The sequence below is a fragment of the Rhipicephalus microplus genome, chromosome X, assembly GCF_043290135.1.
Source record: "Rhipicephalus microplus isolate Deutch F79 chromosome X, USDA_Rmic, whole genome shotgun sequence".
In the NCBI taxonomy this organism is placed as follows: domain Eukaryota; kingdom Metazoa; phylum Arthropoda; class Arachnida; order Ixodida; family Ixodidae; genus Rhipicephalus; species Rhipicephalus microplus.
In genome coordinates, this window is record NC_134710.1 from 465,283,561 (window position 1) to 465,352,168 (window position 68,608).

The 68,608-nt window shown below is 44.0% G+C and overlaps 30 non-coding genes across 30 annotated transcripts; all 30 read right to left on the reverse strand.

Annotated features, from left to right (window-relative positions):
* Positions 1 to 247: 247 nt before the first annotated feature.
* TRNAF-GAA (transfer RNA phenylalanine (anticodon GAA)) lies at positions 248 to 320 on the reverse strand. Its single transcript has one exon. It is a non-coding gene; the product is annotated as a tRNA-Phe (tRNA).
* A 1,540-nt stretch (positions 321 to 1,860) lies between these two features.
* TRNAF-GAA (transfer RNA phenylalanine (anticodon GAA)) lies at positions 1,861 to 1,933 on the reverse strand. Its single transcript has one exon. It is a non-coding gene; the product is annotated as a tRNA-Phe (tRNA).
* A 1,538-nt stretch (positions 1,934 to 3,471) lies between these two features.
* On the reverse strand, positions 3,472 to 3,544 carry TRNAF-GAA (transfer RNA phenylalanine (anticodon GAA)). Its single transcript has one exon. It is a non-coding gene; the product is annotated as a tRNA-Phe (tRNA).
* Positions 3,545 to 7,322: 3,778 nt separating this feature from the next.
* Positions 7,323 to 7,395, reverse strand: TRNAF-GAA (transfer RNA phenylalanine (anticodon GAA)). Its single transcript has one exon. It is a non-coding gene; the product is annotated as a tRNA-Phe (tRNA).
* Positions 7,396 to 8,934: 1,539 nt separating this feature from the next.
* TRNAF-GAA (transfer RNA phenylalanine (anticodon GAA)) lies at positions 8,935 to 9,007 on the reverse strand. The gene has a single exon. It is a non-coding gene; the product is annotated as a tRNA-Phe (tRNA).
* A 2,164-nt stretch (positions 9,008 to 11,171) lies between these two features.
* TRNAF-GAA (transfer RNA phenylalanine (anticodon GAA)) lies at positions 11,172 to 11,244 on the reverse strand. Its single transcript has one exon. It is a non-coding gene; the product is annotated as a tRNA-Phe (tRNA).
* A 1,540-nt stretch (positions 11,245 to 12,784) lies between these two features.
* TRNAF-GAA (transfer RNA phenylalanine (anticodon GAA)) lies at positions 12,785 to 12,857 on the reverse strand. Its single transcript has one exon. It is a non-coding gene; the product is annotated as a tRNA-Phe (tRNA).
* Positions 12,858 to 14,397: 1,540 nt separating this feature from the next.
* TRNAF-GAA (transfer RNA phenylalanine (anticodon GAA)) lies at positions 14,398 to 14,470 on the reverse strand. The gene has a single exon. It is a non-coding gene; the product is annotated as a tRNA-Phe (tRNA).
* A 2,165-nt stretch (positions 14,471 to 16,635) lies between these two features.
* Positions 16,636 to 16,708, reverse strand: TRNAF-GAA (transfer RNA phenylalanine (anticodon GAA)). The gene has a single exon. It is a non-coding gene; the product is annotated as a tRNA-Phe (tRNA).
* A 2,488-nt stretch (positions 16,709 to 19,196) lies between these two features.
* Positions 19,197 to 19,269, reverse strand: TRNAF-GAA (transfer RNA phenylalanine (anticodon GAA)). Its single transcript has one exon. It is a non-coding gene; the product is annotated as a tRNA-Phe (tRNA).
* A 1,539-nt stretch (positions 19,270 to 20,808) lies between these two features.
* On the reverse strand, positions 20,809 to 20,881 carry TRNAF-GAA (transfer RNA phenylalanine (anticodon GAA)). Its single transcript has one exon. It is a non-coding gene; the product is annotated as a tRNA-Phe (tRNA).
* Positions 20,882 to 22,400: 1,519 nt separating this feature from the next.
* On the reverse strand, positions 22,401 to 22,473 carry TRNAF-GAA (transfer RNA phenylalanine (anticodon GAA)). The gene has a single exon. It is a non-coding gene; the product is annotated as a tRNA-Phe (tRNA).
* A 1,540-nt stretch (positions 22,474 to 24,013) lies between these two features.
* Positions 24,014 to 24,086, reverse strand: TRNAF-GAA (transfer RNA phenylalanine (anticodon GAA)). The gene has a single exon. It is a non-coding gene; the product is annotated as a tRNA-Phe (tRNA).
* Positions 24,087 to 25,301: 1,215 nt separating this feature from the next.
* On the reverse strand, positions 25,302 to 25,374 carry TRNAF-GAA (transfer RNA phenylalanine (anticodon GAA)). Its single transcript has one exon. It is a non-coding gene; the product is annotated as a tRNA-Phe (tRNA).
* An 893-nt stretch (positions 25,375 to 26,267) lies between these two features.
* TRNAF-GAA (transfer RNA phenylalanine (anticodon GAA)) lies at positions 26,268 to 26,340 on the reverse strand. Its single transcript has one exon. It is a non-coding gene; the product is annotated as a tRNA-Phe (tRNA).
* A 571-nt stretch (positions 26,341 to 26,911) lies between these two features.
* TRNAF-GAA (transfer RNA phenylalanine (anticodon GAA)) lies at positions 26,912 to 26,984 on the reverse strand. The gene has a single exon. It is a non-coding gene; the product is annotated as a tRNA-Phe (tRNA).
* A 2,829-nt stretch (positions 26,985 to 29,813) lies between these two features.
* TRNAF-GAA (transfer RNA phenylalanine (anticodon GAA)) lies at positions 29,814 to 29,886 on the reverse strand. The gene has a single exon. It is a non-coding gene; the product is annotated as a tRNA-Phe (tRNA).
* A 2,829-nt stretch (positions 29,887 to 32,715) lies between these two features.
* TRNAF-GAA (transfer RNA phenylalanine (anticodon GAA)) lies at positions 32,716 to 32,788 on the reverse strand. The gene has a single exon. It is a non-coding gene; the product is annotated as a tRNA-Phe (tRNA).
* A 2,829-nt stretch (positions 32,789 to 35,617) lies between these two features.
* TRNAF-GAA (transfer RNA phenylalanine (anticodon GAA)) lies at positions 35,618 to 35,690 on the reverse strand. The gene has a single exon. It is a non-coding gene; the product is annotated as a tRNA-Phe (tRNA).
* A 14,432-nt stretch (positions 35,691 to 50,122) lies between these two features.
* TRNAF-GAA (transfer RNA phenylalanine (anticodon GAA)) lies at positions 50,123 to 50,195 on the reverse strand. Its single transcript has one exon. It is a non-coding gene; the product is annotated as a tRNA-Phe (tRNA).
* A 1,216-nt stretch (positions 50,196 to 51,411) lies between these two features.
* Positions 51,412 to 51,484, reverse strand: TRNAF-GAA (transfer RNA phenylalanine (anticodon GAA)). The gene has a single exon. It is a non-coding gene; the product is annotated as a tRNA-Phe (tRNA).
* A 1,217-nt stretch (positions 51,485 to 52,701) lies between these two features.
* On the reverse strand, positions 52,702 to 52,774 carry TRNAF-GAA (transfer RNA phenylalanine (anticodon GAA)). Its single transcript has one exon. It is a non-coding gene; the product is annotated as a tRNA-Phe (tRNA).
* A 1,216-nt stretch (positions 52,775 to 53,990) lies between these two features.
* On the reverse strand, positions 53,991 to 54,063 carry TRNAF-GAA (transfer RNA phenylalanine (anticodon GAA)). The gene has a single exon. It is a non-coding gene; the product is annotated as a tRNA-Phe (tRNA).
* A 3,472-nt stretch (positions 54,064 to 57,535) lies between these two features.
* Positions 57,536 to 57,608, reverse strand: TRNAF-GAA (transfer RNA phenylalanine (anticodon GAA)). The gene has a single exon. It is a non-coding gene; the product is annotated as a tRNA-Phe (tRNA).
* Positions 57,609 to 58,502: 894 nt separating this feature from the next.
* TRNAF-GAA (transfer RNA phenylalanine (anticodon GAA)) lies at positions 58,503 to 58,575 on the reverse strand. The gene has a single exon. It is a non-coding gene; the product is annotated as a tRNA-Phe (tRNA).
* Positions 58,576 to 61,404: 2,829 nt separating this feature from the next.
* On the reverse strand, positions 61,405 to 61,477 carry TRNAF-GAA (transfer RNA phenylalanine (anticodon GAA)). The gene has a single exon. It is a non-coding gene; the product is annotated as a tRNA-Phe (tRNA).
* Positions 61,478 to 62,371: 894 nt separating this feature from the next.
* On the reverse strand, positions 62,372 to 62,444 carry TRNAF-GAA (transfer RNA phenylalanine (anticodon GAA)). The gene has a single exon. It is a non-coding gene; the product is annotated as a tRNA-Phe (tRNA).
* A 573-nt stretch (positions 62,445 to 63,017) lies between these two features.
* On the reverse strand, positions 63,018 to 63,090 carry TRNAF-GAA (transfer RNA phenylalanine (anticodon GAA)). Its single transcript has one exon. It is a non-coding gene; the product is annotated as a tRNA-Phe (tRNA).
* A 2,826-nt stretch (positions 63,091 to 65,916) lies between these two features.
* TRNAF-GAA (transfer RNA phenylalanine (anticodon GAA)) lies at positions 65,917 to 65,989 on the reverse strand. The gene has a single exon. It is a non-coding gene; the product is annotated as a tRNA-Phe (tRNA).
* A 1,860-nt stretch (positions 65,990 to 67,849) lies between these two features.
* On the reverse strand, positions 67,850 to 67,922 carry TRNAF-GAA (transfer RNA phenylalanine (anticodon GAA)). Its single transcript has one exon. It is a non-coding gene; the product is annotated as a tRNA-Phe (tRNA).
* Between the last annotated feature and the right edge of the window lie 686 nt (positions 67,923 to 68,608).

Consider the following 68,608-nt stretch of genomic DNA (forward strand, 5'->3'; position numbering starts at 1 on the left):
CGGGAGAAGAGTGACAGCGGGATTTAAGAGTTCTTGCGTTTCGGTAAAACCGCTTTATTAGAGCTGTTGCACATTATTACGTGTATTTCACGCTGTTCTGGTTCTTTTGCAATGCCTACTCCCGCGATGCAATCTGAATCAGTATTTCTTTATCAAGCATGTGTGTTCACCTGCGTAACCGTTTCACTCGTTAGAAGTATTGCAAAATACTTGTATACCGAGAGATTTAACAAAAAATTGCTCTGGACGCCGAAACCGGGGATCGAGCCAAGGACCTTTAGATTTTCAGTCTAACGCTCTCCCAACTGCGCTATTTCGGCAGACGGGAGAAGAGTGACAGCGGAATTTAAGAGTTCTTGCGTTTCGGTAAAACCGCTTTATTAGAGCTGTTGCACATTCTTACGTGTATTTCACGCTTTTCTGGTTCTTTTGCAATGCCTACTCCCGCGATGCAACCTGAGTCAGCATTTCTTTATCAAGCATGTGTGTTCACCTGCGTAACCGTTTCACTCGTTAGAATTATTGCAAAATACTTGTATACCGACAGATTTAACAAATCGTGCTTTGGACGACGAAACCCGGGATCGAGCCAAGGACCTTTATATGTTCAGATTAACGCTCTCCCAACTGAGCTATTTCAGGAGACGGGCCAAGAGTGACAGCGGGATCTAGCAGTTCTTGCGCTTCGGTAAAACTGCTTTATTAGAGCTTGTTGCAGATTACTACATGTCTTTCACGCTGTTCCGGTTCTTTTGCAACGCCTACTGTCGCGATGCAATCTGAATCAGCATTCCTTTATCAAGCATGTGTGTTCACCTGCGTAACCATTTCACTCGTTAGAATTATTGCAAAATACTTGTATACCGACAGATTTAACAAATCGTGCTTTGGACGACGAAACCCGGGATCGAGCCAAGGACCTTTATATGTTCAGATTAACGCTCTCCCAACTGAGCTATTTCAGGAGACGGGCCAAGAGTGACAGCGGGATCTAGCAGTTCTTGCGCTTCGGTAAAACTGCTTTATTAGAGCTTGTTGCAGATTACTACATGTCTTTCACGCTGTTCCGGTTCTTTTGCAACGCCTACTGTCGCGATGCAATCTGAATCAGCATTTCTTTATCAAGCAGGTGTGTTCACCTGCGTAACCGTTTCACTCGTTAGAATTATTGCGAAATACTTGTATACCGAGAGATTTAAAAAAAAAAAGCTTTGGACGCTGAAACCCGGGATCGAGCCAAGGACCTTTAGATGTTCAGTTTAACGCTCTCCTACTGAGCTATTTCAGCAGAGGGGAGAAGAGTGACAGCGGGATCTAGCAGTTCTTGCTCTTCGGTAAAACTGCTTTATTAGATCTGTTGCACATTACTACATGTCTTTCACGCTGTTCCGGGTCTTTTGCAACGCCTACTGTCGCGATGCAATCTGAATCAGCATTCCTTTATCAAGCAGGTGTGTTCACCTGCGTAATCGTTTCACTCGTTAGAATTCTTGCCAAATACTTGTATACCGACAGATGTAACAAAAAGTGCTTTGGACGCTGAAACCCGGGATCGAGCCAAGGACCTTTATATGTTCAGATTAACGCTCTCCCAACTGAGCTATTTCAGCAGACGGGAGAAGAGTGACAGCGGGATCTAGCAGTTCTTGCGCATCGGTAAAACTGCTTTATTAGAGCTGTTGCACATTACTACATGTCTTTCACGCTGTTCCGGTTTTTTTGCAATGCCTACTCCCGCGATGCAATCTGAGTCAGCATTTCTTTATCAAGCATGTGTGTTCACCTGCGTAACCGTTTCACTCGTTAGAAGTATTGCAAAATACTTGTATACCGAGAGATTTAACAAAAAATTGCTCTGGACGCCGAAACCGGGGATCGAGCCAAGGACCTTTAGATTTTCAGTCTAACGCTCTCCCAACTGCGCTATTTCGGCAGACGGGAGAAGAGTGACAGCGGAATTTAAGAGTTCTTGCGTTTCGGTAAAACCGCTTTATTAGAGCTGTTGCACATTCTTACGTGTATTTCACGCTTTTCTGGTTCTTTTGCAATGCCTACTCCCGCGATGCAACCTGAGTCAGCATTTCTTTATCAAGCATGTGTGTTCACCTGCGTAACCGTTTCACTCGTTAGAATTATTGCAAAATACTTGTATACCGACAGATTTAACAAATCGTGCTTTGGACGACGAAACCCGGGATCGAGCCAAGGACCTTTATATGTTCAGATTAACGCTCTCCCAACTGAGCTATTTCAGGAGACGGGCCAAGAGTGACAGCGGGATCTAGCAGTTCTTGCGCTTCGGTAAAACTGCTTTATTAGAGCTTGTTGCAGATTACTACATGTCTTTCACGCTGTTCCGGTTCTTTTGCAACGCCTACTGTCGCGATGCAATCTGAATCAGCATTCCTTTATCAAGCATGTGTGTTCACCTGCGTAACCGTTTCACTCGTTAGAATTATTGCAAAATACTTGTATACCGACAGATTTAACAAATCGTGCTTTGGACGACGAAACCCGGGATCGAGCCAAGGACCTTTATATGTTCAGATTAACGCTCTCCCAACTGAGCTATTTCAGGAGACGGGCCAAGAGTGACAGCGGGATCTAGCAGTTCTTGCGCTTCGGTAAAACTGCTTTATTAGAGCTTGTTGCAGATTACTACATGTCTTTCACGCTGTTCCGGTTCTTTTGCAACGCCTACTGTCGCGATGCAATCTGAATCAGCATTTCTTTATCAAGCAGGTGTGTTCACCTGCGTAACCGTTTCACTCGTTAGAATTATTGCGAAATACTTGTATACCGAGAGATTTAAAAAAAAAAGCTTTGGACGCTGAAACCCGGGTTCGAGCCAAGGACCTTTAGATGTTCAGTTTAACGCTCTCCTACTGAGCTATTTCAGCAGAGGGGAGAAGAGTGACAGCGGGATCTAGCAGTTCTTGCTCTTCGGTAAAACTGCTTTATTAGATCTGTTGCACATTACTACATGTCTTTCACGCTGTTCCGGGTCTTTTGCAACGCCTACTGTCGCGATGCAATCTGAATCAGCATTCCTTTATCAAGCAGGTGTGTTCACCTGCGTAATCGTTTCACTCGTTAGAATTCTTGCCAAATACTTGTATACCGACAGATGTAACAAAAAGTGCTTTGGACGCTGAAACCCGGGATCGAGCCAAGGACCTTTATATGTTCAGATTAACGCTCTCCCAACTGAGCTATTTCAGCAGACGGGAGAAGAGTGACAGCGGGATCTAGCAGTTCTTGCGCATCGGTAAAACTGCTTTATTAGAGCTGTTGCACATTACTACATGTCTTTCACGCTGTTCCGGTTTTTTTGCAATGCCTACTCCCGCGATGCAATCTGAATCAGCATTTCTTTATCAAGCATGTGTGTTCACCTGCGTACCGTTTCACTCGTTAGAAGTATTGCAAAATACTTGTATACCGAGAGATTTAACAAAAAATTGCTTTGGACGCTGAAACCCGGGATCGAGCCAAGGACCTTTAGATGTTCAGTTTAACGCTCTCCCAACTGAGCTATATCAGCAGACGGGAGAAGAGTGACAGCGGGATCTAGCAGTTCTTGCGCTTCGGTAAAACTGCTTTATTAGAGCTGTTGCATCTTAATACGTGTCTTTCACGCTGTTTCGGTTTTTTGCAACGCCTACTGCCGCGATTCAATCTGATTCAACATTTCTTTATCAAGCATGTGTGTTCACCTGCGTAACTGTTTAACTCGTTAGAATTCTTGCAAAATACTTGTATACCGACAGATTTAACAAATCGTGCTTTGGACGACGATACCCGGGATCGAGCCAAGGACCTTATATGTTCATATTAACGCTCTCCCAACTGAGCTATTTGAGCAGACGGGAGAAGAGTGACAGCGGGATTTAAGAGTTCTTGCGTTTCGGTAAAACCGCTTTATTAGAGCTGTTGCACATTATTACGTGTATTTCACGCTGTTCTGGTTCTTTTGCAATGCCTACTCCCGCGATGCAATCTGAATCAGCATTTCTTTATCAAGCATGTGTGTTCACCTGCGTAACCGTTTCACTCGTTAGAATTATTGCGAAATACTTGTATACCGAAAGATTTAACAAAAAAGTGCTTTGGACGCTGAAACCCGGGATCGAGCCTAGGACCCTTAGATGTTCAGTTTAACGCTCTCCCAACTGCGCTATTTCGGCAGACGGGAGAAGAGTGACAGCGGGATCTAGCAGTTCTTGCGCTTCGGTAAAACTGCTTTATTAGATCTGTTGCACATTACTACATGTCTTTCACGCTGTTCCGGGTCTTTTGCAACGCCTACTGTCGCGATGCAATCTGAATCAGCATTCCTTTATCAAGCAGGTGTGTTCACCTGCGTAATCGTTTCACTCGTTAGAATTCTTGCCAAATACTTGTATACTGACAGATGTAACAAAAAAGTGCTTTGGACGCTGAAACCCGGGATCGAGCCAAGGACCTTTATATGTTCAGATTAACGCTCTCCCAACTGAGCTATTTCAGGAGACGGGAGAAGAGTGACAGCGGGATCTAGCAGTTCTTGCGCATCGGTAAAACTGCTTTATTAGAGCTGTTGCACATTACTACATGTCTTTCACGCTGTTCCGGTTCTTTTGCAACGCCTACTGTCGCGATGCAATCTGAATCAGCATTTCTTTATCAAGCAGGTGTGTTCACCTGCGTAACCGTTTCACTCGTTAGAATTCTTGCAAAATACTTGTATACCGACAGATTTAACAAAAAAGTGCTTTAGACGCAAAAACCCGGGATCGAGCCAAGGACCTTTAGATGTTCAGTTAAACGCTCTCCCAACTGAGCTATTTCAGCAGACGGGAGAAGAGTGACAGCGGGATCTAGCAGTTCTTGCGCTTCGGTAAAACTGCTTTATAAGAGCTGTTGCATATTAATACGTGTCTTTCACGCTGTTCCGGTTTTTTTGCAACGCCTACTGCCGCGATTCAATCTGATTCAGCATTTCTTTATCAAGCATGTATGTTCACCTGCATAACTGTTTAACTCGTTAGAATTCTTGCAAAATACTTGTATACCGACAGATTCAACAAATCGTGCTTTGGACGACAAAACCCGGGATCGAGCCAAGGACCTTATATGTTCAGATTAACGCTCTCCCAACTGCGCTGTTTCGGCAGACGGGAGAAGAGTGACAGCAGGATTTAAGAGGTCTTGCGTTCCGGTAAAACCGCTTTATTAGAGCTGTCGCACATTATTACGTGTATTTCACGCTGTTCCGGTTCTTTTGCAATGCCTACTCCCGCGATGCAATCTGAATCAGCATTTCTTTTTCAAGCATGTGTGTTCACCTGCGTAACCGTTTCACTCCTCAGAATTGATGCAAAATACTTGTATACCGACAGATTTACCAAAAAATTGCTTTGGACGCAGAAACCCGGGATCGAGCCAAGGACCTTTAGATGTTCAGTTTAACGCTCTCCCAACTGCGCTATTTCGGCAGACGGGAGAAGAGTTCTTGCGTTTCGGTAAAACCGCTTTATTAGAGCTGTTGCACATTATTACGTATATTTCACGCTGTTCTGGTTCTTTTGCAATGCCTACTCCCGCGATGCAATCTGAATCAGCATTTCTTTATCAAGCATGTGTGTTCACCTGCGTAACCGTTTCACTCGTTAGAAGTATTGCAAAATACTTGTATACCGAGAGATTTAACAAAAAATTGCTCTGGACGCCGAAACCGGGGATCAAGCCAAGGACCTTTAGATTTTCAGTCTAACGCTCTCCCAACTGCGCTATTTCGGCAGACGGGAGAAGAGTGACAGCGGAATTTAAGAGTTCTTGCGTTTCGGTAAAACCGCTTTATTAGAGCTGTTGCACATTCTTACGTGTATTTCACGCTTTTCTGGTTCTTTTGCAATGCCTACTCCCGCGATGCAACCTGAGTCAGCGTTTCTTTATCAAGCATGTGTGTTCACCTGCGTAACCGTTTCACTCGTTAGAAGTATTGAAAAATACTTGTGTATCAAAAGATTTAACAAAAAAATGCTCTGGACGCCGAAACCCGGGATCGAGCCAAGGACCTTCAGATTTTCAGTCTAACTCTCTCTGAACTGAGCTATTTCGGCATACGGGAGAAGAGTGAAAGCGGCATTTAACAGTTCTTGCGTTTCGGTAAAATTGCTTTATTAGGGCTGTTGCACATTACTACATGTCTTTCACGCTGTTCTGGTTCTTTTTTAATGCCTACTTCCGCGATGCAATCTGAATCAGCATTCCTTTATCAAGCATGTGTGTTCACCTGCGTAACCGTTTCACTCGTTAGAATTATTGCAAAATACTTGTATACCGACAGATTTAACAAATCGTGCTTTGGACGACGAAACCCGGGATCGAGCCAAGGACCTTTATATGTTCAGATTAACGCTCTCCCAACTGAGCTATTTCAGGAGACGGGCCAAGAGTGACAGCGGGATCTAGCAGTTCTTGCGCTTCGGTAAAACTGCTTTATTAGAGCTTGTTGCAGATTACTACATGTCTTTCACGCTGTTCCGGTTCTTTTGCAACGCCTACTGTCGCGATGCAATCTGAATCAGCATTTCTTTATCAAGCAGGTGTGTTCACCTGCGTAACCGTTTCACTCGTTAGAATTATTGCGAAATACTTGTATACCGAGAGATTTAAAAAAAAAAAAGCTTTGGACGCTGAAACCCGGGATCGAGCCAAGGACCTTTAGATGTTCAGTTTAACGCTCTCCTACTGAGCTATTTCAGCAGAGGGGAGAAGAGTGACAGCGGGATCTAGCAGTTCTTGCTCTTCGGTAAAACTGCTTTATTAGATCTGTTGCACATTACTACATGTCTTTCACGCTGTTCCGGGTCTTTTGCAACGCCTACTGTCGCGATGCAATCTGAATCAGCATTCCTTTATCAAGCAGGTGTGTTCACCTGCGTAATCGTTTCACTCGTTAGAATTCTTGCCAAATACTTGTATACCGACAGATGTAACAAAAAGTGCTTTGGACGCTGAAACCCGGGATCGAGCCAAGGACCTTTATATGTTCAGATTAACGCTCTCCCAACTGAGCTATTTCAGCAGACGGGAGAAGAGTGACAGCGGGATCTAGCAGTTCTTGCGCATCGGTAAAACTGCTTTATTAGAGCTGTTGCACATTACTACATGTCTTTCACGCTGTTCCGGTTTTTTTGCAATGCCTACTCCCGCGATGCAATCTGAATCAGCATTTCTTTATCAAGCATGTGTGTTCACCTGCGTAACCGTTTCACTCGTTAGAAGTATTGCAAAATACTTGTATACCGAGAGATTTAACAAAAAATTGCTCTGGACGCCGAAACCGGGGATCGAGCCAAGGACCTTTAGATTTTCAGTCTAACGCTCTCCCAACTGCGCTATTTCGGCAGACGGGAGAAGAGTGACAGCGGAATTTAAGAGTTCTTGCGTTTCGGTAAAACCGCTTTATTAGAGCTGTTGCACATTCTTACGTGTATTTCACGCTTTTCTGGTTCTTTTGCAATGCCTACTCCCGCGATGCAACCTGAGTCAGCATTTCTTTATCAAGCATGTGTGTTCACCTGCGTAACCGTTTCACTCGTTAGAATTATTGCAAAATACTTGTATACCGACAGATTTAACAAATCGTGCTTTGGACGACGAAACCCGGGATCGAGCCAAGGACCTTTATATGTTCAGATTAACGCTCTCCCAACTGATGTATTTCAGGAGACGGGCCAAGAGTGACAGCGGGATCTAGCAGTTCTTGCGCTTCGGTAAAACTGCTTTATTAGAGCTTGTTGCAGATTACTACATGTCTTTCACGCTGTTCCGGTTCTTTTGCAACGCCTACTGTCGCGATGCAATCTGAATCAGCATTCCTTTATCAAGCATGTGTGTTCACCTGCGTAACCGTTTCACTCGTTAGAATTATTGCAAAATACTTGTATACCGACAGATTTAACAAATCGTGCTTTGGACGACGAAACCCGGGATCGAGCCAAGGACCTTTATATGTTCAGATTAACGCTCTCCCAACTGAGCTATTTCAGGAGACGGGCCAAGAGTGACAGCGGGATCTAGCAGTTCTTGCGCTTCGGTAAAACTGCTTTATTAGAGCTTGTTGCAGATTACTACATGTCTTTCACGCTGTTCCGGTTCTTTTGCAACGCCTACTGTCGCGATGCAATCTGAATCAGCATTTCTTTATCAAGCAGGTGTGTTCACCTGCGTAACCGTTTCACTCGTTAGAATTATTGCGAAATACTTGTATACCGAGAGATTTAAAAAAAAAAGCTTTGGACGCTGAAACCCGGGATCGAGCCAAGGACCTTTAGATGTTCAGTTTAACGCTCTCCTACTGAGCTATTTCAGCAGAGGGGAGAAGAGTGACAGCGGGATCTAGCAGTTCTTGCTCTTCGGTAAAACTGCTTTATTAGATCTGTTGCACATTACTACATGTCTTTCACGCTGTTCCGGGTCTTTTGCAACGCCTACTGTCGCGATGCAATCTGAATCAGCATTCCTTTATCAAGCAGGTGTGTTCACCTGCGTAATCGTTTCACTCGTTAGAATTCTTGCCAAATACTTGTATACCGACAGATGTAACAAAAAGTGCTTTGGACGCTTAAACCCGGGATCGAGCCAAGGACCTTTATATGTTCAGATTAACGCTCTCCCAACTGAGCTATTTCAGCAGACGGGAGAAGAGTGACAGCGGGATCTAGCAGTTCTTGCGCATCGGTAAAACTGCTTTATTAGAGCTGTTGCACATTACTACATGTCTTTCACGCTGTTCCGGTTTTTTTGCAATGCCTACTCCCGCGATGCAATCTGAATCAGCATTTCTTTATCAAGCATGTGTGTTCACCTGCGTAACCGTTTCACTCGTTAGAAGTATTGCAAAATACTTGTATACCGAGAGATTTAACAAAAAATTGCTTTGGACGCTGAAACCCGGGATCGAGCCAAGGACCTTTAGATGTTCAGTTTAACGCTCTCCCAACTGAGCTATATCAGCAGACGGGAGAAGAGTGACAGCGGGATCTAGCAGTTCTTGCGCTTCGGTAAAACTGCTTTATTAGAGCTGTTGCATCTTAATACGTGTCTTTCACGCTGTTTCGGTTTTTTGCAACGCCTACTGCCGCGATTCAATCTGATTCAACATTTCTTTATCAAGCATGTGTGTTCACCTGCGTAACTGTTTAACTCGTTAGAATTCTTGAAAAATACTTGTATACCGACAGATTTAACAAATCGTGCTTTGGACGACGATACCCGGGATCGAGCCAAGGACCTTATATGTTCATATTAACGCTCTCCCAACTGAGCTATTTGAGCAGACGGGAGAAGAGTGACAGCGGGATTTAAGAGTTCTTGCGTTTCGGTAAAACCGCTTTATTAGAGCTGTTGCACATTATTACGTGTATTTCACGCTGTTCTGATTCTTTTGCAATGCCTACTCCCGCGATGCAATCTGAATCAGCATTTCTTTATCAAGCATGTGTGTTCACCTGCGTAACCGTTTCACTCGTTAGAATTATTGCGAAATACTTGTATACCGAAAGATTTAACAAAAAAGTGCTTTGGACGCTGAAACCCGGGATCGAGCCTAGGACCTTTAGATGTTCAGTTTAACGCTCTCCCAACTGCGCTATTTCGGCAGACGGGAGAAGAGTGACAGCGGGATCTAGCAGTTCTTGCGCTTCGGTAAAACTGCTTTATTAGATCTGTTGCACATTACTACATGTCTTTCACGCTGTTCCGGGTCTTTTGCAACGCCTACTGTCGCGATGCAATCTGAATCAGCATTCCTTTATCAAGCAGGTGTGTTCACCTGCGTAATCGTTTCACTCGTTAGAATTCTTGCCAAATACTTGTATACTGACAGATGTAACAAAAAAGTGCTTTGGACGCTGAAACCCGGGATCGAGCCAAGGACCTTTATATGTTCAGATTAACGCTCTCCCAACTGAGCTATTTCAGCAGACGGGAGAAGAGTGACAGCGGGATCTAGCAGTTCTTGCGCATCGGTAAAACTGCTTTATTAGAGCTGTTGCACATTACTACATGTCTTTCACGCTGTTCCGGTTCTTTTGCAACGCCTACTGTCGCGATGCAATCTGAATCAGCATTTCTTTATCAAGCAGGTGTGTTCACCTGCGTAACCGTTTCACTCGTTAGAATTCTTGCAAAATACTTGTATACCGACAGATTTAACAAAAAAGTGCTTTAGACGCAAAAACCCGGGATCGAGCCAAGGACCTTTAGATGTTCAGTTAAACGCTCTCCCAACTGAGCTATTTCAGCAGACGGGAGAAGAGTGACAGCGGGATCTAGCAGTTCTTGCGCTTCGGTAAAACTGCTTTATAAGAGCTGTTGCATATTAATACGTGTCTTTCACGCTGTTCCGGTTTTTTTGCAACGCCTACTGCCGCGATTCAATCTGATTCAGCATTTCTTTATCAAGCATGTATGTTCACCTGCATAACTGTTTAACTCGTTAGAATTCTTGCAAAATACTTGTATACCGACAGATTCAACAAATCGTGCTTTGGACGACAAAACCCGGGATCGAGCCAAGGACCTTATATGTTCAGATTAACGCTCTCCCAACTGCGCTGTTTCGGCAGACGGGAGAAGAGTGACAGCAGGATTTAAGAGGTCTTGCGTTCCGGTAAAACCGCTTTATTAGAGCTGTCGCACATTATTACGTGTATTTCACGCTGTTCCGGTTCTTTTGCAATGCCTACTCCCGCGATGCAATCGGAATCAGCATTTCTTTTTCAAGCATGTGTGTTCACCTGCGTAACCGTTTCACTCCTCAGAATTGATGCAAAATACTTGTATACCGACAGATTTACCAAAAAATTGCTTTGGACGCAGAAACCCGGGATCGAGCCAAGGACCTTTAGATGTTCAGTTTAACGCTCTCCCAACTGCGCTATTTCGGCAGACGGGAGAAGAGTTCTTGCGTTTCGGTAAAACCGCTTTATTAGAGCTGTTGCACATTATTACGTATATTTCACGCTGTTCTGGTTCTTTTGCAATGCCTACTCCCGCGATGCAATCTGAATCAGCATTTCTTTATCAAGCATGTGTGTTCACCTGCGTAACCGTTTCACTCGTTAGAAGTATTGAAAAATACTTGTATACCGAGAGATTTAACAAAAAATTGCTCTGGACGCCGAAACCGGGGATCGAGCCAAGGACCTTTAGATTTTCAGTCTAACGCTCTCCCAACTGCGCTATTTCGGCAGACGGGAGAAGAGTGACCGCGGAATTTAAGAGTTCTTGCGTTTCGGTAAAACCGCTTTATTAGAGCTGTTGCACATTATTACGTGTATTTCACGCTTTTCTGGTTCTTTTGCAATGCCTACTCCCGCGATGCAACCTGAGTCAGCATTTCTTTATCAAGCATGTGTGTTCACCTGCGTAACCGTTTCACTCGTTAGAAGTATTGAAAAATACTTGTGTATCAAAAGATTTAACAAAAAAATGCTCTGGACGCCGAAACCCGGGATCGAGCCAAGGACCTTCAGATTTTCAGTCTAACTCTCTCTGAACTGAGCTATTTCGGCATACGGGAGAAGAGTGAAAGCGGCATTTAACAGTTCTTGCGTTTCGGTAAAATTGCTTTATTAGGGCTGTTGCACATTACTACATGTCTTTCACGCTGTTCTGGTTCTTTTTCAATGCCTACTTCCGCGATGCAATCTGAATCAGCATTCCTTTATCAAGCATGTGTGTTCACCTGCGTAACCGTTTCACTCGTTAGAATTATTGCAAAATACTTGTATACCGACAGATTTAACAAATCGTGCTTTGGACGACGAAACCCGGGATCGAGCCAAGGACCTTTATATGTTCAGATTAACGCTCTCCCAACTGAGCTATTTCAGGAGACGGGCCAAGAGTGACAGCGGGATCTAGCAGTTCTTGCGCTTCGGTAAAACTGCTTTATTAGAGCTTGTTGCAGATTACTACATGTCTTTCACGCTGTTCCGGTTCTTTTGCAACGCCTACTGTCGCGATGCAATCTGAATCAGCATTTCTTTATCAAGCAGGTGTGTTCACCTGCGTAACCGTTTCACTCGTTAGAATTATTGCGAAATACTTGTATACCGAGAGATTTAAAAAAAAAAAGCTTTGGACGCTGAAACCCGGGATCGAGCCAAGGACCTTTAGATGTTCAGTTTAACGCTCTCCTACTGAGCTATTTCAGCAGAGGGGAGAAGAGTGACAGCGGGATCTAGCAGTTCTTGCTCTTCGGTAAAACTGCTTTATTAGATCTGTTGCACATTACTACATGTCTTTCACGCTGTTCCGGGTCTTTTGCAACGCCTACTGTCGCGATGCAATCTGAATCAGCATTCCTTTATCAAGCAGGTGTGTTCACCTGCGTAATCGTTTCACTCGTTAGAATTCTTGCCAAATACTTGTATACCGACAGATGTAACAAAAAGTGCTTTGGACGCTGAAACCCGGGATCGAGCCAAGGACCTTTATATGTTCAGATTAACGCTCTCCCAACTGAGCTATTTCAGCAGACGGGAGAAGAGTGACAGCGGGATCTAGCAGTTCTTGCGCATCGGTAAAACTGCTTTATTAGAGCTGTTGCACATTACTACATGTCTTTCACGCTGTTCCGGTTTTTTTGCAATGCCTACTCCCGCGATGCAATCTGAATCAGCATTTCTTTATCAAGCATGTGTGTTCACCTGCGTAACCGTTTCACTCGTTAGAAGTATTGCAAAATACTTGTATACCGAGAGATTTAACAAAAAATAGCTCTGGACGCCGAAACCGGGGATCGAGCCAAGGACCTTTAGATTTTCAGTCTAACGCTCTCCCAACTGCGCTATTTCGGCAGACGGGAGAAGAGTGACAGCGGAATTTAAGAGTTCTTGCGTTTCGGTAAAACCGCTTTATTAGAGCTGTTGCACATTCTTACGTGTATTTCACGCTTTTCTGGTTCTTTTGCAATGCCTACTCCCGCGATGCAACCTGAGTCAGCATTTCTTTATCAAGCATGTGTGTTCACCTGCGTAACCGTTTCACTCGTTAGAATTATTGCAAAATACTTGTATACCGACAGATTTAACAAATCGTGCTTTGGACGACGAAACCCGGGATCGAGCCAAGGACCTTTATATGTTCAGATTAACGCTCTCCCAACTGATGTATTTCAGGAGACGGGCCAAGAGTGACAGCGGGATCTAGCAGTTCTTGCGCTTCGGTAAAACTGCTTTATTAGAGCTTGTTGCAGATTACTACATGTCTTTCACGCTGTTCCGGTTCTTTTGCAACGCCTACTGTCGCGATGCAATCTGAATCAGCATTCCTTTATCAAGCATGTGTGTTCACCTGCGTAACCGTTTCACTCGTTAGAATTATTGCAAAATACTTGTATACCGACAGATTTAACAAATCGTGCTTTGGACGACGAAACCCGGGATCGAGCCAAGGACCTTTATATGTTCAGATTAACGCTCTCCCAACTGAGCTATTTCAGGAGACGGGCCAAGAGTGACAGCGGGATCTAGCAGTTCTTGCGCTTCGGTAAAACTGCTTTATTAGAGCTTGTTGCAGATTACTACATGTCTTTCACGCTGTTCCGGTTCTTTTGCAACGCCTACTGTCGCGATGCAATCTGAATCAGCATTTCTTTATCAAGCAGGTGTGTTCACCTGCGTAACCGTTTCACTCGTTAGAATTATTGCGAAATACTTGTATACCGAGAGATTTAAAAAAAAAAATCTTTGGACGCTGAAACCCGGGATCGAGCCAAGGACCTTTAGATGTTCAGTTTAACGCTCTCCTACTGAGCTATTTCAGCAGAGGGGAGAAGAGTGACAGCGGGATCTAGCAGTTCTTGCTCTTCGGTAAAACTGCTTTATTAGATCTGTTGCACATTACTACATGTCTTTCACGCTGTTCCGGGTCTTTTGCAACGCCTACTGTCGCGATGCAATCTGAATCAGCATTCCTTTATCAAGCAGGTGTGTTCACCTGCGTAATCGTTTCACTCGTTAGAATTCTTGCCAAATACTTGTATACCGACAGATGTAACAAAAAGTGCTTTGGACGCTTAAACCCGGGATCGAGCCAAGGACCTTTATATGTTCAGATTAACGCTCTCCCAACTGAGCTATTTCAGCAGACGGGAGAAGAGTGACAGCGGGATCTAGCAGTTCTTGCGCATCGGTAAAACTGCTTTATTAGAGCTGTTGCACATTACTACATGTCTTTCACGCTGTTCCGGTTTTTTTGCAATGCCTACTCCCGCGATGCAATCTGAATCAGCATTTCTTTATCAAGCATGTGTGTTCACCTGCGTAACCGTTTCACTCGTTAGAAGTATTGCAAAATACTTGTATACCGAGAGATTTAACAAAAAATTGCTTTGGACGCTGAAACCCGGGATCGAGCCAAGGACCTTTAGATGTTCAGTTTAACGCTCTCCCAACTGAGCTATATCAGCAGACGGGAGAAGAGTGACAGCGGGATCTAGCAGTTCTTGCGCTTCGGTAAAACTGCTTTATTAGAGCTGTTGCATCTTAATACGTGTCTTTCACGCTGTTTCGGTTTTTTGCAACGCCTACTGCCGCGATTCAATCTGATTCAACATTTCTTTATCAAGCATGTGTGTTCACCTGCGTAACTGTTTAACTCGTTAGAATTCTTGCAAAATACTTGTATACCGACAGATTTAACAAATCGTGCTTTGGACGACGATACCCGGGATCGAGCCAAGGACCTTATATGTTCATATTAACGCTCTCCCAACTGAGCTATTTGAGCAGACGGGAGAAGAGTGACAGCGGGATTTAAGAGTTCTTGCGTTTCGGTAAAACCGCTTTATTAGAGCTGTTGCACATTATTACGTGTATTTCACGCTGTTCTGGTTCTTTTGCAATGCCTACTCCCGCGATGCAATCTGAATCTGCATTTCTTTATCAAGCATGTGTGTTCACCTGCGTAACCGTTTCACTCGTTAGAATTATTGCGAAATACTTGTATACCGAAAGATTTAACAAAAAAAGTGCTTTGGACGCTGAAACCCGGGATCGAGCCTAGGACCTTTAGATGTTCAGTTTAACGCTCTCCCAACTGCGCTATTTCGGCAGACGGGAGAAGAGTGACAGCGGGATCTAGCAGTTCTTGCGCTTCGGTAAAACTGCTTTATTAGATCTGTTGCACATTACTACATGTCTTTCACGCTGTTCCGGGTCTTTTGCAACGCCTACTGTCGCGATGCAATCTGAATCAGCATTCCTTTATCAAGCAGGTGTGTTCACCTGCGTAATCGTTTCACTCGTTAGAATTCTTGCCAAATACTTGTATACTGACAGATGTAACAAAAAAGTGCTTTGGACGCTGAAACCCGGGATCGAGCCAAGCACCTTTATATGTTCAGATTAACGCTCTCCCAACTGAGCTATTTCAGCAGACGGGAGAAGAGTGACAGCGGGATCTAGCAGTTCTTGCGCATCGGTAAAACTGCTTTATTAGAGCTGTTGCACATTACTACATGTCTTTCACGCTGTTCCGGTTCTTTTGCAACGCCTACTGTCGCGATGCAATCTGAATCAGCATTTCTTTATCAAGCAGGTGTGTTCACCTGCGTAACCGTTTCACTCGTTAGAATTCTTGCAAAATACTTGTATACCGACAGATTTAACAAAAAAGTGCTTTAGACGCAAAAACCCGGGATCGAGCCAAGGACCTTTAGATGTTCAGTTAAACGCTCTCCCAACTGAGCTATTTCAGCAGACGGGAGAAGAGTGCCAGCGGGATCTAGCAGTTCTTGCGCTTCGGTAAAACTGCTTTATAAGAGCTGTTGCATATTAATACGTGTCTTTCACGCTGTTCCGGTTTTTTTGCAACGCCTACTGCCGCGATTCAATCTGATTCAGCATTTCTTTATCAAGCATGTATGTTCACCTGCATAACTGTTTAACTCGTTAGAATTCTTGCAAAATACTTGTATACCGACAGATTCAACAAATCGTGCTTTGGACGACAAAACCCGGGATCGAGCCAAGGACCTTATATGTTCAGATTAACGCTCTCCCAACTGCGCTGTTTCGGCAGGCGGGAGAAGAGTGACAGCAGGATTTAAGAGGTCTTGCGTTCCGGTAAAACCGCTTTATTAGAGCTGTCGCACATTATTACGTGTATTTCACGCTGTTCCGGTTCTTTTGCAATGCCTACTCCCGCGATGCAATCTGAATCAGCATTTCTTTTTCAAGCATGTGTGTTCACCTGCGTAACCGTTTCACTCCTCAGAATTGATGCAAAATACTTGTATACCGACAGATTTACCAAAAAATTGCTTTGGACGCAGAAACCCGGGATCGAGCCAAGGACCTTTAGATGTTCAGTTTAACGCTCTCCCAACTGCGTTATTTCGGCAGACGGGAGAAGAGTTCTTGCGTTTCGGTAAAACCGCTTTATTAGAGCTGTTGCACATTATTACGTATATTTCACGCTGTTCTGGTTCTTTTGCAATGCCTACTCCCGCGATGCAATCTGAATCAGCATTTCTTTATCAAGCATGTGTGTTCACCTGCGTAAACGTTTCACTCGTTAGAAGTATTGAAAAATACTTGTATACCGAGAGATTTAACAAAAAATTGCTCTGGACGCCGAAACCGGGGATCGAGCCAAGGACCTTTAGATTTTCAGTCTAACGCTCTCCCAACTGCGCTATTTCGGCAGACGGGAAAAGAGTGACAGCGGAATTTAAGAGTTCTTGCGTTTCGGTAAAACCGCTTTATTAGAGCTGTTGCACATTATTACGTGTATTTCACGCTTTTCTGGTTCTTTTGCAATGCCTACTCCCGCGATGCAACCTGAGTCAGCATTTCTTTATCAAGCATGTGTGTTCACCTGCGTAACCGTTTCACTCGTTAGAAGTATTGAAAAATACTTGTGTATCAAAAGATTTAACAAAAAAATGCTCTGGACGCCGAAACCCGGGATCGAGCCAAGGACCTTCAGATTTTCAGTCTAACTCTCTCTGAACTGAGCTATTTCGGCATACGGGAGAAGAGTGAAAGCGGCATTTAACAGTTCTTGCGTTTCGGTAAAATTGCTTTATTAGGGCTGTTGCACATTACTACATGTCTTTCACGCTGTTCTGGTTCTTTTTCAATGCCTACTTCCGCGATGCAATCTGAATCAGCATTCCTTTATCAAGCATGTGTGTTCACCTGCGTAACCGTTTCACTCGTTAGAATTATTGCAAAATACTTGTATACCGACAGATTTAACAAATCGTGCTTTGGACGACGAAACCCGGGATCGAGCCAAGGACCTTTATATGTTCAGATTAACGCTCTCCCAACTGAGCTATTTCAGGAGACGGGCCAAGAGTGACAGCGGGATCTAGCAGTTCTTGCGCTTCGGTAAAACTGCTTTATTAGAGCTTGTTGCAGATTACTACATGTCTTTCACGCTGTTCCGGTTCTTTTGCAACGCCTACTGTCGCGATGCAATCTGAATCAGCATTTCTTTATCAAGCAGGTGTGTTCACCTGCGTAACCGTTTCACTCGTTAGAATTATTGCGAAATACCTGTATACCGAGAGATTTAAAAAAAAAGTGCTTTGGACGCTGAAACCCGGGATCGAGCCAAGGACCTTTAGATGTTCAGTTTAACGCTCTCCTACTGAGCTATTTCAGCAGAGGGGAGAAGAGTGACAGCGGGATCTAGCAGTTCTTGCGCTTCGGTAAAACTGCTTTATTAGATCTGTTGCACATTACTACATGTCTTTCACGCTGTTCCGGGTCTTTTGCAACGCCTACTGTCGCGATGCAATCTGAATCAGCATTCCTTTATCAAGCAGGTGTGTTCAGCTGCGTAATCGTTTCACTCGTTAGAATTCTTGCCAAATACTTGTATACCGACAGATGTAACAAAAAGTGCTTTGGACGCTGAAACCCGGGATCGAGCCAAGGACCTTTATATGTTCAGATTAATACTCTCCCAACTGAGCTATTTCAGCAGACGGGAGAAGAGTGACAGCGGGATCTAGCAGTTCTTGCGCATCGGTAAAACTGCTTTATTAGAGCTGTTGCACATTACTACATGTCTTTCACGCTGTTCCGGTTCTTTTGCAACGCCTACTGTCGCGATGCAATCTGAATCAGCATTTCTTTATCAAGCAGGTGTGTTCACCTGCGTAACCGTTTCACTCGTTAGAATTCTTGCAAAATACTTGTATACCGACAGATTTAACAAAAAAGTGCTTTAGACGCAAAAACCCGGGATCGAGCCAAGGACCTTTAGATGTTCAGTTAAACGCTCTCCCAACTGAGCTATTTCAGCAGACGGGAGAAGAGTGCCAGCGGGATCTAGCAGTTCTTGCGCTTCGGTAAAACTGCTTTATAAGAGCTGTTGCATATTAATACGTGTCTTTCACGCTGTTCCGGTTTTTTTGCAACGCCTACTGCCGCGATTCAATCTGATTCAGCATTTCTTTATCAAGCATGTATGTTCACCTGCATAACTGTTTAACTCGTTAGAATTCTTGCAAAATACTTGTATACCGACAGATTCAACAAATCGTGCTTTGGACGACAAAACCCGGGATCGAGCCAAGGACCTTATATGTTCAGATTAACGCTCTCCCAACTGCGCTGTTTCGGCAGACGGGAGAAGAGTGACAGCAGGATTTAAGAGGTCTTGCGTTCCGGTAAAACCGCTTTATTAGAGCTGTCGCACATTATTACGTGTATTTCACGCTGTTCCGGTTCTTTTGCAATGCCTACTCCCGCGATGCAATCTGAATCAGCATTTCTTTTTCAAGCATGTGTGTTCACCTGCGTAACCGTTTCACTCCTCAGAATTGATGCAAAATACTTGTATACCGACAGATTTACCAAAAAATTGCTTTGGACGCAGAAACCCGGGATCGAGCCAAGGACCTTTAGATGTTCAGTTTAACGCTCTCCCAACTGCGCTATTTCGGCAGACGGGAGAAGAGTTCTTGCGTTTCGGTAAAACCGCTTTATTAGAGCTGTTGCACATTATTACGTATATTTCACGCTGTTCTGGTTCTTTTGCAATGCCTACTCCCGCGATGCAATCTGAATCAGCATTTCTTTATCAAGCATGTGTGTTCACCTGCGTAACCGTTTCACTCGTTAGAAGTATTGAAAAATACTTGTATACCGAGAGATTTAACAAAAAATTGCTCTGGACGCCGAAACCGGGGATCGAGCCAAGGACCTTTAGATTTTCAGTCTAACGCTCTCCCAACTGCGCTATTTCGGCAGACGGGAGAAGAGTGACAGCGGAATTTAAGAGTTCTTGCGTTTCGGTAAAACCGCTTTATTAGAGCTGTTGCACATTATTACGTGTATTTCACGCTTTTCTGGTTCTTTTGCAATGCCTACTCCCGCGATGCAACCAGAGTCAGCATTTCTTTATCAAGCATGTGTGTTCACCTGCGTAACCGTTTCACTCGTTAGAAGTATTGAAAAATACTTGTGTATCAAAAGATTTAACAAAAAAATGCTCTGGACGCCGAAACCCGGGATCGAGCCAAGGACCTTCAGATTTTCAGTCTAACTCTCTCTGAACTGAGCTATTTCGGCATACGGGAGAAGAGTGAAAGCGGCATTTAACAGTTCTTGCGTTTCGGTAAAATTGCTTTATTAGGGCTGTTGCACATTACTACATGTCTTTCACGCTGTTCTGGTTCTTTTTCAATGCCTACTTCCGCGATGCAATCTGAATCAGCATTCCTTTATCAAGCATGTGTGTTCACCTGCGTAACCGTTTCACTCGTTAGAATTATTGCAAAATACTTGTATACCGACAGATTTAACAAATCGTGCTTTGGACGACGAAACCCGGGATCGAGCCAAGGACCTTTATATGTTCAGATTAACGCTCTCCCAACTGAGCTATTTCAGGAGACGGGCCAAGAGTGACAGCGGGATCTAGCAGTTCTTGCGCTTCGGTAAAACTGCTTTATTAGAGCTTGTTGCAGATTACTACATGTCTTTCACGCTGTTCCGGTTCTTTTGCAACGCCTACTGTCGCGATGCAATCTGAATCAGCATTTCTTTATCAAGCAGGTGTGTTCACCTGCGTAACCGTTTCACTCGTTAGAATTATTGCGAAATACCTGTATACCGAGAGATTTAAAAAAAAGTGCTTTGGACGCTGAAACCCGGGATCGAGCCAAGGACCTTTAGATGTTCAGTTTAACGCTCTCCTACTGAGCTATTTCAGCAGAGGGGAGAAGAGTGACAGCGGGATCTAGCAGTTCTTGCGCTTCGGTAAAACTGCTTTATTAGATCTGTTGCACATTACTACATGTCTTTCACGCTGTTCCGGGTCTTTTGCAACGCCTACTGTCGCGATGCAATCTGAATCAGCATTCCTTTATCAAGCAGGTGTGTTCAGCTGCGTAATCGTTTCACTCGTTAGAATTCTTGCCAAATACTTGTATACCGACAGATGTAACAAAAAGTGCTTTGGACGCTGAAACCCGGGATCGAGCCAAGGACCTTTATATGTTCAGATTAATACTCTCCCAACTGAGCTATTTCAGCAGACGGGAGAAGAGTGACAGCGGGATCTAGCAGTTCTTGCGCATCGGTAAAACTGCTTTATTAGAGCTGTTGCACATTACTACATGTCTTTCACGCTGTTCCGGTTTTTTTGCAATGCCTACTCCCGCGATGCAATCTGAATCAGCATTTCTTTATCAAGCATGTGTGTTCACCTGCGTAACCGTTTCACTCGTTAGAAGTATTGCAAAATACTTGTATACCGAGAGATTTAACAAAAAATTGCTTTGGACGCTGAAACCCGGGATCGAGCCAAGGACCTTTAGATGTTCAGTTTAACGCTCTCCCAACTGAGCTATATCAGCAGACGGGAGAAGAGTGACAGCGGGATCTAGCAGTTCTTGCGCTTCGGTAAAACTGCTTTATTGGAGCTGTTGCATCTTAATACGTGTCTTTCACGCTGTTGCGGTTTTTTGCAACGCCTACTGCCGCGATTCAATCTGATTCAGCATTTCTTTATCAAGCATGTGTGTTCACCTGCGTAACTGTTTAACTCGTTAGAATTCTTGCAAAATACTTGTATACCGACAGATTTAACAAATCGTGCTTTGGACGCTGAAACCCGGGATCGAGCCAAGGACCTTTATATGTTCAGATTAACGCTCTCCCAACTGAGCTATTTCAGCAGACGGGAGAAGAGTGACAGCGGGATCTAGCAGTTCTTGCGCATCGGTAAAACTGCTTTATTAGAGCTGTTGCACATTACTACATGTCTTTCACGCTGTTCCGGTTCTTTTGCAACGCCTACTGTCGCGATGCAATCTGAATCAGCATTTCTTTATCAAGCAGGTGTGTTCACCAGCGTAACCGTTTCACTCGTTAGAATTCTTGCAAAATACTTGTATACCGACAGATTTAACAAAAAAGTGCTTTAGACGCAAAAACCCGGGATCGAGCCAAGGACCTTTAGATGTTCAGTTAAACGCTCTCCCAACTGAGCTATTTCAGCAGACGGGAGAAGAGTGCCAGCGGGATCTAGCAGTTCTTGCGCTTCGGTAAAACTGCTTTATAAGAGCTGTTGCATATTAATACGTGTCTTTCACGCTGTTCCGGTTTTTTTGCAACGCCTACTGCCGCGATTCAATCTGATTCAGCATTTCTTTATCAAGCATGTATGTTCACCTGCATAACTGTTTAACTCGTTAGAATTCTTGCAAAATACTTGTATACCGACAGATTCAACAAATCGTGCTTTGGACGACAAAACCCGGGATCGAGCCAAGGACCTTATATGTTCAGATTAACGCTCTCCCAACTGCGCTGTTTCGGCAGACGGGAGAAGAGTGACAGCAGGATTTAAGAGGTCTTGCGTTCCGGTAAAACCGCTTTATTAGAGCTGTCGCACATTATTACGTGTATTTCACGCTGTTCCGGTTCTTTTGCAATGCCTACTCCCGCGATGCAATCTGAATCAGCATTTCTTTTTCAAGCATGTGTGTTCACCTGCGTAACCGTTTCACTCCTCAGAATTGATGCAAAATACTTGTATACCGACAGATTTACCAAAAAATTGCTTTGGACGCAGAAACCCGGGATCGAGCCAAGGACCTTTAGATGTTCAGTTTAACGCTCTCCCAACTGCGCTATTTCGGCAGACGGGAGAAGAGTTCTTGCGTTTCGGTAAAACCGCTTTATTAGAGCTGTTGCACATTATTACGTATATTTCACGCTGTTCTGGTTCTTTTGCAATGCCTACTCCCGCGATGCAATCTGAATCAGCATTTCTTTATCAAGCATGTGTGTTCACCTGCGTAACCGTTTCACTCGTTAGAAGTATTGAAAAATACTTGTATACCGAGAGATTTAACAAAAAATTGCTCTGGACGCCGAAACCGGGGATCGAGCCAAGGACCTTTAGATTTTCAGTCTAACGCTCTCCCAACTGCGCTATTTCGGCAGACGGGAGAAGAGTGACAGCGGAATTTAAGAGTTCTTGCGTTTCGGTAAAACCGCTTTATTAGAGCTGTTGCACATTATTACGTGTATTTCACGCTTTTCTGGTTCTTTTGCAATGCCTACTCCCGCGATGCAACCTGAGTCAGCATTTCTTTATCAAGCATGTGTGTTCACCTGCGTAACCGTTTCACTCGTTAGAAGTATTGAAAAATACTTGTGTATCAAAAGATTTAACAAAAAAATGCTCTGGACGCCGAAACCCGGGATCGAGCCAAGGACCTTCAGATTTTCAGTCTAACTCTCTCTGAACTGAGCTATTTCGGCATACGGGAGAAGAGTGAAAGCGGCATTTAACAGTTCTTGCGTTTCGGTAAAATTGCTTTATTAGGGCTGTTGCACATTACTACATGTCTTTCACGCTGTTCTGGTTCTTTTTTAATGCCTACTTCCGCGATGCAATCTGAATCAGCATTCCTTTATCAAGCATGTGTGTTCACCTGCGTAACCGTTTCACTCGTTAGAATTATTGCAAAATACTTGTATACCGACAGATTTAACAAATCGTGCTTTGGACGACGAAACCCGGGATCGAGCCAAGGACCTTTATATGTTCAGATTAACGCTCTCCCAACTGAGCTATTTCAGGAGACGGGCCAAGAGTGACAGCGGGATCTAGCAGTTCTTGCGCTTCGGTAAAACTGCTTTATTAGAGCTTGTTGCAGATTACTACATGTCTTTCACGCTGTTCCGGTTCTTTTGCAACGCCTACTGTCGCGATGCAATCTGAATCAGCATTTCTTTATCAAGCAGGTGTGTTCACCTGCGTAACCGTTTCACTCGTTAGAATTATTGCGAAATACCTGTATACCGAGAGATTTAAAAAAAAAGTGCTTTGGACGCTGAAACCCGGGATCGAGCCAAGGACCTTTAGATGTTCAGTTTAACGCTCTCCTACTGAGCTATTTCAGCAGAGGGGAGAAGAGTGACAGCGGGATCTAGCAGTTCTTGCGCTTCGGTAAAACTGCTTTATTAGATCTGTTGCACATTACTACATGTCTTTCACGCTGTTCCGGGTCTTTTGCAACGCCTACTGTCGCGATGCAATCTGAATCAGCATTCCTTTATCAAGCAGGTGTGTTCAGCTGCGTAATCGTTTCACTCGTTAGAATTCTTGCCAAATACTTGTATACCGACAGATGTAACAAAAAGTGCTTTGGACGCTGAAACCCGGGATCGAGCCAAGGACCTTTATATGTTCAGATTAATACTCTCCCAACTGAGCTATTTCAGCAGACGGGAGAAGAGTGACAGCGGGATCTAGCAGTTCTTGCGCATCGGTAAAACTGCTTTATTAGAGCTGTTGCACAATACTACATGTCTTTCACGCTGTTCCGGTTTTTTTGCAATGCCTACTCCCGCGATGCAATCTGAATCAGCATTTCTTTATCAAGCATGTGTGTTCACCTGCGTAACCGTTTCACTCGTTAGAAGTATTGCAAAATACTTGTATACCGAGAGATTTAACAAAAAATTGCTTTGGACGCTGAAACCCGGGATCGAGCCAAGGACCTTTAGATGTTCAGTTTAACGCTCTCCCAACTGAGCTATATCAGCAGACGGGAGAAGAGTGACAGCGGGATCTAGCAGTTCTTGCGCTTCGGTAAAACTGCTTTACTGGAGCTGTTGCATCTTAATACGTGTCTTTCACGCTGTTGCGGTTTTTTGCAACGCCTACTGCCGCGATTCAATCTGATTCAGCATTTCTTTATCAAGCATGTGTGTTCACCTGCGTAACTGTTTAACTCGTTAGAATTCTTGCAAAATACTTGTATACCGACAGATTTAACAAATCGTGCTTTGGACGACGATACCCGGGATCGAGCCAAGGACCTTATATGTTCAGATTAACGCTCTCCCAACTGAGCTATTTGAGCAGACGGGAGAAGAGTGACAGCGGGAATTAAGAGTTCTTGCGTTTCGGTAAAACCCCTTTATTAGAGCTGTTGCACATTATTACGTGTATTTCACGCTGTTCTGGTTCTTTTGCAATGCCTACTCCCGCGATGCAATCTGAATCAGCATTTCTTTATCAAGCATGTGTGTTCACCTGCGTAACCGTTTCACTCGTTAGAATTATTGCGAAATACTTGTATACCGAAAGATTTAACAAAAAAGTGCTTTGGACGCTGAAACCCGGGATCGAGCCAAGGACCTTTAGATGTTCAGTTTAACGCTCTCCCAACTGCGCTATTTCGGCAGACGGGAGAAGAGTGACAGCGGGATCTAGCAGTTCTTGCGCTTCGGTAAAACTGCTTTATTAGATCTGTTGCACATTACTACATGTCTTTCACGCTGTTCCGGGTCTTTTGCAACGCCTACTGTCGCGATGCAATCTGAATCAGCATTCCTTTATCAAGCAGGTGTGTTCACCTGCGTAATCGTTTCACTCGTTAGAATTCTTGCCAAATACTTGTATACCGACAGATGTAACAAAAAGTGCTTTGGACGCTGAAACCCGGGATCGAGCCAAGGACCTTTATATGTTCAGATTAATACTCTCCCAACTGAGCTATTTCAGCAGACGGGAGAAGAGTGACAGCGGGATCTAGCAGTTCTTGCGCATCGGTAAAATTGCTTTATTAGAGCTGTTGCACATTACTACATGTCTTTCACGCTGTTCCGGTTTTTTTGCAATGCCTACTCCCGCGATGCAATCTGAATCAGCATTTCTTTATCAAGCATGTGTGTTCACCTGCGTAACCGTTTCACTCGTTAGAAGTATTGCAAAATACTTGTATACCGAGAGATTTAACAAAAAATTGCTTTGGACGCTGAAACCCGGGATCGAGCCAAGGACCTTTAGATGTTCAGTTTAACGCTCTCCCAACTGAGCTATATCAGCAGACGGGAGAAGAGTGACAGCGGGATCTAGCAGTTCTTGCGCTTCGGTAAAACTGCTTTATTAGAGCTGTTGCATCTTAATACGTGTCTTTCACGCTGTTGTGGTTTTTTGCAACGCCTACTGCCGCGATTCAATCTGATTCAGCATTTCTTTATCAAGCATGTGTGTTCACCTGCGTAACTGTTTAACTCGTTAGAATTCTTGCAAAATACTTGTATACCGACAGATTTAACAAATCGTGCTTTGGACGACGATACCCGGGATCGAGCCAAGGACCTTATATGTTCAGATTAACGCTCTCCCAACTGAGCTATTTGAGCAGACGTGAGAAGAGTGACAGCGGGATTTAAGAGTTCTTGCGTTTCGGTAAAACCGCTTTATTAGAGCTGTTGCACATTATTACGTGTATTTCACGCAGTTCTGGTTCTTTTGCAATGCCTACTCCCGCGATGCAATCTGAATCAGCATTTCTTTATCAAGCATGTGTGTTCACCTGCGTAACCGTTTCACTCGTTAGAATTATTGCGAAATACTTGTATACCGAAAGATTTAACAAAAAAGTGCTTTGGACGCTGAAACCCGGGATCGAGCCAAGGACCTTTAGATGTTCAGTTTAACGCTCTCCCAACTGCGCTATTTCGGCAGACGGGAGAAGAGTGACAGCGGGATCTAGCAGTTCTTGCGCTTCGGTAAAACTGCTTTATTAGATCTGTTGCACATTACTACATGTCTTTCACGCTTTTCCGGGTCTTTTGCAACGCCTACTGTCGCGATGCAATCTGAATCAGCATTCCTTTATCAAGCAGGTGTGTTCACCTGCGTAACCGTTTCACTCGTTAGAAGTATTGCAAAATACTTGTATACCGAGAGATTTAACAAAAAATTGCTTTGGACGCTGAAACCCGGGATCGAGCCAAGGACCTTTAGATGTTCAGTTTAACGCTCTCCCAACTGAGCTATATCAGCAGACGGGAGAAGAGTGACAGCGGGATCTAGCAGTTCTTGCGCTTCGGTAAAACTGCTTTATAAGAGCTGTTGCATATTAATACGTGTCTTTCACGCTGTTCCGGTTTTTTTGCCACGCCTACTGCCGCGATTCAATCTGATTCAGCATTTCTTTATCAAGCATGTATGTTCACCTGCATAACTGTTTAACTCGTTAGAATTCTTGCAAAATACTTGTATACCGACAGATTCAACAAATCGTGCTTTGGACGACGAAACCCGGGATCGAGCCAAGGACCTTATATGTTCAGATTAACGCTCTCCCAACTGAGCTATTTCAGCAGACGGGAGAAGAGTGACAGCGGGATCTAGCAGTTCTTGCGCTTCGGTAAAACTGCTTTATTAGAGCTGTTGCACATTACTACATGTCTTTCACGCTGTTCCGTTTCTTTTGCAACGCCTAAAGTTGCGATGCAATCTGAATCAGCATTTCTTTTTCAAGCACGTGTGTTCACCTGCGTAACCGCTTCACTCGTTAGAATTATTGCGAAATACTTGTATACCGAAAGATTTAACAAAAAAGTGCTTTGGACGCTGAAACCCGGGATCGAGCCAAGGACCTTTAGATGTTCAGTTAAACGCTCTCCCAACTGAGCTATTTCAGCAGACGGGAGAAGAGTGACAGCGGGATCTAGCAGTTCTTGCGCTTCGGTAAAACTGCTTTATAAGAGCTGTTGCATATTAATACGTGTCTTTCACGCTGTTCCGGTTTTTTTGCAACGCCTACTGCCGCGATTCAATCTGATTCAGCATTTCTTTATCAAGCATGTATGTTCACCTGCGCAACTGTTTAACTCGTTAGAATTCTTGCAAAATACTTGTATACCGACAGATTCAACAAATCGTGCTTTGGACGACGAAACCCGGGATCGAGCCAAGGACCTTATATGTTCAGATTAACGCTCTCCCAACTGAGCTATTTCACCAGACGGGAGAAGAGTGACAGCGGGATCTAGCAGTTCTTGCGCTTCGGTAAAACTGCTTTATTAGAGCTGTTGCACATTACTACATGTCTTTCACGCTGTTCCGGTTCTTTTGCAACGCCTACTGTTGCGATGCAATCTGAATCAGCATTTCTTTTTCAAGCACGTGTGTTCACCTGCGTAACCGCTTCACTCGTTAGAATTATTGCGAAATACTTGTATACCGAAAGATTTAACAAAAAAGTGCTTTGGACGCTGAAACCCGGGATCGAGCCAAGGACCTTTAGATGTTCAGTTTAACTCTCTCCCAACTTCGCTGTTTCGGCAGACGGGAGAAGAGTGACAGCAGGATTTAAGAGTTCTTGCGTTCCGGTAAAACCGCTTTATTAGAGCTGTCGCACATTATTACGTGTATTTCACGCTGTTCCGGTTCTTTTGCAATGCCCACTCTCGCGATGCAATCTGAATCAGCATTTCTTTTTCAAGCATGTGTGTTCACCTGCGTAACCGTTTCACTCCTCAGAATTGATGCAAAATACTTGTATACCGACAGATTTACCAAAAAATTGCTTTGGACGCAGAAACCCGGGATCGAGCCAAGGACCTTTAGATGTTCAGTTTAACGCTCTCCCAACTGCGCTATTTCGGAAGACGGGAGAAGAGTGACAGCGGGATTTAAGAGTTCTTGCGTTTCGGTAAAACCGCTTTATTAGAGCTGTTGCACATTATTACGTGTATTTCACGCTGTTCTGGTTCTTTTGCAATGCCTACTCCCGCGATGCAATCTGAATCAGCATTTCTTTTTCAAGCATGTGTGTTCACCTGCGTAACCGTTTCACTCCTCAGAATTGATGCAAAATACTTGTATACCGACAGATTTACCAAAAAATTGCTTTGGACGCAGAAACCCGGGATCGAGCCAAGGACCTTTAGATGTTCAGTTTAACGCTCTCCCAACTGCGCTATTTCGGCAGACGGGAGAAGAGTGACAGCGGGATTTAAGAGTTCTTGCGTTTCGGTAAAACCGCTTTATTAGAGCTGTTGCACAGTATTACGTGTATTTCACGCTGTTCTGGTTCTTTTGCAATGCCTACTCCCGCGATGCAATCTGAATCAGCATTTCTTTATCAAGCATGTGTGTTCACCTGCGTAACCGTTTCACTCGTTAGAAGTATTGCAAAATACTTGTATACCGAGAGATTTAAGAAAAAATTGATCTGGACGCCGAAACCGGGGATCGAGCCAAGGACCTTTAGATTTTCAGTCTAACGCTCTCCCAACTGCGCTATTTAAGCAGACGGGAGAAGAGTGACAGCGGAATTTAAGAGTTCTTGCGTTTCGGTAAAACCGCTTTATTAGAGCTGTTGCACATTATTACGTGTATTTCACGCTTTTCTGGTTCTTTTGCAATGCCTACTCCCGCGATGCAACCTGAGTCAGCATTTCTTTATCAAGCATGTGTGTTCACCTGCGTAACCGTTTCACTCGTTAGAATTATTGCAAAATACTTGTATACCGACAGAGTTAACAAATTGTGCTTTGGACGACGAAACCCGGGATCGAGCCAAGGACCTTTATATGTTCAGATTAACGCTCTCCCAACTGAGCTATTTCAGGAGACGGGCCAAGAGTGACAGCGGGATCTAGCAGTTCTTGCGCTTCGGTAAAACTGCTTTATTAGAGCTGTTGCACATTACTACATGTCTTTCACGCTGTTCCGGTTCTTTTGCAACGCCTACTGTCGCGATGCAATCTGAATCAGCATTTCTTTATCAAGCAGGTGTGTTCACCTGCGTAACCGTTTCACTCATTAGAATTCTTGCAAAATACTTGTATACCGACAGATTTAACAAAAAAGTGCTTTAGACGCAAAAACCCGGGATCGAGCCAAGGACCTTTAGATGTTCAGTTAAACGCTCTCCCAACTGAGCTATTTCAGCAGACGGGAGAAGAGTGACAGCGGGATCTAGCAGTTCTTGCGCTTCGGTAAAACTGCTTTATAAGAGCTGTTGCATATTAATACGTGTCTTTCACGCTGTTCCGGTTTTTTTGCCACGCCTACTGCCGCGATTCAATCTGATTCAGCATTTCTTTATCAAGCATGTATGTTCACCTGCATAACTGTTTAACTCGTTAGAATTCTTGCAAAATACTTGTATACCGACAGATTCAACAAATCGTGCTTTGGACGACGAAACCCGGGATCGAGCCAAGGACCTTATATGTTCAGATTAACGCTCTCCCAACTGAGCTATTTCAGCAGACGGGAGAAGAGTGACAGCGGGATCTAGCAGTTCTTGCGCTTCGGTAAAACTGCTTTATTAGAGCTGTTGCACATTACTACATGTCTTTCACGCTGTTCCGTTTCTTTTGCAACGCCTAAAGTTGCGATGCAATCTGAATCAGCATTTCTTTTTCAAGCACGTGTGTTCACCTGCGTAACCGCTTCACTCGTTAGAATTATTGCGAAATACTTGTATACCGAAAGATTTAACAAAAAAGTGCTTTGGACGCTGAAACCCGGGATCGAGCCAAGGACCTTTAGATGTTCAGTTAAACGCTCTCCCAACTGAGCTATTTCAGCAGACGGGAGAAGAGTGACAGCGGGATCTAGCAGTTCTTGCGCTTCGGTAAAACTGCTTTATAAGAGCTGTTGCATATTAATACGTGTCTTTCACGCTGTTCCGGTTTTTTTGCAACGCCTACTGCCGCGATTCAATCTGATTCAGCATTTCTTTATCAAGCATGTATGTTCACCTGCGCAACTGTTTAACTCGTTAGAATTCTTGCAAAATACTTGTATACCGACAGATTCAACAAATCGTGCTTTGGACGACGAAACCCGGGATCGAGCCAAGGACCTTATATGTTCAGATTAACGCTCTCCCAACTGAGCTATTTCACCAGACGGGAGAAGAGTGACAGCGGGATCTAGCAGTTCTTGCGCTTCGGTAAAACTGCTTTATTAGAGCTGTTGCACATTACTACATGTCTTTCACGCTGTTCCGGTTCTTTTGCAACGCCTACTGTTGCGATGCAATCTGAATCAGCATTTCTTTTTCAAGCACGTGTGTTCACCTGCGTAACCGCTTCACTCGTTAGAATTATTGCGAAATACTTGTATACCGAAAGATTTAACAAAAAAGTGCTTTGGACGCTGAAACCCGGGATCGAGCCAAGGACCTTTAGATGTTCAGTTTAACTCTCTCCCAACTTCGCTGTTTCGGCAGACGGGAGAAGAGTGACAGCAGGATTTAAGAGTTCTTGCGTTCCGGTAAAACCGCTTTATTAGAGCTGTCGCACCTTATTACGTGTATTTCACGCTGTTCCGGTTCTTTTGCAATGCCCACTCTCGCGATGCAATCTGAATCAGCATTTCTTTTTCAAGCATGTGTGTTCACCTGCGTAACCGTTTCACTCCTCAGAATTGATGCAAAATACTTGTATACCGACAGATTTACCAAAAAATTGCTTTGGACGCAGAAACCCGGGATCGAGCCAAGGACCTTTAGATGTTCAGTTTAACGCTCTCCCAACTGCGCTATTTCGGAAGACGGGAGAAGAGTGACAGCGGGATTTAAGAGTTCTTGCGTTTCGGTAAAACCGCTTTATTAGAGCTGTTGCACATTATTACGTGTATTTCACGCTGTTCTGGTTCTTTTGCAATGCCTACTCCCGCGATGCAATCTGAATCAGCATTTCTTTTTCAAGCATGTGTGTTCACCTGCGTAACCGTTTCACTCCTCAGAATTGATGCAAAATACTTGTATACCGACAGATTTACCAAAAAATTGCTTTGGACGCAGAAACCCGGGATCGAGCCAAGGACCTTTAGATGTTCAGTTTAACGCTCTCTCAACTGCGCTATTTCGGCAGACGGGAGAAGAGTGACAGCGGGATTTAAGAGTTCTTGCGTTTCGGTAAAACCGCTTTATTAGAGCTGTTGCACAGTATTACGTGTATTTCACGCTGTTCTGGTTCTTTTGCAATGCCTACTCCCGCGATGCAATCTGAATCAGCATTTCTTTATCAAGCATGTGTGTTCACCTGCGTAACCGTTTCACTCGTTAGAAGTATTGCAAAATACTTGTATACTGAGAGATTTAACAAAAAATTGATCTGGACGCCGAAACCGGGGATCGAGCCAAGGACCTTTAGATTTTCAGTCTAACGCTCTCCCAACTGCGCTATTTAGGCAGACGGGAGAAGAGTGACAGCGGAATTTAAGAGTTCTTGCGTTTCGGTAAAACCGCTTTATTAGAGCTGTTGCACATTATTACGTGTATTTCACGCTTTTCTGGTTCTTTTGCAATGCCTACTCCCGCGATGCAACCTGAGTCAGCATTTCTTTATCAAGCATGTGTGTTCACCTGCGTAACCGTTTCACTCGTTAGAATTATTGCAAAATACTTGTATACCGACAGAGTTAACAAATTGTGCTTTGGACGACGAAACCCGGGATCGAGCCAAGGACCTTTATATGTTCAGATTAACGCTCTCCCAACTGAGCTATTTCAGGAGACGGGCCAAGAGTGACAGCGGGATCTAGCAGTTCTTGCGCTTCGGTAAAACTGCTTTATTAGAGCTGTTGCACATTACTACATGTCTTTCACGCTGTTCCGGTTCTTTTGCAACGCCTACTGTCGCGATGCAATCTGAATCAGCATTTCTTTATCAAGCAGGTGTGTTCACCTGCGTAACCGTTTCACTCATTAGAATTCTTGCAAAATACTTGTATACCGACAGATTTAACAAAAAAGTGCTTTAGACGCAAAAACCCGGGATCGAGCCAAGGACCTTTAGATGTTCAGTTAAACGCTCTCCCAACTGAGCTATTTCAGCAGACGGGAGAAGAGTGACAGCGGGATCTAGCAGTTCTTGCGCTTCGGTAAAACTGCTTTATAAGAGCTGTTGCATATTAATACGTGTCTTTCACGCTGTTCCGGTTTTTTTGCCACGCCTACTGCCGCGATTCAATCTGATTCAGCATTTCTTTATCAAGCATGTATGTTCACCTGCATAACTGTTTAACTCGTTAGAATTCTTGCAAAATACTTGTATACCGACAGATTCAACAAATCGTGCTTTGGACGACGAAACCCGGGATCGAGCCAAGGACCTTATATGTTCAGATTAACGCTCTCCCAACTGAGCTATTTCAGCAGACGGGAGAAGAGTGACAGCGGGATCTAGCAGTTCTTGCGCTTCGGTAAAACTGCTTTATTAGAGCTGTTGCACATTACTACATGTCTTTCACGCTGTTCCGTTTGTTTTGCAACGCCTAAAGTTGCGATGCAATCTGAATCAGCATTTCTTTTTCAAGCACGTGTGTTCACCTGCGTAACCGCTTCACTCGTTAGAATTATTGCGAAATACTTGTATACCGAAAGATTTAACAAAAAAGTGCTTTGGACGCTGAAACCCGGGATCGAGCCAAGGACCTTTAGATGTTCAGTTAAACGCTCTCCCAACTGAGCTATTTCAGCAGACGGGAGAAGAGTGACAGCGGGATCTAGCAGTTCTTGCGCTTCGGTAAAACTGCTTTATAAGAGCTGGTGCATATTAATACGTGTCTTTCACGCTGTTCCGGTTTTTTTGCAACGCCTACTGCCGCGATTCAATCTGATTCAGCATTTCTTTATCAAGCATGTATGTTCACCTGCGCAACTGTTTAACTCGTTAGAATTCTTGCAAAATACTTGTATACAGACAGATTCAATAAATCGTGCTTTGGACGACGAAACCCGGGATCGAGCCAGGGACCTTATATGTTCAGATTAACGCTCTCCCAACTGAGCTATTTCACCAGACGGGAGAAGAGTGACAGCGGGATCTAGCAGTTCTTGCGCTTCGGTAAAACTGCTTTATTAGAGCTGTTGCACATTACTACATGTCTTTCACGCTGTTCCGGTTCTTTTGCAACGCCTACTGTTGCGATGCAATCTGAATCAGCATTTCTTTTTCAAGCACGTGTGTTCACCTGCGTAACCGCTTCACTCGTTAGAATTATTGCGAAATACTTGTATACCGAAAGATTTAACAAAAAAGTGCTTTGGACGCTGAAACCCGGGATCGAGCCAAGGACCTTTAGATGTTCAGTTTAACTCTCTCCCAACTTCGCTGTTTCGGCAGACGGGAGAAGAGTGACAGCAGGATTTAAGAGTTCTTGCGTTCCGGTAAAACCGCTTTATTAGAGCTGTCGCACATTATTACGTGTATTTCACGCTGTTCCGGTTCTTTTGCAATGCCCACTCTCGCGATGCAATCTGAATCAGCATTTCTTTTTCAAGCATGTGTGTTCACCTGCGTAACCGTTTCACTCCTCAGAATTGATGCAAAATACTTGTATACCGACAGATTTACCAAAAAATTGCTTTGGACGCAGAAACCCGGGATCGAGCCAAGGACCTTTAGATGTTCAGTTTAACGCTCTCCCAACTGCGCTATTTCGGAAGACGGGAGAAGAGTGACAGCGGGATTTAAGAGTTCTTGCGTTTCGGTAAAACCGCTTTATTAGAGCTGTTGCACATTATTACGTGTATTTCACGCTGTTCTGGTTCTTTTGCAATGCCTACTCCCGCGATGCAATCTGAATCAGCATTTCTTTTTCAAGCATGTGTGTTCACCTGCGTAACCGTTTCACTCCTCAGAATTGATGCAAAATAATTGTATACCGACAGATTTACCAAAAAATTGCTTTGGACGCAGAAACCCGGGATCGAGCCAAGGACCTTTAGATGTTCAGTTTAACGCTCTCCCAACTGCGCTATTTCGGCAGACGGGAGAAGAGTGACAGCGGGATTTAAGAGTTCTTGCGTTTCGGTAAAACCGCTTTATTAGAGCTGTTGCACAGTATTACGTGTATTTCACGCTGTTCTGGTTCTTTTGCAATGCCTACTCCCGCGATGCAATCTGAATCAGCATTTCTTTATCAAGCATGTGTGTTCACCTGCGTAACCGTTTCACTCGTTAGAAGTATTGCAAAATACTTGTATACCGAGAGATTTAACAAAAAATTGATCTGGACGCCGAAACCGGGGATCGAGCCAAGGACCTTTAGATTTTCAGTCTAACGCTCTCCCAACTGCGCTATTTAGGCAGACGGGAGAAGAGTGACAGCGGAATTTAAGAGTTCTTGCGTTTCGGTAAAACCGCTTTATTAGAGCTGTTGCACATTATTACGTGTATTTCACGCTTTTCTGGTTCTTTTGCAATGCCTACTCCCGCGATGCAACCTGAGTCAGCATTTCTTTATCAAGCATGTGTGTTCACCTGCGTAACCGTTTCACTCGTTAGAATTATTGCAAAATACTTGTATACCGACAGAGTTAACAAATTGTGCTTTGGACGACGAAACCCGGGATCGAGCCAAGGACCTTTATATGTTCAGATTAACGCTCTCCCAACTGAGCTATTTCAGGAGACGGGCCAAGAGTGACAGCGGGATCTAGCAGTTCTTGCGCTTCGGTAAAACTGCTTTATTAGAGCTGTTGCACATTACTACATGTCTTTCACGCTGTTCCGGTTCTTTTGCAACGCCTACTGTCGCGATGCAATCTGAATCAGCATTTCTTTATCAAGCAGGTGTGTTCACCTGCGTAACCGTTTCACTCATTAGAATTCTTGCAAAATACTTGTATACCGACAGATTTAACAAAAAAGTGCTTTAGACGCAAAAACCCGGGATCGAGCCAAGGACCTTTAGATGTTCAGTTAAACGCTCTCCCAACTGAGCTATTTCAGCAGACGGGAGAAGAGTGACAGCGGGATCTAGCAGTTCTTGCGCTTCGGTAAAACTGCTTTATAAGAGCTGTTGCATATTAATACGTGTCTGTCACGCTGTTCCGGTTTTTTTGCCACGCCTACTGCCGCGATTCAATCTGATTCAGCATTTCTTTATCAAGCATGTATGTTCACCTGCATAACTGTTTAACTCGTTAGAATTCTTGCAAAATACTTGTATACCGACAGATTCAACAAATCGTGCTTTGGACGACGAAACCCGGGATCGAGCCAAGGACCTTATATGTTCAGATTAACGCTCTCCCAACTGAGCTATTTCAGCAGACGGGAGAAGAGTGACAGCGGGATCTAGCAGTTCTTGCGCTTCGGTAAAACTGCTTTATTAGAGCTGTTGCACATTACTACATGTCTTTCACGCTGTTCCGTTTCTTTTGCAACGCCTAAAGTTGCGATGCAATCTGAATCAGCATTTCTTTTTCAAGCACGTGTGTTCACCTGCGTAACCGCTTCACTCGTTAGAATTATTGCGAAATACTTGTATACCGAAAGATTTAATAAAAAAGTGCTTTGGACGCTGAAACCCGGGATCGAGCCAAGGACCTTTAGATGTTCAGTTAAACGCTCTCCCAACTGAGCTATTTCAGCAGACGGGAGAAGAGTGACAGCGGGATCTAGCAGTTCTTGCGCTTCGGTAAAACTGCTTTATAAGAGCTGTTGCATATTAATACGTGTCTTTCACGCTGTTCCGGTTTTTTTGCAACGCCTACTGCCGCGATTCAATCTGATTCAGCATTTCTTTATCAAGCATGTATGTTCACCTGCGCAACTGTTTAACTCGTTAGAATTCTTGCAAAATACTTGTATACCGACAGATTCAACAAATCGTGCTTTGGACGACGAAACCCGGGATCGAGCCAAGGACCTTATATGTTCAGATTAACGCTCTCCCAACTGAGCTATTTCACCAGACGGGAGAAGAGTGACAGCGGGATCTAGCAGTTCTTGCGCTTCGGTAAAACTGCTTTATTAGAGCTGTTGCACATTACTACATGTCTTTCACGCTGTTCCGGTTCTTTTGCAATGCCTACTCCCGCGATGCAATCTGGATCAGCATTTCTTTATCAAGCATGTGTGTTCACCTGCGTAACCGTTTCACTCGTTAGAAGTATTGCAAAATACTTGTATACCGAGAGATTTAACAAAAAATTGCTCTGGACGCCGAAACCGGAGATCGAGCCAAGGACCTTTAGATTTTCAGTCTAACGCTCTCCCAACTGCGCTATTTCGGCAGACGGGAGAAGAGTGACAGCGGAATTTAAGAGTTCTTGCATTTCGGTAAAACCGCTTTATTAGAGCTGTTGCACATTATTACGTGTATTTCACGCTTTTCTGGTTCTTTTGCAATGCCTACTCCCGCGATGCAACCTGAGTCAGCATTTCTTTATCAAGCATGTGTGTTCACCTGCGTAACCGTTTCACTCGTTAGAATTATTGCAAAATACTTGTATACCGACAGATTTAAGAAATCGTGCTTTGGACGACGAAACCCGGGATCGAGCCAAGGACCTTTATATGTTCAGATTAACGCTCTCCCAACTGAGCTATTTCAGGAGACGGGCCAAGAGTGACAGCGGGATCTAGCAGTTCTTGCGCTTCGGTAAAACTGCTTTATTAGAGCTGTTGCAGATTACTACATGTCTTTCACGCTGTTCCGGTTCTTTTGCAACGCCTACTGTCGCGATGCAATCTGAGTCAGCATTTCTTTATCAAGCAGGTGTGTTCACCTGCGTAACCGTTTCACTCGTTAGAATTATTGCGAAATACTTGTATACCGAGAGATTTAAAAAAAAGTGCTTTGGACGCTGAAACCCGGGATCGAGCCAAGGACCTTTAGATGTTCAGTTTGACGCTCTCCTACTGAGCTATTTCAGCAGAGGGGAGAAGAGTGACAGCGGCATCTAGCAGTTCTTGCGCTTCGGTAAAACTGCTTTATTAGAGCTGTTGCACATTACTACATGTCTTTCACGCTGTTCCGGTTTTTTTGCAATGCCTACTCCCGCGATGCAATCTGAATCAGCATTTCTTTATCAAGCATGTGTGTTCACCTGCGTAACCGTTTCACTCGTTAGAAGTATTGCAAAATACTTGTATACCGAGAGATTTACCAAAAATTGCTTTGGACGCTGAAACCCGGGATCGAGCCAAGGACCTTTATATGTTCGGTTTAACGCTCTCCCAACTGAGCTATTTCAGCAGACGGGAGAAGAGTGACAGCGGGATCTAGCAGTTCTTGCGCTTTGGTAAAACTGCTTTATTAGAGCTGTTGCATCTTAATACGTGTCTTTCACGCTGTTCCGGTTTTTTTGCAACGCCTACTGCCGCGATTCAATCTGATTCAGCATCTCTTTATCAAGCATGTGTGTTCACCTGCGTAACTGTTTAACTCGTTAGAATTCTTGCAAAATACTTGTACACCGACAGATTTAACAAATCGTGCTTTGGACGACGATACCCGGGATCGAGCCAAGGACCTTATATGTTCAGATTAACGCTCTCCCAACTGAGCTATTTCAGCAGACGGGAGAAGAGTGAAGCGGGATCTAGCAGTTTTTGCGCTTCGGTAAAACTGCTTTATTAGATCTGTTGCACATTACTACATGTCTTTCACGCTGTTCCGGGTCTTTTGCAACGCCTACTGTCGCGATGCAATCTGAATCAGCATTCCTTTATCAAGCAGGTGTGTTCACCTGCATAATCGTTTCACTCGTTAGAATTCTTGCAAAATACTTGTATACCGAGAGATTTAACAAAAAATTGCGTTGGACGCTGAAACCCGGGATCTAGCCAAGGACCTTTAGATGTTCAGTTTAACGCTCTCCCAACTGAGCTATATCAGCAGACGGGAGAAGAGTGACAGCGGGATCCAGCAGTTCTTGCGCTTCGGTAAAACTGCTTTATTAGAGCTGTTGCATCTTAATACGTGTCTTTCACGCTGTTTCGGTTTTTTTGCAACGCCTACTGCCGCGATTCAATCTGATTCAGCATTTCTTTATCAAGCATGTGTGTTCACCTGCGTAACTGTTTACCTCGTTAGAATTCTTGCAAAATACTTGTATACCGACAGATTTAACAAATCGTGCTTTGGACGACGATACCCGGGATCGAGGCAAGGACCTTATATGTTCAGATTAACGCTCTCCCAACTGAGCTATTTCAGCAGACGGGAGAAGAGTGACAGCGGGATTTAAGAGTTCTTGCGTTTCGGTAAAACCGCTTTATTAGAGCTGTTGCACATTATTACGTGTATTTCACGCTGTTCTGGTTCTTTTGCAATGCCTACTCCCGCGATGCAATCTGAATCAGCATTTCTTTATGAAGCATGTGTGTTCACCTGCGTAACCATTTCACTCGTTAGAATTATTGCAAAATACTTGTATACCGAGAGATTTAACAAAAAATTGCGTTGGACGCTGAAACCCGGGATCTAGCCAAGGACCTTTAGATTTTCAGTCTAACGCTCTCCCAACTGCGCTATTTCGGCAGACGGGAGAAGAGTGACAGCGGAATTTAAGAGTTCTTGCGTTTCGGTAAAACCGCTTTATTAGAGCTGTTGCACATTATTACGTGTATTTCACGCTTTTCTGGTTCTTATGCAATGCCTACTCCCGCGATGCAACCTGAGTCAGCATTTCTTTATCAAGCATGTGTGTTCACCTGCGTAACCGTTTCACTCGTTAGAAGTATTGAAAAATACTTGTGTATCAAAAGATTTACAAAAAAATGCTCTGGACGCCGAAACCCGGGATCGAGCCAAGGACCTTCAGATTTTCAGTCTAACTCTCTCTGAACTGAGCTATTTCGGCATACGGGAGAAGAGTGAAAGCGGCATTTAACAGTTCTTGCGTTTCGGTAAAATTGCTTTATTAGGGCTGTTGCACATTACTACATGTCTTTCACGCTGTTCTGGTTCTTTTTCAATGCCTACTTCCGCGATGCAATCTGAATCAGCATTCCTTTATCAAGCATGTGTGTTCACCTGCGTAACCATTTCACTCGTTAGAATTATTGCAAAATACTTGTATACCGACAGATGTAACAAAAATGTGCTTTGGACGCTGAAACCTGGGATCGAGCCAAGGACCTTTATATGTTCAGATTAACACTCTCCCAACTGAGCTATTTCAGCAGACGGGAAAAGAGTGACAGCGGCATCTAGCAGTTCTTGCGCTTCGGTAAAACTGCTTTATTAGAGCTGTTGCAGATTACTACATGTCTTTCACGCTGTTCCGGTTCTTTTGCAACGCCTACTGTCGCGATGCAATCTGAATCAGCATTTCTTTATCAAGCAGGTGTGTTCACCTGCGTAACCGTTTCACTCGTTAGAATTATTGCGAAATACTTGTATACCGAGAGATTTAAAAAAAAAGTGCTTTGGACGCTGAAACCCGGGATCGAGCCAAGGACCTTTAGATGTTCAGTTTAACGCTCTCCTACTGAGATATTTCAGCAGAGGGGAGAAGAGTGACAGCGGGATCTAGCAGTTCTTGCGCTTCGGTAAAACTGCTTTATTAGATCTGTTGCACATTACTACATGTCTTTCACGCTGTTCCGGGTCTTTTGCAACGCCTACTGTCGCGATGCAATCTGAATCAGCATTCCTTTATCAAGCAGGTGTGTTCACCTGCGTAATCGTTTCACTCGTTAGAATTCTTGACAAATACTTGTATACCGACAGATGTAACAAAATGGGGCTTTGGACGCTGAAACCCGAGATCGAGCCAAGGACCTTTATATGTTCAGATTAACGCTCTCCCAACTGAGCTATTTCAGCAGACGGGAGAAGAGTGACAGCGGCATCTAGCAGTTCTTGCGCATCGGTAAAACTGCTTTATTAGAGCTGTTGCACATTACTACATGTCTTTCACGCTGTTCCGGTTTTTTTGCAATGCCTACTCCCGCGATGCAATCTGAATCAGCATTTCTTTATCAAGCATGTGTGTTCACCTGCGTAATCGTTTCACTCGTTAGAAGTATTGCAAAATACTTGTATACCGAGAGATTTAACAAAAAATTGCTTTGGACGCTGAAACCCGGGATTGAGCCAAGGACCTTTATATGTTCGGTTTAACGCTCTCCCAACTTAGCTATTTCAGCAGATGGGAGAAGAGTGACAGCGAGATCTAGCAGTTCTTGCGCTTCGGTAAAACTGCTTTATTAGAGCTGTTGCATCTTAATACGTGTCTTTCACGCTGTTCTGGTTTTTTTGCAACGCCTACTGCCGCGATTCAATCTGATTCAGCATTTCTTTATCAAGCATGTGTGTTCACCTGCGTAACTGTTTAACTCGTTAAAATTCTTGCAAAATACTTGTATACCGACAGATTTAACAAATCGTGCTTTGGACGACGATACCCGGGATCGAGCCAAGGACCTTATATGTTCAGATTAACGCTCTCCCAACTGAGCTATTTCAGCAGACGGGAGAAGAGTGACAGCGGGATATAGCAGTTTTTGCGCTTCGGTAAAACTGCTTTATTAGAGCTGTTGCACATTACTACATGTCTTTCACGCTGTTCCGGTTCTTTTGCAACGCCTACTGTTGCGATGCAATCTGAATCAGCATTTCTTTTTCAAGCACGTGTGTTCACCTGCGTAACCGTTTCACTCGTTAGAATTATTGCGAAATACTTGTATACCGAAAGATTTAACAAAAAAGTGCTTTGGACGCTGAAACCCGAGATCGAGCCAAGGACCTTTAGATGTTCAGTTCAACGCTCTCCCAACTGCGCTGTTTCGGCAGACGGGAGAAGAGTGACAGCAGGATTTAAGAGTTCTTGCGTTCCGGTAAAACCGCTTTATTAGAGCTGTCGCACATTAATACGTGTATTTCACGCTGTTCCGGTTCTGTTGCAATGCCTACTCCCGCGATGCAATCTGAATCTGCATTTCTTTATCAAGCATGTGTGTTCACCTGCGTAACCGTTTCACTCCTCAGAATTGATGCAAAATACTTGTATACCGACAGATTTACCAAAAAATTGCTTTGGACGCAGAAACCCGGGATCGAGCCAAGGAACTTTAGATGTTCAGTTTAACGCTCTCCGAACTGCGCTATTTCGGCAGACGGGAGAAGAGTGACAGCGGGATTTAAGAGTTCTTGCGTTTCGGTAAAACCGCTTTATTAGAGCTGTTGCACATTATTACGTGTATTTCACGCTGTTCTGGTTCTTTTGCAATGCCTACTCCCGCGATGCAATCTGAATCAGCATTTCTTTATCAAGCATGTGCGTTCATCTGCGTAACCGTTTCACTCGTTAGAAGTATTGCAAAATACTTGTATACCGAGAGATTTAACAAAAAATTGCTCTGGACGCCGAAACCGGGGATCGAGCCAAGGACCTTTAGATTTTCACTCTAACGCTCTCCCAACTGCGCTATTTCGGCAGACGGGAGAAGAGTGACAGCGGAATTTAAGAGTTCTTGCGTTTCGGTAAAACCGCTTTATTAGAGCTGTTGCACATTATTACGTATATGTCACGCTGTTCTGGTTCTTTTGCAATGCCTACTCCCGCGATGCAATCTGAGTCAGCATTTCTTTATCAAGCATGTGTGTTCACCTTTGTAACCGTTTCGCTCGTTAGAAGTATTGAAAAATATTTGTGTATCAAAAGATTTAACAAAAAAATGCTCTGGACGCCGGAACCCGGGATCGAGCCAAGGACCTTCAGATTTTCAGTCTAACTCTCTCTGAACTGAGCTATTTCGGCATACGGGAGAAGAGTGAAAGCGGCATTTAACAGTTCTTGCGTTTCGGTAAAACTGCTTTATTAGGGCTGTTGCACATTACTACATGTCTTTCACGCTGTTCTGGTTCTTTTGCAATGCCTACTTCCACGATGCAATCTGAATCAGCATTTCTTTATCAAGCATGTGTGTTCACCTGCGTAACCGTTTCACTCGTTAGAATTATTGCAAAATACTTGTATACCGACAGATTTAACAAATCGTGCTTTGGACGACGAAACCCGGGATCGAGCCAAGGACCTTTATATGTTCAGATTAACGCTCTCCCAACTGAGCTATTTCAGGAGACGGGACAAGAGTGACAGCGGGATCTAGCAGTTCTTGCGCTTCGGTAAAACTGCTTTATTAGAGCTGTTGCAGATTACTACATGTCTTTCACGCTGTTTCGGTTCTTTTGCAACGCCTACTGTCGCGATGCAATCTGAATCAGCATTTTTTTATCAAGCAGGTGTGTTCACCTGCGTAACTGTTTCACTCGTTAGAATTATTGCGAAATACTTGTATACCGAGAGATTTAAAAAAAAGTGCTTTGGACGCTGAAACCCGGGATCGAGCCAAGGACCTTTAGATGTTCAGTTTAACGCTCTCCTACAGAGCTATTTCAGCAGATGGGAGAAGAATGACAGCGGGATCTAGCAGTTCTTGCGCTTCGGTAAAACTGCTTTATTAGATCTGTTGCACGTTACTACATGTCTTTCACGCTGTTCCGGTTCTTTTGCAACGCCTACTGCCGCGATGCAATCTGAATCAGCATTCCTTTATCAAGCAGGTGTGTTCACCTGCGTAATCGTTTCACTCGTTAGAATTCTTGCCAAATACTTGTATACTGACAGATGTAACAAAAAAGTGCTTTGGACACTGAAACCCGGGATCGAGCCAAGGACCTTTATATGTTCAGATTAACACTCTCCCAACTGAGCTATTTCGGCAGACGGGAGAAGAGTGACAGCGGAATTTAAGAGTTCTTGCGTTTCGGTAAAACCGCTTTATTAGAGCTGTTGCACATTATTACGTGTATTTCACGCTTTTGTGGTTCTTTTGCAATGCCTACTCCCGCGATGCAACCTGAGTCAGCATTTCTTTATCAAGCATGTGTGTTCACCTGCGTAACCGTTTCACTCGTTAGAAGTATTGAAAAATACTTGTGTATCAAAAGATTTACAAAAAAATGCTCTGGACGCCGAAACCCGGGATTGAGCCAAGGACCTTCAGATTTTCAGTCTAACTCTCTCTGAACTGAGCTATTTCGGCATACGGGAGAAGAGCGAAAGTGGCATTTAACAGTTCTTGCGTTTCGGTAAAATTGCTTTATTAGGGCTGTTGCACATTACTACATGTCTTTCACGCTGTTCTGGTTCTTTTTCAATGCCTACTTCCGCGATGCAATCTGAATCAGCATTCCTTTATCAAGCATGTGTGTTCACCTGCGTAACCATTTCACTCGTTAGAATTATTGCAAAATACTTGTATACCGACAGATGTAACAAAAATGTGCTTTGGACGCTGAAACCTGGGATCGAGCCAAGGACCTTTATATGTTCAGATTAACGCTCTCCCAACTGAGCTATTTCAGCAGACGGGAGAAGAGTGACAGCGGCATCTAGCAGTTCTTGCGCTTCGGTAAAACTGCTTTATTAGAGCTGTTGCAGATTACTACATGTCTTTCACGCTGTTCCGGTTCTTTTGCAACGCCTACTGTCGCGATGCAATCTGAATCAGCATTTCTTTATCAAGCAGGTGTGTTCATCTGCGTAACCGTTTCACTCGTTAGAATTATTGCGAAATACTTGTATACCGAGAGATTTAAAAAAAAAGTGCTTTGGACGCTGAAACCCGAGATCGAGCCAAGGACCTTTATATGTTCAGATTAACGCTCTCCCAACTGAGCTATTTCAGCAGACGGGAGAAGAGTGACAGCGGCATCTAGCAGTTCTTGCGCATCATTAAAACTGCTTTATTAGAGCTGTTGCACATTACTACATGTCTTTCACGCTGTTCCGGTTTTTTTGCAATGCCTACTCCCGCGATGCAATCTGAATCAGCATTTCTTTATCAAGCATGTGTGTTCACCTGCGTAACCGTTTCACTCGTTAGAAGTATTGCAAAATACTTGTATACCGAGAGATTTAACAAAAAATTGCTTTGGACGCTGAAACCCGGGATCGAGCCAAGGACCTTTATATGTTCGGTTTAACGCTCTCCCAACTGAGCTATTTCAGCAGATGGGAGAAGAGTGACAGCGAGATCTAGCAGTTCTTGCGCTTCGGTAAAACTGCTTTATTGGAGCTGTTGCATCTTAATACGTGTCTTTCACGCTGTTCCGGTTTTTTTGCAACGCCTACTGCCGCGATTCAATCTGATTCAGCATTTCTTTATCAAGCATGTGTGTTCACCTGCGTAACTGTTTAACTCGTTAAAATTCTTGCAAAATACTTGTATACCGACAGATTTAACAAATCGTGCTTTGGACGACGATACCCGGGATCGAGCCAAGGACCTTATATGTTCAGATTAACGCTCTCCCAACTGAGCTATTTCAGCAGACGGGAGAAGAGTGACAGCGGGATATAGCAGTTTTTGCGCTTCGGTAAAACTGCTTTATTAGAGCTGTTGCACATTACTACATGTCTTTCACGCTGTTCCGGTTCTTTTGCAACGCCTACTGTTGCGATGCAATCTGAATCAGCATTTCTTTTTCAAGCACGTGTGTTCACCTGCGTAACCGTTTCACTCGTTAGAATTATTGCGAAATACTTGTATACCGAAAGATTTAACAAAAAAGTGCTTTGGACGCTGAAACCCGAGATCGAGCCAAGGACCTTTAGATGTTCAGTTCAACGCTCTCCCAACTGCGCTGTTTCGGCAGACGGGAGAAGAGTGACAGCAGGATTTAAGAGTTCTTGCGTTCCGGTAAAACCGCTTTATTAGAGCTGTCGCACATTAATACGTGTATTTCACGCTGTTCCGGTTCTTTTGCAATGCCTACTCCCGCGATGCAATCTGAATCAGCATTTCTTTATCAAGCATGTGTGTTCACCTGCGTAACCGTTTCACTCCTCAGAATTGATGCAAAATACTTGTATACCGACAGATTTACCAAAACATTGCTTTGGACGCAGAAACCCGGGATCGAGCCAAGGACCTTTAGATGTTCAGTTTAACGCTCTCCGAACTGCGCTATTTCGGCAGACGGGAGAAGAGTGACAGCGGGATTTAAGATTTCTTGCGTTTCGGTAAAACCGCTTTATTAGAGCTGTTGCACATTATTACGTGTATTTCACGCTGTTCTGGTTCTTTTGCAATGCCTACTCCCGCGATGCAATCTGAATCAGCATTTCTTTATCAAGCATGTGTGTTCATCTGCGTAACCGTTTCACTCGTTAGAAGTATTGCAAAATACTTGTATACCGAGAGATTTAACAAAAAATTGCTCTGGACGCCGAAACCGGGGATCGAGCCAAGGACCTTTAGATTTTCACTCTAACGCTCTCCCAACTGCGCTATTTCGGCAGACGGGAGAAGAGTGACAGCGGAATTTAAGAGTTCTTGCGTTTCGGTAAAACCGCTTTATTAGAGCTGTTGCACATTATTACGTATATGTCACGCTGTTCTGGTTCTTTTGCAATGCCTACCCCCGCGATGCAATCTGAGTCAGCATTTCTTTATCAAGCATGTGTGTTCACCTTTGTAACCGTTTCGCTCGTTAGAAGTATTGAAAAATACTTGTGTATCAAAAGATTTAACAAAAAAATGCTCTGGACGCCAGAAACCGGGATCGAGCCAAGGACCTTCAGATTTTCAGTCTAACTCTCTCTGAACTGAGCTATTTCGGCATACGGGAGAAGAGTGAAAGCGGCATTTAACAGTTCTTGCGTTTCGGTAAAACTGCTTTATTAGGGCTGTTGCACATTACTACATGTCTTTCACGCTGTTCTGGTTCTTTTGCAATGCCTACTTCCACGATGCAATCTGAATCAGCATTTCTTTATCAAGCATGTGTGTTCACCTGCGTAACCGTTTCACTCGTTAGAATTATTGCAAAATACTTGTATACCGACAGATTTAACAAATCGTGCTTTGGACGACGAAACCCGGGATCGAGCCAAGGACCTTTATATCTTCAGATTAACGCTCTCCCAACTGAGCTATTTCAGGAGACGGGACAAGAGTGACAGCGGGATCTAGCAGTTCTTGCGCTTCGGTAAAACTGCTTTATTAGAGCTGTTGCAGATTACTACATGTCTTTCACGCTGTTTCGGTTCTTTTGCAACGCCTACTGTCGCGATGCAATCTGAATCAGCATTTTTTTATCAAGCAGGTGTGTTCACCTGCGTAACCGTTTCACTCGTTAGAATTATTGCGAAATACTTGTATACCGAGAGATTTAAAAAAAGTGCTTTGGACGCTGAAACCCGGGATCGAGCCAAGGACCTTTAGATGTTCAGTTTAACGCTCTCCTACTGAGCTATTTCAGCAGATGGGAGAAGAATGACAGCGGGATCTAGCAGTTCTTGCGCTTCGGTAAAACTGCTTTATTAGATCTGTTGCACGTTACTACATGTCTTTCACGCTGTTCCGGTTCTTTTGCAACGCCTACTGCCGCGATGCAATCTGAATCAGCATTCCTTTATCAAGCAGGTGTGTTCACCTGCGTAATCGTTTCACTCGTTAGAATTCTTGCCAAATACTTGTATACTGACAGATGTAACAAAAAAGTGCTTTGGACACTGAAACCCGGGATCGAGCCAAGGACCTTTATATGTTCAGATTAACACTCTCCCAACTGAGCTATTTCGGCAGACGGGAGAAGAGTGACAGCGGAATTTAAGAGTTCTTGCGTTTCGGTAAAACCGCTTTATTAGAGCTGTTGCACATTATTACGCGTATTTCACGCTTTTCTGGTTCTTTTGCAATGCCTACTCCCGCGATGCAACCTGAGTCAGCATTTCTTTATCAAGCATGTGTGTTCACCTGCGTAACCGTTTCACTCGTTAGAAGTATTGAAAAATACTTGTGTATCAAAAGATTTACAAAAAAATGCTCTGGACGCCGAAACCCGGGATTGAGCCAAGGACCTTCAGATTTTCACTCTAACTCTCTCTGAACTGAGCTATTTCGGCATACGGGAGAAGAGCGAAAGTGGCATTTAACAGTTCTTGCGTTTCGGTAAAATTGCTTTATTAGGGCTGTTGCACATTACTACATGTCTTTCACGCTGTTCTGGTTCTTTTTCAATGCCTACTTCCGCGATGCAATCTGAATCAGCATTCCTTTATCAAGCATGTGTGTTCACCTGCGTAACCATTTCACTCGTTAGAATTATTGCAAAATACTTGTATACCGACAGATGTAACAAAAATGTGCTTTGGACGCTGAAACCTGGGATCGAGCCAAGGACCTTTATATGTTCAGATTAACGCTCTCCCAACTGAGCTATTTCAGCAGACGGGAGAAGAGTGACAGCGGCATCTAGCAGTTCTTGCGCTTCGGTAAAACTGCTTTATTAGAGCTGTTGCAGATTACTACATGTCTTTCACGCTGTTCCGGTTCTTTTGCAACGCCTACTGTCGCGATGCAATCTGAATCAGCATTTTTTATCAAGCAGGTGTGTTCACCTGCGTAACCGTTTCACTCGTTAGAATTATTGCGAAATACTTGTATACCGAGAGATTTAAAAAAAAAGTGCTTTGGACGCTGAAACCCGAGATCGAGCCAAGGACCTTTATATGTTCAGATTAACGCTCTCCCAACTGAGCTATTTCAGCAGACGGGAGAAGAGTGACAGCGGCATCTAGCAGTTCTTGCGCATCGGTAAAACTGCTTTATTAGAGCTGTTGCACATTACTACATGTCTTTCACGCTGTTCCGGTTTTTTTGCAATGCCTACTCCCGCGATGCAATCTGAATCAGCATTTCTTTATCAAGCATGTGTGTTCACCTGCGTAACCGTTTCACTCGTTAGAAGTATTGCAAAATACTTGTATACCGAGAGATTTAACAAAAAATTGCTTTGGACGCTGAAACCCGGGATCGAGCCAAGGACCTTTATATGATCGGTTTAACGCTCTCCCAACTGAGCTATTTCAGCAGATGGGAGAAGAGTGACAGCGAGATCTAGCAGTTCTTGCGCTTCGGTAAAACTGCTTTATTAGAGCTGTTGCATCTTAATACGTGTCTTTCACGCTGTTCCGGTTTTTTTGCAACGCCTACTGCCGCGATTCAATCTGATTCAGCATTTCTTTATCAAGCATGTGTGTTCACCTGCGTAACTGTTTAACTCGTTAAAATTCTTGCAAAATACTTGTATACCGACAGATTTAACAAATCGTGCTTTGGACGACGATACCCGGGATCGAGCCAAGGACCTTATATGTTCAGATTAACGCTCTCCCAACTGAGCTATTTCAGCAGACGGGAGAAGAGTGACAGCGGGATATAGCAGTTTTATCGCTTCGGTAAAACTGCTTTATTAGAGCTGTTGCACATTACTACATGTCTTTCACGCTGTTCCGGTTCTTTTGCAACGCCTACTGTTGCGATGCAATCTGAATCAGCATTTCTTTTTCAAGCACGTGTGTTCACCTGCGTAACCGTTTCACTCGTTAGAATTATTGCGAAATACTTGTATACCGAAAGATTTAACAAAAAAGTGCTTTGGACGCTGAAACCCGAGATCGAGCCAAGGACCTTTAGATGTTCAGTTCAACGCTCTCCCAACTGCGCTGTTTCGGCAGACGGGAGAAGAGTGACAGCAGGATTTAAGAGTTCTTGCGTTCCGGTAAAACCGCTTTATTAGAGCTGTCGCACATTAATACGTGTATTTCACGCTGTTCCGGTTCTTTTGCAATGCCTACTCCCGCGATGCAATCTGAATCAGCATTTCTTTATCAAGCATGTGTGTTCACCTGCGTAACCGTTTCACTCCTCAGAATTGATGCAAAATACTTGTATACCGACAGATTTACCAAAAAATTGCTTTGGACGCAGAAACCCGGGATCGAGCCAAGGACCTTTAGATGTTCAGTTTAACGCTCTCCGAACTGCGCTATTTCGGCAGACGGGAGAAGAGTGACAGCGGGATTTAAGAGTTCTTGCGTTTCGGTAAAACCGCTTTATTAGAGCTGTTGCACATTATTACGTGTATTTCACGCTGTTCTGGTTCTTTTGCAATGCCTACTCCCGCGATGCAATCTGAATCAGCATTTCTTTATCAAGCATGTGTGTTCATCTGCGTAACCGTTTCACTCGTTAGAAGTATTGCAAAATACTTGTATACCGAGAGATTTAACAAAAAATTGCTCTGGACGCCGAAACCGGGGATCGAGCCAAGGACCTTTAGATTTTCACTCTAACGCTCTCCCAACTGCGCTATTTCGGCAGACGGGAGAAGAGTGACAGCGGAATTTAAGAGTTCTTGCGTTTCGGTAAAACCGCTTTATTAGAGCTGTTGCACATTATTACGTGTATTTCACGCTGTTCTGGTTCTTTTGCAATGCCTACTCCCGCGATGCAATCTGAATCAGCATTTCTTTATCAAGCATGTGTGTTCATCTGCGTAACCGTTTCACTCGTTAGAAGTATTGCAAAATACTTGTATACCGACAGATTTAACAAATCGTGCTTTGGACGACGAAACCCGGGATCGAGCCAAGGACCTTTATATGTTCAGATTAACGCTCTCCCAACTGAGCTATTTCAGGAGACGGGAGAAGAATGACAGCGGGATCTAGCAGTTCTTGCGCTTCGGTAAAACTGCTTTATTAGATCTGTTGCACGTTACTACATGTCTTTCACGCTGTTCCGGTTCTTTTGCAACGCCTACTGCCGCGATGCAATCTGAATCAGCATTCCTTTATCAAGCAGGTGTGTTCACCTGCGTAATCGTTTCACTCGTTAGAATTCTTGCCAAATACTTGTATACCGACAGATGTAACAAAAAAGTGCTTTGGTCACTGAAACCCGGGATCGAGCCAAGGACCTTTATATGTACAGATTAACACTCTCCCAACTGAGCTATTTCAGCAGACGGGAGAAGAGTGACAGCGGGATCTAGCAGTTCTTGCGCTTCGGTAAAACTGCTTTATTAGAGCTGTTGCACATAACTACATGTCTTTCACGCTGTTCCGGTTTTTTTGCAATGCCTACTCCCGCGATGCAATGTGAATCAGCATTTCTTTATCAAGCATGTGTGTTCACCTGCGTAACCGTTTCACTCGTTAAAAGTATTGCAAAATACTTGTATACCGAGAGATTTAACAAAAAATTGCTTTGGACGCTGAAACCCGGGATCGAGCCAAGGACCTTTAGATGTTCAGTTTAACGCTCTCCCAACTGAGCTATTTCAGCAGACGGGAGAAGAGTGACAGCGGGATCTAGCAGTTCTTGCGCTTCGGTAAAACTGCTTTATTAGAGCTGTTGCACATTACTACATGTCTTTCACGCTGTTCCGGTTCTTTTGCAACGCCTACTGTCGCGATGCAATCTGAATCAGAATTCCTTTATCAAGCAGGTGTATTCACCTGCGTAACCGTTTCACTCGTTAGAATTCTTGCAAAATACTTGTATACCGACAGATTTAACAAAAAAGTGCTTTGGACGCTGAAACCCGGGATCGAGCCAAGGACCTTTATAAGTTCAGATGAACGCTCTCCCAACTGAGCTATTTCAGCAGACGGAAGAAGAGTGACAGCGGGATCTAGCAGTTCTTGCGCTTCGGTAAAACTTCTTTATTAGAGCTGTTGCACATTACTACATGTCTTTCACGCTGTTCCGGATTTTTGCAACGCCTACTGTCGCGATGCAATATGAATCAGCATTCCTTTATCAAGCAGGTGTATTCACCTGCGTAACCGTTTCACTCGTTAGAATTCTTGCAAAATACTTGTATACCGACAGATTTAACAAAAAAGTGCTTTGGACGCTGAAACCCGGGATCGAGCCAAGGACCTTTATAAGTTCAGATTAACGCTCTCCCAACTGAGCTATTTCAGCAGACGGAAGAAGAGTGACAGCGGGATATAGCAGTTCTTGCGCTTCGGTAAAACTGCTTTATTAGAGCTGTTGCATCTTAATACGTGTCTTTCACGCTGTTTCGGTTTTTTCGCAACGCCTACTGCCGCGATTCAATCTGATTCAGCATTTCTTTATCAAGCATGTGTGTTCACCTGCGTAACTGTTTAACTCGTTAGAATTCTTGCAAAATACTTGTATACCGACAGATTTAACAAATCGTGCTTTGGACGACGATACCCTGGATCGAGCCAAGGACCTTATATGTTCAGATTAACGCTCTCCCAACTGAGCAATTTCAGCAGACGGGAGAAGAGTGACAGCGGGATTTAAAAGTTCTTGCGTTTCGGTAAAACCGCTTTATTAGAGCTGTTGCACAATATTACGTGTATTTCACGCTGTTCTGGTTCTTTTGCAATGCCTACTCCCGCGATGCAATCTGAATCAGCATTTCTTTATCTAGCATGTGTGTTCACCTGCGTAACCGTTTCACTCGTTAGAAGTATTGCAAAATACTTGTATACCGAGAGATTTAACAAAAAATTGCTCTGGACGCCGAAACCGGGGATCGAGCCAAGGACCTTTAGATTTTCAGTCTAACGCTCTCCCAACTGCGCTATTTCGGCAGACGGGAGAAGAGTGACAGCGGAATTTAAGAGTTCTTGCGTTTCGGTAAAACCGCTTTATTAGAGCTGTTGCACATTACTACATGTCTTTCACGCTGTTCTGGTTCTTTTTCAATGCCTACTTCCGCGATGCAATCTGAATCAGCATTCCTTTATCAAGCATGTGTGTTCACCTGCGTAACCATTTCACTCGTTAGAATTATTGCAAAATACTTGTATACCGACAGATTTAACAAATCGTGCTTTGGACGACGAAACCCGGGATCAAGCCAAGGACCTTTATATGTTCAGATTAACGCTCTCCCAACTGAGCTATTTCAGGAGACGGGCCAAGAGTGACAGCGTGATCTAGCAGTTCTTGCGCTTCGGTAAAACTGCTTTATTAGAGCTGTTGCAGATTACTACATGTCTTTCACGCTGTTCCGGTTCTTTTGCAACGCCTACTGTCGCGATGCAATCTGAATCAGCATTTCTTTATCGAGCAGGTGTGTTCACCTGCGTAACCGTTTCACTCGTTAGAATTATTGCGAAATACTTGTATACCGAGAGATTTAAAAAAAAAGTTCTTTGGACGCTGAAACCCGGGATCGAGCCAAGGACTTTTAGATGTTCAGTTTAACGCTCTCCTACTGAGCTATTTCAGCAGAGGGGAGAAGAGTGACAGCGGGATCTAGCAGTTCTTGCGCTTCGGTAAAACTGCTTTATTAGATCTGTTGCACATTACTACATGTCTTTCACGCTGTTCCGGGTCTTTTGCAACGCCTACTGTCGCGATGCAATCTGAATCAGCATTCCTTTATCAAGCAGGTGTGTTCACCTGCGTAATCGTTTCACTCGTTAGAATTCTTGCCAAATACTTGTATACCGACAGATGTAACAAAAATGTGCTTTGGACGCTGAAACCCGGGATCGAGCCAAGGACCTTTATATGTTCAGATTAACGCTCTCCCAACTGAGCTATTTCAGCAGACGGGAGAAGAGTGACAGCGGCATCTAGCAGTTCTTGCGCATCGGTAAAACTGCTTCATTAGAGCTGTTGCACATTACTACATGTCTTTCACGCTGTTCCGGTTTTTTTGCAATGCCTACTCCCGCGATGCAATGTGAATCAGCATTTCTTTATCAAGCATGTGTGTTCACCTGCGTAACCGTTTCACTCGTTAAAAGTATTGCAATATACTTGTATACCGAGAGATTTAACAAAAAATTGCTTTGGACGCTGAAACCCGGGATCGAGCCAAGGACCTTTAGATGTTCAGTTTAACGCTCTCCCAACTGAGCTATTTCAGCAGACGGGAGAAGAGTGACAGCGGAATCTAGCAGTTCTTGCGCTTCGGTAAAACTGCTTTATTAGAGCTGTTGCACATTACTACATGTCTTTCACGCTGTTCCGGTTCTTTTGCAACGCCTACTGTCGCGATGCAATCTGAATCAGAATTCCTTTATCAAGCAGGTGTATTCACCTGCGTAACCGTTTCACTCGTTAGAATTCTTGCAAAATACTTGTATACCGACAGATTTAACAAAAAAGTGCTTTGGACGCTGAAACCCGGGATCGAGCCAAGGACCTTTATAAGTTCAGATGAACGCTCTCCCAACTGAGCTATTTCAGCAGACGGAAGAAGAGTGACAGCGGGATCTAGCAGTTCTTGCGCTTCGGTAAAACTTCTTTATTAGAGCTGTTGCACATTACTACATGTCTTTCACGCTGTTCCGGATTTTTGCAACGCCTACTGTCGCGATGCAATATGAATCAGCATTCCTTTATCAAGCAGGTGTATTCACCTGCGTAACCGTTTCACTCGTTAGAATTCTTGCAAAATACTTGTATACCGACAGATTTAACAAAAAAGTGCTTTGGACGCTGAAACCCGGGATCGAGCCAAGGACCTTTATAAGTTCAGATTAACGCTCTCCCAACTGAGCTATTTCAGCAGACGGAAGAAGAGTGACAGCGGGATATAGCAGTTCTTGCGCTTCGGTAAAACTGCTTTATTAGAGCTGTTGCATCTTAATACGTGTCTTTCACGCTGTTTCGGTTTTTTCGCAACGCCTACTGCCGCGATTCAATCTGATTCAGCATTTCTTTATCAAGCATGTGTGTTCACCTGCGTAACTGTTTAACTCGTTAGAATTCTTGCAAAATACTTGTATACCGACAGATTTAACAAATCGTGCTTTGGACGACGATACCCTGGATCGAGCCAAGGACCTTATATGTTCAGATTAACGCTCTCCCAACTGAGCTATTTCAGCAGACGGGAGAAGAGTGACAGCGGAATTTAAAAGTTCTTGCGTTTCGGTAAAACCGCTTTATTAGAGCTGTTGCACAATATTACGTGTATTTCACGCTGTTCTGGTTCTTTTGCAATGCCTACTCCCGCGATGCAATCTGAATCAGCATTTCTTTATCTAGCATGTGTGTTCACCTGCGTAACCGTTTCACTCGTTAGAAGTATTGCAAAATACTTGTATACCGAGAGATTTAACAAAAAATTGCTCTGGACGCCGAAACCGGGGATCGAGCCAAGGACCTTTAGATTTTCAGTCTAACGCTCTCCCAACTGCGCTATTTCGGCAGACGGGAGAAGAGTGACAGCGGAATTTAAGAGTTCTTGCGTTTCGGTAAAACCGCTTTATTAGAGCTGTTGCACATTACTACATGTCTTTCACGCTGTTCTGGTTCTTTTTCAATGCCTACTTCCGCGATGCAATCTGAATCAGCATTCCTTTATCAAGCATGTGTGTTCACCTGCGTAACCATTTCACTCGTTAGAATTATTGCAAAATACTTGTATACCGACAGATTTAACAAATCGTGCTTTGGACGACGAAACCCGGGATCAAGCCAAGGACCTTTATATGTTCAGATTAACGCTCTCCCAACTGAGCTATTTCAGGAGACGGGCCAAGAGTGACAGCGGGATCTAGCAGTTCTTGCGCTTCGGTAAAACTGCTTTATTAGAGCTGTTGCAGATTACTACATGTCTTTCACGCTGTTCCGGTTCTTTTGCAACGCCTACTGTCGCGATGCAATCTGAATCAGCATTTCTTTATCAAGCAGGTGTGTTCACCTGCGTAACCGTTTCACTCGTTAGAATTATTGCGAAATACTTGTATACCGAGAGATTTAAAAAAAAAGTTCTTTGGACGCTGAAACCCGGGATCGAGCCAAGGACTTTTAGATGTTCAGTTTAACGCTCTCCTACTGAGCTATTTCAGCAGAGGGGAGAAGAGTGACAGCGGGATCTAGCAGTTCTTGCGCTTCGGTAAAACTGCTTTATTAGATCTGTTGCACATTACTACATGTCTTTCACGCTGTTCCGGGTCTTTTGCAACGCCTACTGTCGCGATGCAATCTGAATCAGCATTCCTTTATCAAGCAGGTGTGTTCACCTGCGTAATCGTTTCACTCGTTAGAATTCTTGCCAAATACTTGTATACCGACAGATGTAACAAAAATGTGCTTTGGACGCTGAAACCCGGGATCGAGCCAAGGACCTTTATATGTTCAGATTAACGCTCTCCCAACTGAGCTATTTCAGCAGACGGGAGAAGAGTGACAGCGGCATCTAGCAGTTCTTGCGCATCGGTAAAACTGCTTCATTAGAGCTGTTGCACATTACTACATGTCTTTCACGCTGTTCCGGTTTTTTTGCAATGCCTACTCCCGCGATGCAATCTGAATCAGCATTTCTTTATCAAGCATGTGTGTTCACCTGCGTAACCGTTTCACTCGTTAGAAGTATTGCAAAATACTTGTATACCGAGAGATTTAACAAAAAATTGCTTTGGACGCTGAAACCCGGGATCGAGCCAAGGACCTTTATATGTTCGGTTTAACGCTCTCCCAACTGAGCTATTTCAGCAGACGGGAGAAGAGTGACAGCGGGATCTAGCAGTTCTTGCGCTTCGGTAAAACTGCTTTATTAGAGCTGTTGCATCTTAATACGTGTCTTTCACGCTGTTCCGGTTTTTTTGCAACGCCTACTGCCGCGATTCAATCTGATTCAGCATTTCTTTATCAAGCATTTGTGTTCACCTGCGTAACAGTTTAACTCGTTAGAATGCTTGCAAAATACTTGTATACCGACAGATTTAACAAATCGTGCTTTGGACGACGATACCCGGGATCGAGCCAAGGACCTTATATGTTCAGATTAACGCTCTCCCAACTGAGCTATTTCAGCAGACGGGAGAAGAGTGACAGCAGGATTTAGCAGTTTTTGCGCTTCGGTAAAACTGCTTTATTAGAGCTGTTGCACATTACTACATGTCTTTCACGCGTTTCCGGTTCTTTTGCAACGCCTACTGTTGCGATGCAATCTGAATCAGCATTTTTTTTTCAAGCACGTGTGTTCACCTGCGTAACCGTTTCACTCGTTAGAATTATTGCGAAATACTTGTATACCGAAAGATTTAACAAAAAAGTGCTTTGGACGCTGAAACCCGGGATCGAGCCAAGGACCTTTAGATGTTCAGTTTAACGCTCTCCCAACTGCGCTGTTTCGGCAGACGGGAGAAGAGTGACAGCAGGATTTAAGAGTTCTTGCGTTCCGGTAAAACCGCTTTATTAGAGCTGTCGCACATTAATACGTGTATTTCACGCTGTTCCGGTTCTTTTGCAATGCCTACTCCCGCGATGCAATCTGAATCAGCATTTCTTTATCAAGCATGTGTGTTCACCTGCGTAACCGTTTCACTCCTCAGAATATGCAAAATACATGTATACCGACAGATTTACCAAAAAATTGCTTTGGACGCAGAAACCCGGGATCGAGCCAAGGACCTTTAGATGTTCAGTTTAACGCTCTCCCAACTGCGCTATTTCGGCAGACGGGAGAAGAGTGACAGCGGGATTTAAGAGTTCTTGCGTTTCGGTAAAACCGCTTTATTAGAGCTGTTGCACATTATTACGTGTATTTCACGCTGTTCTGGTTCTTTTTCAATGCCTACTTCCGCGATGCAATCTGAATCAGCATTCCTTTATCAAGCATGTGTGTTCACCTGCGTAACCATTTCACTCATTAGAATTATTGCAAAATACTTGTATACCGACAGATTTAACAAATCGTGCTTTGGACGACGAAACCCGGGATCGAGCCAAGGACCTTTATATGTTCAGATTAACGCTCTCCCAACTGAGCTATTTCAGGAGACGGGCCAAGAGTGACAGCGGGATCTAGCAGTTCTTGCGCTTCGGTAAAACTGCTTTATTAGAGCTGTTGCAGATTACTACATGTCTTTCACGCTGTTCCGGTTCTTTTGCAACGCCTACTGTCGCGATGCAATCTGAATCAGCATTTCTTTATCAAGCAGGTGTGTTCACCTGCGTAACCGTTTCACTCGTTAGAATTATTGCGAAATACTTGTATACCGAGAGATTTAAAAAAAAAAGTGCTTTGGACGCTGAAACCCGGGATCGAGCCAAGGACTTTTAGATGTTCAGTTTAACGCTCTCCTACTGAGCTATTTCAGCAGACGGGAGAAGAGTGACAGCGGGATCTAGCAGTTCTTGCGCTTCGGTAAAACTGCTTTATTAGATCTGTTGCACATTACTACATGTCTTTCACGCTGTTCCGGGTCTTTTGCAACGCCTACTGTCGCGATGCAATCTGAATCAGCATTCCTTTATCAAGCAGGTGTGTTCACCTGCGTAATCGTTTCACTCGTTAGAATTCTTGCCAAATACTTGTATAGCGACAGATGTAACAAAATTGTGCTTTGGACGCTGAAACCCGGGATCGAGCCAAGGACCTTTATATGTTCAGATTACGCTCTCCCAACTGAGCTATTTCAGCAGACGGGAGAAGAGTGACAGCGGCATCTAGCAGTTCTTGCGCATCGGTAAAACTGCTTCATTAGAGCTGTTGCACATTACTACATGTCTTTCACGCTGTTCCGGTTTTTTTGCAATGCCTTCTCCCGCGATGCAATCTGAATCAGCATTTCTTTATCAAGCATGTGTGTTCACCTGCGTAACCGTTTCACTCGTTAGAAGTATTGCAAAATACTTGTATACCGAGAGATTTAACAAAAAATTGCTTTGGACGCTGAAACCCGGGATCGAGCCAAGGACCTTTAAATGTTCGGTTTAACGCTCTCCCAACTGAGCTATTTCAGCAGACGGGAGAAGAGTGACAGCGGGATCTAGCAGTTCTTGCGCTTCGGTAAAACTGCTTTATTAGAGCTGTTGCATCTTAATACGTGTCTTTCACGCTGTTCCGGTTTTTTTGCAACCCCTACTGCCGCGATTGAATCTGATTCAGCATTTCTTTATCAAGCATGTGTGTTCACCTGCGTAACAGTTTAACTCGTTAGAATGCTTGCAAAATACTTGTATACCGACAGATTTAACAAATCGTGCTTTGGACGACGATACCCGGGATCGAGCCAAGGACCTTATATGTTCAGATTAACGCTCTCCCAACTGAGCTATTTCAGCAGACGGGAGAAGAGTGACAGCGGGATTTAGCAGTTTTTGCGCTTCGGTAAAACTGCTTTATTAGAGCTGTTGCACATTACTACATGTCTTTCACGCGTTTCCGGTTCTTTTGCAACGCCTACTGTTGCGATGCAATCTGAATCAGCATTTCTTTTTCAAGCACGTGTGTTCACCTGCGTAACCGTTTCACTCGTTAGAATTATTGCGAAATACTTGTATACCGAAAGATTTAACAAAAAAGTGCTTTGGACGCTGAAACCCGGGATCGAGCCAAGGACCTTTAGATGTTCAGTTTAACGCTCTCCCAACTGCGCTGTTTCGGCAGACGGGAGAAGAGTGACAGCAGGATTTAAGAGTTCTTGCGTTCCGGTAAAACCGCTTTATTAGAGCTGTCGCACATTAATACGTGTATTTCACGCTGTTCCGGTTCTTTTGCAATGCCTACTCGCGCGGTGCAACCTGAATCAGCATTTCTTTATCAAGCATGTGTGTTCACCTGCGTAACCGTTTCACTCGTTAGAAGTATTGCAAAATACTTGTATACCGAGAGATTTAAGAAAAAATTGCTCTGGACGCCGAAACCGGGGATCGAGCCAAGGACCTTTAGATTTTCAGTCTAACGCTCTCCCAACTGCGCTATTTCGGCAGACGGGAGAAGAGTGACAGCGGGATCTAGCAGTTCTTGCGCTTCGGTAACACTGCTTTATTAGATCTGTTGTACATTACTACATGTCTTTCACGCTGTTCCGGGTCTTTTTCAACGCCTACTGTCGCGATGCAATCTGAATCAGCATTCCTTTATCAAGCAGGTGTGTTCACCTGCGTAATCGTTTCACTCGTTAGAATTCTTGCCAAATACTTGTATACCGACAGATGTAACAAAAAAGTGCTTTGGACGCTGAAACCCAGGATCGAGCCAAGGACCTTTATATGTTCAGATTAACGCTCTCCCAACTGAGCTATTTCAGCAGACGGGAGAAGAGTGACAGCGGGATCTAGCAGTTCTTGCGCATCGGTAAAACTGCTTTATTAGAGCTGTTGCACATTACTACATGTCTTTCACGCTGTTCCGGTTTTTTTGCAATGCCTACTCCCGCGATGCAATCTGAATCAGCATTTCTTTATCAAGCATGTGTGTTCACCTGCGTAACCGTTTCACTCGTTAGAAGTATTGCAAAATACTTGTATACCGAGAGATTTAACAAAAAATTGCTTTGGACGCTGAAACCCGGGATCGAGCCAAGGACCTTTAGATGTTCAGTTTAACGCTCTCCCAACTGCGCTGTTTCGGCAGACGGGAGAAGAGTGACAGCAGGATTTAAGAGTTCTTGCGTTCCGGTAAAACCGCTTTATTAGAGCTGTTGCATCTTAATACGTGTCTTTCACGCTGTTCCGGTTTTTTTGCAACGCCTACTGCCGCGATTCAATCTGATTCAGCATTTCTTTATCAAGCATTTGTGTTCACCTGCGTAACAGTTTAACTCGTTAGAATGCTTGCAAAATACTTGTATACCGACAGATTTAACAAATCGTGCTTTGGACGACGATACCCGGGATCGAGCCAAGGACCTTATATGTTCAGATTAACGCTCTCCCAACTGAGCTATTTCAGCAGACGGGAGAAGAGTGACAGCAGGATTTAGCAGTTTTTGCGCTTCGGTAAAACTGCTTTATTAGAGCTGTTGCACATTACTACATGTCTTTCACGCGTTTCCGGTTCTTTTGCAACGCCTACTGTTGCGATGCAATCTGAATCAGCATTTTTTTTTCAAGCACGTGTGTTCACCTGCGTAACCGTTTCACTCGTTAGAATTATTGCGAAATACTTGTATACCGAAAGATTTAACAAATAAGTGCTTTGGACGCTGAAACCCGGGATCGAGCCAAGGACCTTTAGATGTTCAGTTTAACGCTCTCCCAACTGCGCTGTTTCGGCAGACGGGAGAAGAGTGACAGCAGGATTTAAGAGTTCTTGCGTTCCGGTAAAACCGCTTTATTAGAGCTGTCGCACATTATTACGTGTATTTCACGCTGTTCCGGTTCTTTTGCAATGCCTACTCCCGCGATGCAATCTGAATCAGCATTTCTTTATCAAGCATGTGTGTTCACCTGCGTAACCGTTTCACTCCTCAGAATATGCAAAATACTTGTATACCGACAGATTTACCAAAAAATTGCTTTGGACGCAGAAACCCGGGATCGAGCCAAGGACCTTTAGATGTTCAGTTTAACGCTCTCCCAACTGCGCTATTTCGGCAGACGGGAGAAGAGTGACAGCGGGATTTAAGAGTTCTTGCGTTTCGGTAAAACCGCTTTATTAGAGCTGTTGCACATTATTACGTGTATTTCACGCTGTTCTGGTTCTTTTTCAATGCCTACTTCCGCGATGCAATCTGAATCAGCATTCCTTTATCAAGCATGTGTGTTCACCTGCGTAACCATTTCACTCGTTAGAATTATTGCAAAATACTTGTATACCGACAGATTTAACAAATCGTGCTTTGGACGACGAAACCCGGGATCGAGCCAAGGACCTTTATATGTTCAGATTAACGCTCTCCCAACTGAGCTATTTCAGGAGACGGGCCAAGAGTGACAGCGGGATCTAGCAGTTCTTGCGCTTCGGTAAAACTGCTTTATTAGAGCTGTTGCAGATTACTACATGTCTTTCACGCTGTTCCGGTTCTTTTGCAACGCCTACTGTCGCGATGCAATCTGAATCAGCATTTCTTTATCAAGCAGGTGTGTTCACCTGCGTAACCGTTTCACTCGTTAGAATTATTGCGAAATACTTGTATACCGAGAGATTTAAAAAAAAAAGTGCTTTGGACGCTGAAACCCGGGATCGAGCCAAGGACTTTTAGATGTTCAGTTTAACGCTCTCCTACTGAGCTATTTCAGCAGAGGGGAGAAGAGTGACAGCGGGATCTAGCAGTTCTTGCGCTTCGGTAAAACTGCTTTATTAGATCTGTTGCACATTACTACATGTCTTTCACGCTGTTCCGGGTCTTTTGCAACGCTTACTGTCGCGATGCAATCTGAATCAGCATTCCTTTATCAAGCAGGTGTGTTCACCTGCGTAATCGTTTCACTCGTTAGAATTCTTGCCAAATACTTGTATAGCGACAGATGTAACAAAATTGTGCTCTGGACGCTGAAACCCGGGATCGAGCCAAGGACCTTTATATGTTCAGATTAACGCTCTCCCAACTGAGCTATTTCAGCAGACGGGAGAAGAGTGACAGCGGCATCTAGCAGTTCTTGCGCATCGGTAAAACTGCTTCATTAGAGCTGTTGCACATTACTACATGTCTTTCACGCTGTTCCGGTTTTTTTGCAATGCCTTCTCCCGCGATGCAATCTGAATCAGCATTTCTTTATCAAGCTTGTGTGTTCACCTGCGTAACCGTTTCACTCGTTAGAAGTATTGCAAAATACTTGTATACCGAGAGATTTAACAAAAAATTGCTTTGGACGCTGAAACCCGGGATCGAGCCAAGGACCTTTAAATGTTCGGTTTAACGCTCTCCCAACTGAGCTATTTCAGCAGACGGGAGAAGAGTGACAGCGGGATCTAGCAGTTCTTGCGCTTCGGTAAAACTGCTTTATTAGAGCTGTTGCATCTTAATACGTGTCTTTCACGCTGTTCCGGTTTTTTTGCAACCCCTACTGCCGCGATTGAATCTGATTCAGCATTTCTTTATCAAGCATGTGTGTTCACCTGCGTAACAGTTTAACTCGTTAGAATGCTTGCAAAATACTTGTATACCGACAGATTTAACAAATCGTGCTTTGGACGACGATACCCGGGATCGAGCCAAGGACCTTATATGTTCAGATTAACGCTCTCCCAACTGAGCTATTTCAGCAGACGGGAGAAGAGTGACAGCGGGATTTAGCAGTTTTTGCGCTTCGGTAAAACTGCTTTATTAGAGCTGTTGCACATTACTACATGTCTTTCACGCGTTTCCGGTTCTTTTGCAACGCCTACTGTTGCGATGCAATCTGAATCAGCATTTCTTTTTCAAGCACGTGTGTTCACCTGCGTAACCGTTTCACTCGTTAGAATTATTGCGAAATACTTGTATACCGAAAGATTTAACAAAAAAGTGCTTTGGACGCTGAAACCCGGGATCGAGCCAAGGACCTTTAGATGTTCAGTTTAACGCTCTCCCAACTGCGCTTTTTCGGCAGACGGGAGAAGAGTGACAGCAGGATTTAAGAGTTCTTGCGTTCCGGTAAAACCGCTTTATTAGAGCTGTCGCACATTAATACGTGTATTTCACGCTGTTCCGGTTCTTTTGCAATGCCTACTCGCGCGGTGCAACCTGAATCAGCATTTCTTTATCAAGCATGTGTGTTCACCTGCGTAACCGTTTCACTCGTTAGAAGTATTGCAAAATACTTGTATACCGAGAGATTTAACAAAAAATTGCTCTGGACGCCGAAACCGGGGATCGAGCCAAGGACCTTTAGATTTTCAGTCTAACGCTCTCCCAACTGCGCTATTTCGGCAGACGGGAGAAGAGTGACAGCGGGATCTAGCAGTTCTTGCGCTTCGGTAACACTGCTTTATTAGATCTGTTGTACATTACTACATGTCTTTCACGCTGTTCCGGGTCTTTTTCAACGCCTACTGTCGCGATGCAATCTGAATCAGCATTCCTTTATTAAGCAGGTGTGTTCACCTGCGTAATCGTTTCACTCGTTAGAATTCTTGCCAAATACTTGTATACCGACAGATGTAACAAAAAAGTGCTTTGGACGCTGAAACCCAGGATCGAGCCAAGGACCTTTATATGTTCAGATTAACGCTCTCCCAACTGAGCTATTTCAGCAGACGGGAGAAGAGTGACAGCGGGATCTAGCAGTTCTTGCGCATCGGTAAAACTGCTTTATTAGAGCTGTTGCACATTACTACATGTCTTTCACGCTGTTCCGGTTTTTTTGCAATGCCTACTCCCGCGATACAATCTGAATCAGCATTTCTTTATCAAGCATGTGTGTTCACCTGCGTAACTGTTTAACTCGTTAGAAGTATTGCAAAATACTTGTATACCGAGAGATTTAACAAAAAATTGCTTTGGACGCTGAAACCCGGGATCGAGCCAAGGACCTTTAAATGTTCAGTTTAACGCTCTCCCAACTGAGCTATATCAGCAGACGGGAGAAGAGTGTTAGCGGGATCTAGCAGTTCTTGCGCTTCGGTAAAACTGCTTTATTAGAGCTGTTGCATCTTAATACGTGTCTTTCACGCTGTTTCGGTTTTTTTGCAACGCCTACTGCCGCGATTCAATCTGATTCAGCATTTCTTTATCAAGCATGTGTGTTCACCTGCGTAACTGTTTAACTCGTTAGAATTCTTGCAAAATACTTGTATACCGACAGATTTAACAAATCGTGCTTTCGACGACGATACCGGGGATCGAGCCAAGGACCTTATATGTTCAGATTAACGCTCTCCCAACTGAGCTATTTCAGCAGACGGGAGAAGAGTGACAGCGGGATCTAGCAGTTCTTGCGCTTCGGTAAAACTGCTTTATTAGAGCTGTTGCACATTACTACATGTCTTTCACGCTGTTCCGGTTCTTTTGCAACGCCTACTGTTGCGATGCAATCTGAATCAGCATTTCTTTATCAAGCATGTGTGTTCACCTGCGTAACCGTTTCACTCCTCAGAATTGATGCAAAATACTTGTATACCGACAGATTTACCAAAAAATTGCTTTGGACGCAGAAACCCGGGATCGAGCCAAGGACCTTTAGATGTTCAGTTTAACGCTCTCCGAACTGCGCTATTTCGGCAGACGGGAGAAGAGTGACAGCGGGATTTAAGAGTTCTTGCGTTTAGGTAAAACCGCTTTATTAGAGCTGTTGCACATTATTACGTGTATTTCAACTGTTCTGGTTCTTTTGCAATGCCTACTCCCGCGATGCAATCTGAATCAGCATTTCTTTATCAAGCTTGTGTGTTCACCTGCGTAACCGTTTCACTCGTTAGAAGTATTGCAAAATACTTGTATACCGAGAGATTTAACAAAAAATTGCTCTGGACGCCGAAACCGGGGATCGTGCCAAGGACCTTTAGATTTTCAGTCTAACGCTCTCCCAACTGCGCTATTTCGGCAGACGGGAGAAGAGTGACAGCGGAATTTAAGAGTTCTTGCGTTTCGGTAAAACCGCTTTATTAGAGCTGTTGCACATTATTACGTGTATTTCACGCTGTTCTGGTTCTTTTGCAATGCCTACTCCCGCGATGCAATCTGAGTCAGCATTTCTTTATCAAGCATGTGTGTTCACCTGCGTAACCGTTTCGCTCGTTAGAAGTATTGAAAAATACTTGTGTATCAAAAGATTTAACAAAAAAAATGCTCTGGACGCCGAAACCCGGGATCGAGCCAAGGACCTTCAGATTTTCAGTCTAACTCTCTCTGAACTGAGCTATTTCGGCATACGGGAGAAGAGTGAAAGCGGCATTTAACAGTTCTTGCGTTTCGGTAAAACTGCTTTATTAGGGCTGTTGCACATTACTACATGTCTTTCACGCTGTTCTGGTTCTTTTGCAATGCCTACTTCCACGATGCAATCTGAATCAGCATTTCTTTATCAAGCATGTGTGTTCACCTGCGTAACCATTTCACTCGTTAGAATTATTGCAAAATACTTGTATACCGACAGATTTAAAAAATCGTGCTTTGGATGACGAAACCCGGGATCGAGCCAAGGACCTTTATATGTTCAGATTAACGCTCTCCCAACTGAGCTATTTCAGGAGACGGGACAAGAGTGACAGCGGGATCTAGCAGTTCTTGCGCTTCGGTAAAACTGCTTTATTAGAGCTGTTGCAGATTACTACATGTCTTTCACGCTGTTCCGGTTCTCTTGCAACGCCTACTGTCGCGATGCAATCTGAATCAGCATTTCTTTATCAAGCAGGTGTGTTCACCTGCGTAACCGTTTCACTCGTTAGAATTATTGCGAAATACTTGTATACCGAGAGATTTAAAAAAAAGTGCTTTGGACGCTGAAACCCGGGATCGAGCCAAGGACCTTTAGATGTTCAGTTTAACGCTCTCCTACTGAGCTATTTCAGCAGATGGGAGAAGAATGACAGCGGGATCTAGCAGTTCTTGCGCTTCGGTAAAACTGCTTTATTAGATCTGTTGCACGTTACTACATGTCTTTCACGCTGTTCCGGTTCTTTTGCAACGCCTACTGTCGCGATGCAATCTGAATAAGCATTCCTTTATCAAGCAGGTGTGTTCACCTGCGTAATCGTTTCACTCGTTAGAATTCTTGCCAAATACTTGTATACCGACAGATGTAACAAAAAAGTGCTTTGGACGCTGAAACCCGGGATCGAGCCAAGGACCTTTATATGTTCAGATTAACACTCTCCCAACTGAGCTATTTCAGCAGACGGGAGAAGAGTGACAGCGGGATCTAGCAGTTCTTGCACTTCGGTAAAACTACTGTATTAGAGCTGTTGCACATTACTACATGTCTTTCACGCTGTCCCGGTTTTTTTGCAATGCCTACTGTCGCGATGCAATCTGAATCAGCATTTCTTTATCAAGCAGGTGTGTTCACCTGCGTAACCGTTTCACTCGTTAGAATTATTGCGAAATACTTGTATACCGAGAGATTTAAAAAAAGTGCTTTGGACGCTGAAACCCGGCATCGAGCCAAGGACCTTTAGATGTTCAGTTTAACGCTCTCCTACTGAGCTCTTTCAGCAGAGGGGAGAAGAGTGACAGCGGGATCTAGCAGTTCTTGCGCTTCGGTAAAACTGCTTTATTAGATCTGTTGCACATTACTACATGTCTTTCACGCTGTTCCGGGTCTTTTGCAACGCTTACTGTCGCGATGCAATCTGAATCAGCATTCCTTTATCAAGCATGTGTGTTCACCTGCGTAATCGTTTCACTCGTTAGAATTCTTGCCAAATACTTGTATACCGACAGATGTAACAAAAAAGTGCTTTGGACGCAGAAACCCGGGATCGACCCAAGGACCTTTAGATGTTCAGTTTAACGCTCTCCCAACTGAGCTATTTCAGCAGACGGGAGAAGAGTGACAGCGGGATCTAGCAGTTCTTGCGCTTCGGTAAAACTGCTTTATTAGAGCTGTTGCACATTACTACATGTCTTTCACGCTGTTCCGGTTCTTTTGCAACGCCTACTGTCGCGATGCAATCTGAATCAGCATTCCTTTATCAAGCAGGTGTATTCACCTGCGTAACCGTTTCACTCGTTAGAATTCTTGCAAAATACTTGTATACCGACAGATTTAACAAAAAAGTGCTTTGGACGCTGAAACCCGGGATCGAGCCAAGGACCTTTATAAGTTCAGATTACCGCTCTCCCAACTGCGCTATTTCGGCAGACGGGAGAAGAGTGACAGCGGAATTTAAGAGTTCTTGCGTTTCGGTAAAACCGCTTTATTAGAGCTGTTGCACGTTATTACGTGTATTTCACGCTGTTCTGGTTCTTTTGCAATGCCTACTCCCGCGATGCAATCTGAGTCAGCATTTCTTTATCAAGCATGTGTGTTCACCTGCGTAACCGTTTCGCTCGTTAGAAGTATTGAAAAATACTTGTGTATCAAAAGATTTAACAAAAAAATGCTCTGGACGCCGAAACCCGGGATCGAGCCAAGGACCTTCAGATTTTCAGTCTAACTCTCTCTGAACTGAGCTACTTCGGCATACGGGAGAAGAGTGAAAGCGGCATTTAACAGTTCTTGCGTTTCGGTAAAACTGCTTTCTTAGGGCTGTTGCACATTACTACATGTCTTTCACGCTGTTCTGGTTCTTTTGCAATGCCTACTTCCACGATGCAATCTGAATCAGCATTTCTTTATCAAGCATGTGTGTTCACCTGCGTAACCGTTTCACTCGTTAGAATTATTGCGAAATACTTGTATACCGAGAGATTTAAAAAAAAGTGCTTTGGACGCTGAAACCCGGGATCGAGCCAAGGACCTTTAGATGTTCAGTTTAACGCTCTCCTACTGAGCTATTTCAGCAGATGGGAGAAGAATGACAGCGGGATCTAGCAGTTCTTGCGCTTCGGTAAAACTGCTTTATTAGATCTGTTGCACGTTACTACATGTCTTTCACGCTGTTCCGGTTCTTTTGCAACGCCTACTGTCGCGATGCAATCTGAATAAGCATTCCTTTATCAAGCAGGTGTGTTCACCTGCGTAATCGTTTCACTCGTTAGAATTCTTGCCAAATACTTGTATACCGACAGATGTAACAAAAAAGTGCTTTGGACGCTGAAACCCGGGATCGAGCCAAGGACCTTTATATGTTCAGATTAACACTCTCCCAACTGAGCTATTTCAGCAGACGGGAGAAGAGTGACAGCGGGATCTAGCAGTTCTTGCACTTCGGTAAAACTACTGTATTAGAGCTGTTGCACATTACTACATGTCTTTCACGCTGTCCCGGTTTTTTTGCAATGCCTACTGTCGCGATGCAATCTGAATCAGCATTTCTTTATCAAGCAGGTGTGTTCACCTGCGTAACCGTTTCACTCGTTAGAATTATTGCGAAATACTTGTATACCGAGAGATTTAAAAAAAGTGCTTTGGACGCTGAAACCCGGCATCGAGCCAAGGACCTTTAGATGTTCAGTTTAACGCTCTCCTACTGAGCTCTTTCAGCAGAGGGGAGAAGAGTGACAGCGGGATCTAGCAGTTCTTGCGCTTCGGTAAAACTGCTTTATTAGATCTGTTGCACATTACTACATGTCTTTCACGCTGTTCCGGGTCTTTTGCAACGCTTACTGTCGCGATGCAATCTGAATCAGCATTCCTTTATCAAGCATGTGTGTTCACCTGCGTAATCGTTTCACTCGTTAGAATTCTTGCCAAATACTTGTATACCGACAGATGTAACAAAAAAGTGCTTTGGACGCAGAAACCCGGGATCGACCCAAGGACCTTTAGATGTTCAGTTTAACGCTCTCCCAACTGAGCTATTTCAGCAGACGGGAGAAGAGTGACAGCGGGATCTAGCAGTTCTTGCGCTTCGGTAAAACTGCTTTATTAGAGCTGTTGCACATTACTACATGTCTTTCACGCTGTTCCGGTTCTTTTGCAACGCCTACTGTCGCGATGCAATCTGAATCAGCATTCCTTTATCAAGCAGGTGTATTCACCTGCGTAACCGTTTCACTCGTTAGAATTCTTGCAAAATACTTGTATACCGACAGATTTAACAAAAAAGTGCTTTGGACGCTGAAACCCGGGATCGAGCCAAGGACCTTTATAAGTTCAGATTACCGCTCTCCCAACTGCGCTATTTCGGCAGACGGGAGAAGAGTGACAGCGGAATTTAAGAGTTCTTGCGTTTCGGTAAAACCGCTTTATTAGAGCTGTTGCACATTATTACGTGTATTTCACGCTGTTCTGGTTCTTTTGCAATGCCTACTCCCGCGATGCAATCTGAGTCAGCATTTCTTTATCAAGCATGTGTGTTCACCTGCGTAACCGTTTCGCTCGTTAGAAGTATTGAAAAATACTTGTGTATCAAAAGATTTAACAAAAAAATGCTCTGGACGCCGAAACCCGGGATCGAGCCAAGGACCTTCAGATTTTCAGTCTAACTCTCTCTGAACTGAGCTACTTCGGCATACGGGAGAAGAGTGAAAGCGGCATTTAACAGTTCTTGC